Source organism: Rhamphochromis sp. 'chilingali', assembly GCF_963969265.1.
Source record: "Rhamphochromis sp. 'chilingali' genome assembly, chromosome: 14".
NCBI classification, from domain to species: Eukaryota; Metazoa; Chordata; class Actinopteri; order Cichliformes; family Cichlidae; genus Rhamphochromis; species Rhamphochromis sp. 'chilingali'.
The window spans coordinates 33,254,595-33,310,526 of NC_137941.1; the positions used below are offsets into that span (position 1 = coordinate 33,254,595).

At 41.5% G+C, this 55,932-nt stretch overlaps 2 protein-coding genes across 14 annotated transcripts; one reads left to right on the forward strand and one right to left on the reverse strand.

Moving 5' to 3' along the window:
- Positions 1-25,310: 25,310 nt before the first annotated feature.
- Positions 25,311-29,175, reverse strand: hpxa (hemopexin a; the record flags this gene model as incomplete). Its single annotated transcript, XM_080904013.1, has 10 exons — positions 29,062-29,175; positions 28,454-28,488; positions 28,268-28,345; positions 27,642-27,799; positions 26,919-27,072; positions 26,570-26,782; positions 26,289-26,384; positions 26,004-26,131; positions 25,769-25,916; positions 25,311-25,540 (listed from the first exon to the last, which is right to left on the reverse strand). Exons 1-10 carry the CDS (start codon positions 29,115-29,117, stop codon positions 25,311-25,313), a joined length of 1,296 nt encoding a protein of 431 aa, XP_080760139.1. The 5' UTR covers positions 29,118-29,175.
- Positions 29,176-39,108: 9,933 nt separating this feature from the next.
- ankrd50l (ankyrin repeat domain 50-like) lies at positions 39,109-54,762 on the forward strand. 13 transcript variants are annotated; one of them, XM_080903757.1, is made up of 6 exons: positions 39,109-39,137; positions 42,026-42,101; positions 43,059-43,868; positions 48,807-49,024; positions 49,919-53,483; positions 54,005-54,762. In XM_080903757.1, the coding sequence occupies exons 3-5, from the start codon at positions 43,420-43,422 to the stop codon at positions 53,470-53,472; spliced, it is 4,221 nt and encodes a 1,406-aa protein (XP_080759883.1). In that variant the 5' UTR covers positions 39,109-39,137; positions 42,026-42,101; positions 43,059-43,419; the 3' UTR covers positions 53,473-53,483; positions 54,005-54,762. The 13 variants fall into 13 exon arrangements, 11 of the variants coding, with proteins under 11 accessions (XP_080759883.1, XP_080759879.1, XP_080759878.1 ...); XM_080903753.1 differs by having other exon boundaries at positions 39,121-39,137; positions 43,214-43,868; XM_080903752.1 differs by lacking the exon at positions 39,109-39,137 and adding an exon at positions 39,161-39,491.
- Positions 54,763-55,932: the final 1,170 nt, after the last annotated feature.

The following is a 55,932-nucleotide window of genomic DNA, read 5'->3' on the forward strand; positions in this document are numbered from 1 at the left end:
GTTTTGTTTCATCATAATTTAGATAATCTTAACACAGGGATGCCAAACTTAGCTTATATTGTGGGTCACACACAGCCCACTTAAGTGTACTGGTACACATTTAATCTCTGAAATATTTCAATATAAGATGAAGAAGAGCAATCTCAACAGTATGTCTCAGTATTTATAGATGATAAAGAAAGGACGCTATAGCAAGTGGGAAAAATCTGTCAGCATGCCTCTTTGGGCTTAAATGTAAGACATAAATGTTTAAAATTACAGAAAAGGTTCTTGTAGCTCATCGCTCAGACTGTCAAAACATGAAGTTCATGTTGATTCACAGAAAATGTCCTTTTCTCATGAAATGAACCCATTGAAAAAACATTTATTATACAGATAGTGAAAAACATCAGTCATTTAATTGTTTATCTGTTACTTAAATTGATAGATATTAATTAAGTGATAGATTAATTAGTAGGAACTGTTGTAAGTCTTTTAAAAAAAGTTAAAAGTATAAAGTTTATGCCCTCCTTCACTTTTCCCAGGTTATTATGTTTATGGGTTGTGTATAATTGAAAGTGGATTCAGTGGTCATCAATAGGCAAACATTCCTCACATCCCTCACACACACACACGCACGCGCCACACACACACACACACACACACACACACACACACACACACACACACACACATGCAAAGATTAAAGAGAGAAACAAGCTGCGAGTGAATGGTTAAATTCTTCCAAGCGGGTTGAAACAAATAGGACACAGTTGAGGCCGACAGTGCATCAGGATGGGATTCAGAGTGAATTTTGGTCTCAGAACATGTAAGATTTACAGACACTACAGTTTGACGGGCCGCCACAACAATCCATGCACTCTGTGACACAGACAATGGTGGGACTGTTCAGCCACAGACAGAAGTGTCCCAGCCATCTGTCTGCATACCCCCACAGAACAAACATTGTGCTACATGCGTACACACACACTGATGCCATCCCCAAAACAAGCAGACACCTCACTGTCATACATGTGCTAACTTATGTGCAAAACATGCACATCCCCACTAAAGTTAATTTTAAGACCTGATTTTATTGAAGTGAAAAAAATGCCATACTTACACCGTCTTGCCACATCATCAGACAACTATCATACAGTATAATCAGTATATGTGTGTTACAGTGCAAGTGCATAATAGTGCTAATCACAACCTGTGGACTTGTTAGCATAACTGGCATTTTTAAGTTCCCCGAATTTTGCAACTGCGTTTGAAGTGCTATGGCAGATGGATAGAAAGCAATTTTCATACTTCCATACTTCATATGCTAATTTGGATTGCTTACACATTGTGTTATTTTGCGCTTTTTGCAAATATCCAAAGCTTAACAACAATAAATTTGATTAATAATTGGTGACTTGATCACATATCATACTCTGTTTTCTTTAACAGAACAAGCATGTTTGTGCACTGGTATATTGTAAAAATACATCAAAACTACTGTCAGAGAGCACCCCCGCGCTCTTCATCTGACGCATACACACACATACACATGGGTACACATTCACGCACAAAGAGCTTTACTTCTAAAGAGACTATGTAAGGAATACACACAAAAGGGTGTGTGTTTTTGTACGTGCACATGTGTGTACCAGCAGAATAAGGTCGGGTCACCATACAGTCTTAGTGACAGCTGAGTATTGAAAAGGCTGCTTGCAGAAGAGAGGTGCCTGTGTGTGTGTGTGTGTGTGTGTGTGTGTGTAGGAGAAGAAGAGAGAGACAAGACACAACAAGAAAGAATAGGAGATAGTCTGTTGCCCTCAGACACATCTTTTCACTCTAAGGCATCACATTGAGTGTGTGTGTTTGTGAGGTTCTGCATATTTTAAGCATTTTTTGAGCAAGCTTTAATTCAATTCAATTTTATTTATACAGCCCCAAATCACAACAACAGTCACCTCAAGGCGCGTTATATTGTAAGGTAGACCCTACAATAATACATCCAAAGAAAAACCCAACAATCACTGTCCCACTTCCCACTGTCGCCAAAGCAAGCACTTTGGCGACAGTGGGAAGGAAAAACTCCTTTTCAACAGGAAGAAACCTCCGGCTCAGGGAGGGGCGGCCATCTGGGGAGAGAGAAGGAAGACAGGTTAAAGCCAAGCTTTAAAGTCAGTGGTTTTGAATTACTCTCAGTGTCACATCACAATCTTGCTGGGTTTTCAGGGAAATATTTTGAGCTGATGATTTATCGGTCGACAGTATGACATTTGGAACATTAACAACATAAAGAGAAGTGTTTGAAGTCAACACTCAATTTTACAAATGCTTACAGTTAATCAATTATTAACTAAGGTGACGTTGAAGCATGCTGTACTGCATGGTGGCTAATATTTTGGCCTTTTTAAGGCAAAAACTAGTAATGAAGTTCAAGACAGACTCAAAAAAGTAACTTTTAGTGTGCTCCAGTAATCTCAGTAAAAGTTTGTCCAAGCAGAGTCTCCCCTGATTTAAATTTGGCCTCTGTACCATGGAAGTTCTGACCACTGCTCTAGTGGGTCAGTGAAGCTTACTGAATCTCCTCTACTCTATCTCTTTGACAACACTTTAACTTGAATATAATTTTTGGAAGAAAGACAACAATCAAACAGAACCAAACTGAGCTCTATTGAGTACTGAGTAGGGCTGGAGACAATAGTGCTGAAGGTCTGCACTCAAGGTCTGAGCAGTCACCTTAGAGTAGAAGGTGCACAAAATCCCCAAATGCTAAAAAAAAACAAAAAAACAAAACTGTATAAACGTGGATGTTCTTGGTCAATTTCCTTACCTGATGGTCTTTTTTCAGGCTGAAATTTTGGCTCTTCTAATAAAAGCTGCTTGTTCTTTGTTGGAGATCCAGTTCCGGTTTTTGTAACAAAGGTTTGGTCAAGTTTCACACAAAGTTTGTCACTTTTTGTTCCATGTGGTTTCTAATACTGCATAATATTACATTATTTTTTTATAAAAAAAAAATTTCTTATAGTTTAACAGATCTGTATAGTTTAGCAAGACTGATATGAAGAAATGCAGAGTCATAATTGACAGAGTCGTTTGCACTGATTTGCTGTAATGTGATGGTGTGGGGCCAAACAACTCAGTTTTGGTCTTATCTGTCCAAAGTACATTGCTTCAGAAATCCTTTGGTTTATTCAGATGCAACTTTGCAACCATGTTACCAATTTCTACTGGCAACCCTTTCCAAACAAGTTCATTTGTTTTCTTCTAATTGTACTGCCATGAACTTTAAGATTTAACTGATGCCTGTAGAGTGTAAAAGGTAGTTCTTGGGTTATTTGGAGTTTCTCTGAGCATTGCATGATCTGATGCTGGGATGAACTTGTTTGGTTGTCCACTCCTGGGAAGACTGGCAGTGTGTTAACACACCGACATGTTTCAGACAAGCAAAAATGCTGAAACTTGTGACATTTGCTCATGATTAGTTAATCAAATGCAATTGATTAGCAGGACCTGGCTGCTACATTCCCTCTTAAATCTTGTGGAAGCAGTAAGGATGCACTTGAATTTTCACAGGACTTCAAAGAATCCCATAAAAAACGAATTTCACATCACTGTATGCAACCTTTCCTAGAGGCTAGAAAAGTGCATTTTACATTACAATATCAATCCAGTGTAAAGTTTATAGGCACTCATGCAGGTCAGTGAGTGTACACCATCCTTTTGTTGAACAAAAAACTTTATTTTAAACTCATGACCCAGGCTGTCATACATACATGAGAAACAAGCAAGAGTTCACAAATTCTTTTGTGTCCCACAGACATCTAATGAACTCATATTTACATCTAAGTTCCTTTCCTTTAGAATACACAGGAACTGTCTTTATGCAAGTTTTTAGACAAATAAACACAGCCTACTTTTGTATGTGTGCCTGTGCATTTTTATCCTCACTCATTATATAAATACAAACACAACTCTGGGAGACCAAACACACATCTGCATCCAAACGTACAGAGACGACACTCACGTGAGAGTCTGAATGACACTGCTTCTTTATTTCTATTTGTTTCAGCTTTTCTTTATTTCTTTATTCCTCTCCTCCTTTCTTAGAGCACCAGCAACAGGCTGGCCACTATAACCCATGTACCATTAGCATAACATATACAGAGTCGTCCCTGTTTGCAGTATGTGAGACAGTTGGCGGTAACAGTGTAATTCACAGTGAGTGCTGTCACAGCAAGAGAAGCAGAGACACATTCACTGTCTAACAGATGGCTCATACATGCTGCTGAGTCTGAAGACCTTCTATTCTCACACTCAGATGTTTTAAGGAGCAGCAACTGTTTCAATGCATGTTTGTTTTACATGGGAATGACAGAAAACACATTTTCAACTGGAAAGTAGTACCAGGTTATATATAAGTCATCCAATTTTGTGAAAACATAAACAACTGAACTTCAACAATATTCTAAGACACTAAAATATTTATTTTTGAACATGGAATTTCTTATTTCTGGCCAAAATGATAAAAAATAAAAAATTTAGCTTGCTATGTAATCTTGTGTCACAGTGGCATTGAATCAGGGCAAGCAAGACAAGCAGTGCTTGCCCAGTAAAATCTGTCAAAATATATTAATTAAAGCTAAAGGCAAAGTATTTGCATAGTTCTGCATCACAAGTTTTCCTCTGTGCCTGTTTGCACCACCCTTTAAATTAGTGTCAACTTGCAGGTGGAGCTGCAAGTCTTTGCAGAGACTAAAGTCTTCGGATGGAGGCCTGTCTATGCTTGCCACCAATTACACTGGGTGTGTCATGAGCATTTACATGTCCCCTTAGCAATGGCTTGAGCTGGGCAAGGTGAAAGGCTAGCGTTTTCTTGTGATTAGCTGTGCACACACATTACAGTATAAATAGATCAATGGTCTTTAACAGGAGAGTGCTGGGAGACTAGGATGCTAGACAGGTTCTCTTACTCACCACCTTGGCTAACATGTGTTAACATGTGTTGTGTATCATCTCTGTTTGCCTTTTTGTAAAAGTAGTTGCATATCACTTTTATCTATGCATTTTCACTGTCTATCACAAAGGACCCGGCAGTCTGTTCTTCTGGTACACGTCAGTGTTGTTACCTGTAATTAAAATATTAACTCTATTTCTATTTCTATAAATATTGTTTATTTACTGTGTTTTGTCTTTAAAGAAAACTTAATGTTGAGTTCACAAGATTTAACCTGGCACTATAATGTAACCAGAAATTAATGACATTTTCATTAATAATGAATTTATAAGCTGCTCTGTGGCATTGTACTATTTTCTTATTCAGATTTTCATCATCCACCACTCACCACCCCCCACCTACCATTCAGGAAAGGTACTCAGCTGCTCATCACTGCTTCTGCTCCTTCTACGCCTTAAAGAGCAATACAGCTGACTAGAGTTCAAGGAGTGCTGTGAAGAATGGCACTGAGCTCTGTGTGAGCTCTCACAAAGTGATGCTGGTCAAGGAGAAAAGCTACAGATCTAATCAGTATACTGCATTAGGAGGCTGGATGGGTTGTGGTGGAATAACTTGCAAATTTGCCAGTCAGGAGACTGCAGCTCATGTTTGTTTAGTAGCTTTGTGTTTTGCACTTTGTTTGCTAATCTTTTTTATTTTAAATTTACTTTTGGTATTGCTTGCTGTGCACGTTTTGAGACTAAACTTCAAGAAATCAACATGGTTGTAGTTTTGGAACTTTACAACACTGGCAAATTACACTTACCCAGTGCATTTAAATGTAACGCCAAGTTCTCATTCAAATAGGGTCCACATGTGATGAGTTAGGACTCAAAAACACATCTGATTATGGCTGTAACCCAGTGCATCATGGCACCACCTACAGAGGACATCTTCTGCATATCTTTGAGATGCCAGCTGACGAAACTGCAGAAAAGATAGAAACAGTCATTTTGGAGGCAACTGGTAATTCACTCAATAACTTTGGTTTGTCACCTGCAATAAACATTTTGGTTGAGTCTCAGCTCCTGGGTTAACCATAGTGTTTTGAGCTCTTTGAAAATATATCTTCAACTTGACAACAACTTCAAAATTGTTCACAGAAATGCATCAGGCAATTTAAAAAAAACTGCAAAGCATTTTCGCAAGCATTCCTCAATGTAGTTGGATGATTTGATATAAACTTAGTATAACTTTTTTTTTATAAATTGTGTCTCAAATTGGATTGCATTTTTAAGTCCTCAGATATGGACGCTTGGTTCGAAGTCTTTGGCATCATATATGAAAGTAGTGGATTCCCATTATCCAACATGTTGTGCTGCAAACATACACTAACTCCAAATCTGAAAACAACAAATGAAGATCTAAGCACAAAAACAAAGCTTCAACTGCTTCTAGGTTGACAGTGATTTGCATCACTGCCACGCCTCCCTTTTATATTTGTGGACTCTTGTTTCAAACAGGACAGTTTGAAAGCCTGTAGTGCCAACGGTGCAGATACCAAAGGATGCCTTGGGTGTATCCCACAGATGCTAGCAGCTTTAAAAACATGACAGTATTTCATGCCAAGTAAAAATCCCAGTTAAATCTTTTGATTTATTTGTTTTTATTCAGCAAACAGTAACAAACACAAAAAGTAATGCTGGTGGGATTTTAATTGTAATCTCATTGAAGATGTCTTGCATGTTGTTAACATTACAATGGGGTCTAAAGGATATTTGCAAGTTATAACTGTCAGATCAGCACTTCTTCTGTAAGAGCCAGTATATATCTATAGTGACCCATGTCTGGATATTGTTTCCCAATTAGCCAGAATGGCAGTCATTTTCTACAGAGACTGATACCAACATCTGAAACAACAGCCAGTGTATTTAGCAATTAGCCACAGCGTGGCCCGATGGGAGTGGGAGTGTCCTGGCAGAGAGAGAAAACATCAGGGACGAACCTGGAGACAGTGCAGGGTAGAGACGACTAATTTCCCTCAGGAGGACTCAGATGGGCACACAAGCACAAAAGGAGGAATACAAAATGTATACACACATACGGAAATATGCACATGCATTCAGCCACACACACTTGCACACACTGTCTTTGATAAAATCCCAGAGGAGTTCATAGCTGTAGCCAGTAGCTGCAAACTGAGTGCTGACCAGTGTGTTGTGTTCTCTCTGTGTCGTATATCTCTTGTCTAATGAGGAGGTGCCAGTTTCACCAGTTAATTTACCAGAAGACAGTCGCACACCGACTCACACTGACATTTATAGGCAATTAGGACCTGCCTGAGAAAAGTGTTTGTCTGTGTGCATCTGTGTATGTTTGTGTGTATGTGATAAGTGCAGCAGCCAGGTCAACATTTTCATCAGCTCAAAACTGACAGTACAGCCCCGCAGCTAATTTTGTTTGGATACAGATAATGGGGAGACATTATTTTAATTGTATTATGACTTGTAGACATTTTGTTCTGTGTATTTTACAAGGCTTCTACTTTTTGTGCACGTATGCAAGCATGGTAGGATATTTATACATACAGTTACAGTGGTGTGAAAAATTGTCTACCCCCTTCCTGATTTCCTATTTTTTTAATATGTTTGTCACACTTAAATGTTTGAGATCATCAAAAAATAATAATAATTAAATATTAGATAAAGATAACACAACTGAACACAAAATGCAGTTTCTAAATGAAGGTGTTTATCACTAAGGAAAAAAAAACATATGGCTCAAACCTAATGGCCCTGACTGAAAAAGTGATTGCCCATGGCACCCTTAGCAGCAACACCTGCAATCAAGTGTTTGCAATTACTAGCAATGAGTGTTTTACAGCACTTTGGAGGAATTTTGGCTCACTCATCTTTGCAGAGTTGCTGTAATTCAGCCACACTGGAGGGTTTTCGAGCATGAACAGTTTTTTTAAGGTTGTGCCACAGCATCTCAATCGGACTCAGATCAGGACTTTAACTAGTCCACTTCAAAGTCTTCATTTTGTTTTTCTTAAGTTAGACGTGGGCTTTCTGGTTTGTTTTGGATCATTGTTCTACTGCAGAACCCAAGGGCTCTTCAGCCTGAGGTCACAAACAGATGGCTGAACATTCTCCGTCATTGATGTTTTGGTAGACAGCAGAACTCATGGTTCCATTTACCACAGCAAGTCTTCCAGGTCCTGAGGCACAAAGCAGCCTCTGACCATCACACTACCACCTCCATATTTTAGTGTTTGTACAATGTTACTTGATGCCAGATGTAATGGTACACACACTTTCTCAAAAGTTCGTCTTTTGTCTCATCAGGCCACACAAATTTTTCCCAAAAGTTTTGGGGATCATCAAGATCAGGGGGCAAACGCTTTTTCACACCGCTGTAAACCACAGGGAAATGTGCAAAACTCTAGAGTCAACTTTCATTTCTTTATATTTTGCCAGGAAAATGTTAAATAACTCCAGCAATTTATTGAAACATCTGTAAACATTGGTAGGAATGCAGCATATAAGGCACAAACAGAGTTTGTGCATTTCTAACAAGGATTTCACTAGCTGGGCCCGCATCCTCATTTTAGGTTTGGCAATGTTTTTTAGTAGATAAAGGCGAATGACTTAATCAAGAATTGAGCTGTGGTTTGGGGGATGCCTCAATGGGGACTGCCAGCAGCTCCCGGGCCTGGCGGATCCCCATGTACTAATGAGAAGTGAAGAAGTTGAATTCTATTCTATTCTAATTCTAATTCTAGAAGTGAAGAAGTCAAAGAATTGGAAAAAGGGCAGGGAGGATGGGGCATGATTAGAGAACAAACAGCTTTTAGAACTGGCAGAGCCATATATAGATAAGACCCTGATGGGGCGTGTTTGGAGTTGTGGTCCCGCTCCTGAAATTCAGATAATTTATCTCCAATAAATTCAAAATTTGGTATGACCACCTTAAAACTGGTCTTGAGGTCTTGAGTGATCCATCGGCCAGAGCTGATTGGTTGAACAAACTAATGTGTTCTGTTGTGGAGATGTTTACAAAATTATTAGCATATATTTGTTAAAGTACTTCATGTTTCTTCCCTAGTTTGATTACTTTGGCATCTTATAATATTTAAAAATATGCATCAAGTATGAGCAATAGTAGAAAATGTACTTTGGATTGTTGGAGCATTGAAAAGTATGTAGACAAATAATAAACCCAAATCACAAAGACCACCTGGAGTCGAATTCACTTAAATACCTCTTGAAATTGCAATAAAACTAAAATAACAAAGAAAGACCAACAGAGAATTGGATGTTCTTCACAGTTTGGCTTTTAGGATCCAAATTTAGTTCAGTAGAGCATCTAATCTGAGCATGCAGGTGTTACTTTCACAAATGAACTACAATAACCAATTAAAGCTGCAAGCAGCGTTATGAGGGCCCTCGCACCCCGGCGTGTCGAGCCACGCCCAACACCTAAAACCAGCACGTCCGATGTGATGTCACATTGATGGAATTCATGCATTTAACCACCAGCTAACAATTCAACTCATTCATTCATGATTAGTTAGTCATTCCACTAGGTGGCGCTCTAACCATTATGTACAAATGGCATAACAAACACTTCCAAGCTCGAGTCTCATCACACCTGAGACGTTTGGGAGAGATTGGACATTGTGTTTTTGAGTGACAGCAGATTACTGCTTTTTGGCGAGTGATTCAAACTCTAAGTGCCACCATAACCACCCCGTTTCCCTGGACGTAAAAAGCTTCGCAATTTAACATCACAAAGGTCTTTAGATTCCACACACTGGAGAATGGTTCAATATGATGAAATCCCTTGGAGGAGTTCGTCAAAGTATGAAGCCTGAAAAGAGGGGAAAATGTCGCCAAAATTACACATTAATTTTAAAATGGCTGACTTCCTGTTGGATTTGGGATATTGCTCCAAGAGACTTTTTTGTACATCTTGATATTTTCCATAAGCTTACCAGGTTTCAGACTCATAGATGAAACACAGAGCTGGGGCTGATGTTTTGAAATTTTGTAGGGGGCGCTGTGGAGCAATTTCGCGCTATTCAATGAAAATGATCACATGACAACAAAGCCTACATCCATTTGGAGGTGTGTGCCAAATTTCAAGCCTCTATAAACTTTCCAAGCCCCTCAAAAGCCACTTCATCTTTCATGGTGAACCGCGTTGCCACCAGGGTGCGCCGTTCAGTTTAAAGTCACAATTTTTGCACTGAAGCATCACGAGGGACTGATGGTGATATTCACCGCTTTTGAGGTGGCCAAGATGAATCTGTGAAAATCAGTACAACAAAATTAAAGCCATGACATTTCCTGTTGCCACTAGGTGGCGCTATCTGTATTTCCGACAATGGGCACATCAATCTGTTCAGGGCGGGTCTGACATCATGCCTGTAAAGTCTGGTACTGATCAGACTGGATTTCATTGAGTTATACTAATTTGTTTCTTCATGGCGTGACATTAAAGTTCGCCACGCCGCTGGGGTCACACCCTTTTGCGAAAAGTCACAGTTTTCACTGTAACCCAAGACCAACTGCTTAAGGCTTTTCTGGAGAAATTTGAGGCTGCAGATGTCACCCATCACTATACTGTACCCCAAAGTGTAAAACATGACATTTCCTGTTCCCACTAGGTGGCGCTGTCCCTTATGTCAAATATGGCAGTTGAAATATGTTCAGGGGTGGAGCCTTATCATATGTGTGCTCTTTGGTCAAGGTCAGAAAATGTATGACAAAATGAGAGGCAATAAGATTTTCATGGCGAGTCATCGAAATTCGCCATGGCGCCACGGCCTCATAGTATTGTGAAAACTCAAAAGCTCCGCAATTTAACATGGCACAAGGGTGTAGTTGACACTGTCCAAATTTGAAGCTTATAGGACCAAATCCCAAGGAGGAGTTCGTTAAAGTTCGAGGCATGGAAACGGTAAAATCAGAGCCAAAATGTCACCTTCAATCCAAAATGGCGGACTTCCTGTTGGGTTTAGGACATTGCCATAATAGACTTTTTTGTTCGACTCTGAAAGTTATATAGGTGTACCGACTTTCAAACATGTAGGTCATACCCATACCGGGGGCTCGCGTTTTTCATTTTTCTAGGTGGCGCTACTGAGCTAATTTTCCCTGGCCATGTCTGAGAACATTAAAATACGTAAATTTTCACCAGACCTGACGCGTGTGCAAAATTTCATGAGTTTTCGAGCATGTTTAGGCCCTCAAACGGCCAATTCATTTGCCGAAATAATAATAATAATAATAATTAAAGCTGCAAGCAGCGTTATGAGGGCCCTCGCACCCCCGGCGCGTCGAGCCACGCCCAACACCTAAAACCAGCACGTCCGATCTCATATCACATTGATGGAATTCATGCATTTAACCACCAGCTAACATTTCAACTCATTCATTCATGATTAGTTAGTCGTTCCACTAGGTGGCGCTCTAACCCTTATGCACAAATGGCATAACAAACATTTCCGAGCTCGAGTCTCATCACGCCTATGAGCTTTGGGAGAGATTGGACATTGTGTTTTTGAGTGACAGCAGATTACTGCTTTTTGGCGAGTGATTCAAACTCCACGTGCCGCCATGACCACCCCGTTTCACTGAACGTAAAAAGCTTCGCAATTTAACATCACAAAGGTCTTTAGATTCCACACACTGGAGATTGGTTCAATATGATGAAATCCCTTGGAGGAGTTTGTCAAAGAACGGTGCCTGGAAAGAGGGGAAAATGTTGCCAAAATTGCACATTAATTTTAAAATGGCTGACTTCCTGTTGGATTTTGGATATTGCTCCAAGAGACTTTTTTGTACATCTTGATATCTCCTATAAGCTTACCAGGTTTAAGACTCATACATAAAACACAGAGCTGGGGCTGATGTTTTGAAATTTCGTAGGGGGCGCTGTGGAGCCATTTTGCGCTATTCAATGAAAATGATCACATAACAACAAAGCCTTATGCACATTGGAGGTGTGCGCCAAATTTCAAGACTTTTTAAACTTTCCAAGACCCTCAAAAGCCACTTCATCTTTCATGTTGAACAGCGTTGCCACCAGGGTGCGCCGTTCAGTTTAAACTCACAATTTTTGCACTGAAGCATCACGAGGGACTGATGGTGATATTCACCGCTTTTAAGGTGGCCAAGATGAACCTGTGAAAATCAGTACAACAAAATTAAAGCCATGACATTTCCTGTTGCCACTAGGTGGCGCTGTCCGTATTTCCGACAATGGGCACATCAATCTGTTCAGGGCGGGTCTGACATCATGCCTGTAAAGTCTGGTACTGATCAGACTGGATTTCATTGAGTTATACTAATTTGTTTCTTCATGGCGTGACATCAAAGTTCGCCATGCTGCTGGGGTCACACCCTTTTGCGAAAAGTCACAGTTTTCACTGTAACCCAAGACCAACTCCTTAAGGCTTTCCTGGAGAAATTTGAGGCTGCAGATGTCACCCATCACAATACTGTACCCCAAAGTGTAAAACATGACATTTCCTGTTCCCACTAGGTGGCGCTGTCCTTGATGTCAAATATGGCAGTTGAAATATGTTCAGGGGTGGAGCCTTATCATATGTGTGCTGTTTGGTCCAGATCGGAACATGTATGACAGAATGAGAGGCAATAAGATTTTCATGGCGAGTCATCGAAATTCGCCATGGCGCCACGGCCTCATAGTATTGTGAAAACTCAAAAGCTCCGCAATTTAACATGGCACAAGGGTGTAGTTGACACTGTCCAAATATGAAGTTTATAGGACCAAATCCCAAGGAGGAGTTCGTTAAAGTACAAGGCATGGAAACGGTAAAATCAGACCCAAAATGTCACCTTCAATCCAAAATGGCGGACTTCCTGTTGGGTTTAGGACATTGCCATAATAGACTTTTTTGTTCGACTCTGAACGTTATATAGGTGTACCGACTTTCAAACGTGTAGGTCATACCCATATCGGGGGCTCGCGTTTTTCATTTTTCTAGGTGGCGCTACTGAGCTAATTTTCCCTGGCCATGTCTGAGAACATTAAAATACGTAAATTTTCACCAGACCTGACGCGTGTGCAAAATTTCATGAGTTTTCAAGCATGTTTAGGCCCTCAAACGGCCAATTCATTTGCCGGAATAATAATAATAATAATAATTAAAGCTGCAAGCAGCGTTATGAGGGCCCTCGCACCCCCGGCGTGTCGAGCCATGCCCAACACCTGAAACCAGCACGTCCGATCTGATGTCACATTGATGGAATTCATGCATTTAACCACCAGCTAACATTTCATTTGGTTCAACCATGAGTATAGTCGTCCCACTAGGTGGCGCTCTAACCATTATAGACAAAGGGCATAACAAACATTTCCGAGCTCGAGTCTCATCACGCCTGCGACCTTTGGGACATATTGGACATTTTGATTTTGAGTGACAGCAGATTACTGCTTTTTGGCGAGTGACTGAAACTCCACATGCCGCCATGACCACCCCGTTTCCTGAATGTAAAAAGCTTCGCAATTTAACATCACAAAGGTCTTTAGATTCCACACACTGGAGATTGGTTCAATATGATGAAATCCCTTGGAGGAGTTCGTCAAAGAACGGTGCCTGGAAAGAGGGGAAAATGTCACAAAAATTACACATTAATTTTAAAATGGCTGACTTCCTGTTAGATTTGGGATATTGCTCCAAGAGACTTTTTTGTACATCTTGATATCTCCTATAAGCTTACCAGGTTTCAGACTCATACATAAAACACAGAGCTGGGGCTGATGTTTTGAAATTTTGTAGGGGGCGCTGTGGAGCCATTTTGCGCTATTCAATGAAAATGATCACATAACAACAAAGCCTTAAGCACAATGGAGGTGTGCGCCAAATTTCAAGCCTCTATAAACTTTCCAAGCCCCTCAAAAGCCACTTCATTTTTCATGGTGAACAGCGTTGCCACCAGGGTGCGCCGTTCAGTTTAAAGTCACAATTTTTGCACTAAAGCATCATCAAGGACTGATGGTGATATTCACCGCTTTTGAGGTGGCCACTATGAACCTGTGAAAATCAGTACAACAAAGTGTAAGACATGACATTTCCTGTTCCCACTAGGTGGCGCTCTTCATATTCCTGACAATGGGCACATCAATCTGTTCAGGGCGGGTCTGACATCATGCCTGTAAAGTCTGGTACTGATCAGACTGGATTTCATTGAGTTATACTAATTTGTTTCTTCATGGCGTGACATCAAAATTCGCCATGCTGCTGGGGTCACACCCTTTTGCGAAAAGTCACAGTTTTCACTGTAACCCAAGACCAACTCCTTAAGGCTTTCCTGGAGAAATTTGAGGCTGCAGATGTCACCCATCACTATACTGTACCCCAAAGTGTAAAACATGACATTTCCTGTTCCCACTAGGTGGCGCTGTCCTTGATGTCAAATATGGCAGTTGAAATATGTTCAGGGGTGGAGCCTTATCATATGTGTGCTGTTTGGTCCAGATCGGAACATGTATGACAGAATGAGAGGCAATAAGATTTTCATGGCGAGTCATCAAAATTCGCCATGGCGCCACGGCCTCATACTATTGTGAAAACTCAAAAGCTCCGCAATTTAACATGGCACAAGGGTGTAGTTGACACTGTCCAAATTTGAAGTTTATAGGACCAAATCCCAAGGAGGAGTTCGTTAAAGTACAAGGCATGGAAACGGTAAAATCAGACCCAAAATGTCACCTTCAATCCAAAATGGCGGACTTCCTGTTGGGTTTAGGACATTGCCATAATAGACTTTTTTGTTCGACTCGCAACGTTATATAGGTGTACCGACTTTCAAATATGTAGGTCATACCCATACCGGGGGCTCGCATTTTTCATTTTTCTAGGTGGCGCTACTGAGCTAATTTTCCCTGGCCATGTCTGAGAACATTAAAATACGTAAATTTTCACCAGACCTGACGCGTGTGCAAAATTTCATGAGTTTTCGAGCATGTTTAGGCCCTCAAAAGGCCAATTCATTTGCCGGAATAATAATAATAATAATAATAATAATAATAATAATAATAATAATAATAATAATAATAAACAGAGCAATTACAATAGGGCCTTCGCACTGTCAGTGCTCGGGCCCTAATAATAATAATAATAATAATAATAAACAGAGCAATTACAATAGGGCCTTCGCACTATCAGTGCTCGGGCCCTAATAAACAGAGCAATTACAATAGGGCCTTCGCACTGTCAGTGCTCGGGCCCTAAAAAACAAAGTGTGATCAGATTTATCAGTTTCAGTCCTCAGATGAGCCCATAGACTCTCTTGCAGCTGGTCAAAGGTCACAAAACAGAGATGAGCGATGCAGCAACGATCACCCGGAGGATCATATGTGATGTAATGCTGCTTGCATCACACTGTATCTCCCCCAGCTGATGACAGTCAGTTCTGTTTCCCCTGCCAGCACATCCCAGCTGCTATGAGGCAATGTAGTCTGCCAGGCACAATACGGCGTGTCAGCCTGCAACAATGGAAGACTTGTGCTCCCTGGATGGCATCATTGTCACAGCTCTGTTTTTTTTTTTTTTCTTTTAGAAGGGGAAGGCTTTGTGGATTGTCGTTGTTTTTGTTATTGTTGTTTTGGCTATATGTCTAGGTTATCTAGTTATTAACCCTTGCATTGTTGGCAGATAAACAATAGATGCGGTGCGTGGTGAATGACGATGCACAGCTCTTACACAGACTGGATGTGGGTCATGAGTAGGGGTGCAACGATACTCGTATCAATATTGAACCGTTCGATACAGTGCTTTCGGTTCGGTACGCATATGTATCGAACAATACCCATTTTTTAATTTATTTTATCAACTTTTCTTCTGACGATGCTGTGTTGAGAGCTCAGTGGATCTGCGTTCAACTACTCCGCCTAGGCTGCACTGTCGAGCGCAGATCCACTGAGTGCAGCACAAGCTAGCAAGACAGAAGCTAAGCTCGTTGCAACATGGCAAATTGAACCTCCCCCACCCTCATTCAGATCTGGCCTTTGGAACTATTTTGGTTTTCATGTGACGTATGACCCTGAAGGTAAGCGCGTCATGGACAAAAGTAAAACAGTATGTCGGATGTGCCACGCAATGCTCAGTTACATGGGTGGAAACTACTGCGTTAGCGCAGTTAGCTCGTTAACGTGTTGACGCCGTCCAGCCCCACGCACGGGGCGATCCGTGGTAGCTCGTTAATGGAGATTTGCCGTGTTGTGGCTTTAACGTCATTTCAGATTAACGCTGACAGCACTAGTGGGAACACAATGAATATGACTGCACATTTACGCCGACATCATCCGAGTGCAAAGACAAGTGGAAGCAGACAAAAACAACAAGCACGCATGCTACAAACTTTACCCGAGTCATTTAGACAGCCGTTAGCACATTATTCTCCTTATGGGGACCTGATATGTTTAATATGCTGCTGAGAATATAGCCCAGAAGAAGCGTATAGTATAGCTTTTATTTTGGAAAGAGCCATTTCTCTGTAATAAACTCTCTTTTCCAAAGATGAGGGATTCCTTGATCAGATAGATTTATTTATTTTTATTACTTCTTTGTTTCAGCAACATTAAATTTAAAAACTGTACTTTTGAGTTAAAATATATATTTATAATTTTAATAAATGACAAATTAAAAAAGCATGAACATTTTTTGTATCGGAAAAATATCGAACCGTGACACCAAAGTATCGAACCGAACCGTGAACTTTGTGTATCGTTGCACCCCTAGTCATGAGAAGTAGAAAGGGTATTTTAGGATTACAGGGGATCTGAAATTTTTTGGGATGCCAAACCAGGCCGTTGATGGGAGAAAGTGGACCAACCTCAAGCCCACATAAAATATTAATCAGAGTTTTTTTGGTATCGATACAATCGATATTTGGATCGATCCACCCACCACTACGATGTACTATTGCTGTGTGATTTATTACTATTACTGAAGGCTAGCTAGCTAGACAACCTGCTAGCTGAATATAATCATGTGCAGTTCTGAAAGCAGACAAGAAAGAAAACATATTACTGATACAGAAATAGTTTTCTATACAAGATGACTGCAAAACGTGCAGCCTTACCTAATGTCCACCCTACTGTTATCATTTTATATTAAAATTTAAAAATCTAGTTGGTATTGCTTTCAGAACTGCACATGATTATTTGCAGCTAGCAGACTGCTAATGCTATCCATCAAGTCTAACAGTCTGCGGTCTAACCTCAGCTAACACCAGCTAACAATGTTAGCTTGGTGGTGAGTAGCCTTCAGTAATAAGAATAAATCAGACAGCAATAGTACATTCATGTAGTTGTAAAAAGCATGAAAACATATCAAGTAATCCAAAGTATTCAGAATACGTTACTCACTTTGAGTAACTTAAAGGAATACGTTACAAACTACATTTTGGGGCATGTATTCTGTAATCTGTAGTGGAATACGTTTTAAAAGTAATCTTCCTAACACTGCCGATGGGTGATATTACTGTGGCAAGTAAAGTATTTTAGCTACTCTCATAAACCCCATCGTACAGGCCAATATGTTGAAAAGATCAGGACAGAAAGATCTCTTACAGTACATCAGCTGTTATACTATTAGCTGGATGTAGGTTTGGATATTGATTTGTTGAGATTAGATATAGATAGGTTTACTGAGTGTTTGTTAAACTTGTCTGATATGGATTTCATTATCTGTGTGGTGATGGTGATAATTGGGATTCCAGTGTATACTGTATAAGTCTGTATGCGTACGAGTTATGAAACAAGTGAGGTTAGTGAGTGAGGCTGTTTAGCGTGTGAAGTTGTATGTTCTGGCTTGATAAATACGACGTTTCAACATTGAGAACTTCTACGAGGGCTCAGATCTCAGTTTCGCAGACTCTGTGAGCAAGTGTGGAGCACTGTGTCCTTTCTTAGTCTTTCTGCCTCACGTTTGTTGTCACAAAGTAACTCCTGCTCTGTCAAGACCCCCCCTGAAATCACACACACACAAACACACACCTCCCTCTCCCGCTCCCCTGATGTAGAGTTAAAGTCATAATCCCACCTTCCCTCCCTCTCTCACCAGGTCCCTTGAGCTTTGCCCGTCCTCATTAGTGGGTATTTTTCCCATGTTTGTTAATTGTGTCCTGCTTTTTGCACCACCTGCCCCTCCCCCCCCACCTCTCCCTCTCTTTTCCTCACCTCACCGCCCCTCACCACCACCCTCCTTCCTCCCCTGCTCATCTGTGCTCTCTAACAGCCACTAATTGTCATCATAAGGATGTGTTCGCTGTCACAACTGGAGAACAGACTGTAGACCGACAGTGTGCAGCCTGGCTCCTCTGGCCCCTGGAGGCCTCTGCACTAGTGTCTGGGGTCCAGAGGACCTTAGCGGGCAGGAAACCTCCCTCTGCAAGTGTAGCTAATAAAGACAGGGTGAGAATTTTACCTGGCTGACAGAGAGGTAGAGTGAGGCAGTCAAATCAACAAGGGCAAACTGGGAATTAACTTTAGGATACAGTGATGTCTAATGAGGTATGACTATGTTCCTAACAATACAATGTTCCAATAGCAGAATGTGATTGCCGTGTCAGAGATCTCATCACTCAAACGCTAATCAAGACTCCCTAGGATCTTTATTTATCCTCTAATTTTCTTATCTTGATTCATTTCTTTTTATAGTTTTTTTTCTCTTCTCTTCTCTTACATGAAATGAAATATAATGTGTACATACTTATCACAAAAGCTGCCTGTGATGTCTTTACTACCTGACACATGACTGAATCTCCTTGAATTTAGAAGTTTAGTTTGGTCTTTAAGCCACTGTGTTCCTGGGTAACAAAAACTGTGAAGGCAAGAATTACGATCAGTTCAAACAGTTTCCTATTTTCCAAAACAGGGTCAAACTGGGGGATTCCTCCCATTTGTAACTGCAATATATGATAAAAATTAAAACTAAATGCAATAAAATCACCTTTACAAGCCAATAAAGAGTCTACATATGCACACTGCAATCGAGCATCCAAGCCTATTATTGTTTCTAAATCCATTGAGGAAAAATGTAATTTTTTACAGCCTACTGTATGTAAAAAAAATGACAAATTAAGTGTTGTTTTTTTCTGACTGCATAATCACAAAATTTAAAAAGCCTCACTGAAAGCAAAAACAAACAGAAATGAGGTGACTCAAAAATGCACTGTGATTCATCTGAACTATTACTTGGTTGTAAAGGGCAAAAAAAATTGCAGCTTTGAACTTTACATCTGTAATCTGACCTTGTCAGCTTAAAGCTGACAAGGTCAGATTACAGATGTAAAGATTACAGATGTACAGATATGAAATGCTGGAATAAAGTTATCTGGACAGTTTAATGTGAAATGATATACTTGATTTCTTAAAAATCGAAACACTGTGTCTGAAGTCAGTGTGGAGTTTTTCCGTCTTTTTTCGGACTAAAGCAGAAGCTGTGGCGCCTTAAACAGTCAGTAGGGGGTAGCTGTAAGTTGATATTGTTTTGGGAGGGGCTTGTTATGTGGAGCAAACTGCTACATTATAACCGATGTGCTCAGTTATTATAATGTTTAAAGACTGATGATAAACTATAAACTAATGATCATTTTTTATTACTGTGATGGAAAATGTAACCGGGTGCCAGTTTTGTTTCTTTCACAGCACGTCTGCTGTTACAATTTAGTTGTATAGAAGCGTAATTTCTGAGCGACAGGGTTGTTGTGTCATTGTCCAAGCAAGCATGTGTCTTATACATGCACATGTTAGTATATGTGTGCATATTTGTGTGCAAGTGGGAATTTGTGCTTTGTGGCATGTGTGCCCTCAGCATGGGGCCATGGCGGGCCCCGTGCCGGCCAGCTGGACGCTCAATCTGTTGAGGGGGTCTTCTGCTCAGTGGAGGGAGGTCGGCTGGACCCACAACGACGCCCCGACCATTTGCTCCGGCCTCCCCTCTGACCGGGACGTGCTGCTTGGCAGGCCCAGCCAGGGACTGACAGCTCTGCACAGCCCAATCCACAAGACACTGGGAAGGAAGTGGAAGGGGGGGAGGAAGGTTAGAGATACAGAGAGGAGAGAAGGGATGGGATAGGATGTGGAGGTGGTGGCAATTTTAGGGTAGGAGGGGAAAGAGGGGCAGACGGCAAAAAACAAAGCAAGAAAAACAGCAGCAGACCAGGCACACTGCCAACTGCAGGGAGACAAACAGAGGAAGTCAGTGAATGACGAGTGGAAAGGTAGTCAGTATTTAGGATGGTGAATTTCAACAAAGAAAAAGATTGAGTGAAGAAGGACGTGCTTTTTTAAATTTAGGTGTTTTCTGGCATTCATCAGGTTTGAATTCTGGATAACCCTGGCTGATAAAAAGACTTGAAGAGTTTATTAATAAACTGCAGTCAGTCTTTCATACAGTATTAATGACACATAGCAAAGTTCAACTCTTCATACTGCTGGAAGGAATCGTAATTGCACTCTCATTCAGGGAAGAGGGCAGAACTCCAAACAGGAAATGAGGAGTGAGCCTTTACTTTCCAATATTTTCAGTCAAAAATATTTCTAGTCAAAGTATAAGCATTTAGTTATTACACAACACAAAAATATATAGATTTATTTTTTAGGTCTCAAGGAACAAGAATATACTAGAATTTAAAGGATCAACCTGTCAATCTGAAAAAAAAAAATAAACAAACACGCTTCTAAAAATATGAAAAGGAGGTACTTGATACTTGATATTTATTTGACAGCTTAAGTGATGAGTTACTGCATTCACTAAGACTCACTACGTATCTTTTACATTTGTAAGGTTTCAAGAGGCAGTCTACAACTGCAACCCACTGTTAGACAGATGCAAACATCCTTGAGCTAATGTATCCAAGATTTCTAAAAATGAAGAGGAAGAAAGAAACATGAAAAAAGGCCACATTTATTTAGGATAATGTTTTATTCTTTCCTCTCCTATTAGCCCTTCCATTAGTGTTTCCCATAGAAAGGACCGACTAACATCAGCTAAGATATATCAAGTGAAAGTTGAGCATTAGGCTCACTATCTACTGAAAGGACAAAACAAAAATGGATCTAATCAATATTCCTGGGATCATTGATAAACTGCAACCAGTAAATTTTACATCTGGAGTCATACCTGTCACACAAGACATGGAGTAAAATGGCCAATGAAGTGCCTGCAGCATGACCCACATCATTTTATTTGAACCTGTGTGTGTATGTGTGTGTTTTGGTCTTCTCTGTGTGCCTTTACCAGACTGGTTTTGCTGCTTTCTCTGACAGTTTGATGCAGGGCACCGGGGTTACATCTGAGGGAGTGTTTTTAGCGGTCACCAGTCTACAGAGGGGACGCTAGCTGGCACCATCTGGTCATGAGCTCCAACGTTTATCTGGCACAGTCTTGGCCAATGTCCATACCTGCTTGTCCTACACACACACACACACACACACACACACACACACACACACACACACACACACACACTAAGTGGGGGTCAAGCTACCCTAAATGGCAGGCTGAGAGCAGATGTCCATCAACCTCCCAGTCCAGTTAATTAAGCAGCGTCACAAACAGCAAGAAGACGATTCACATGCACACAGATGCACACACATGCATAAGCAAAAGGAACATTCCCACAGCCGGACAGTCCAACAGAGGAGAAAAGAGGAAGTATGGAGGGTCATTGGTATGTGCAACCAAATGATGCGTCAAAGTGAAAGTTTGTGATGATTATTACGGCTGGTCTGAGGCATCGCTTGTGACTCTGTCAGGGGTGGCTGTAGCACAGGAGGTAGTGCAGGTCACCTACTGGTTGGTTCGATCCTTGGCTCCTCCAGTCTGCATGTCAAGTATTCTTGGGCAAGATACTAACCCCAAGTTGCTCTCCGATGCATCGATCGGAGTATGAATGTGTGTGAATGTACTTAGATAGCACTGAGTATAGATAAAGTGCTCGTGAGAACGGGTGTGATTGGGTGAATGTGGCATGTTGTATAGAGCGCTTTGAGTACTCCGGGAGAGAAGAAAAGCGCTATATAAAAATCAGTCCATTTACCCTGCAGCACACTGATGAAAAATCTTTACAAAACTGTTGTATCACATCATTTTTATTATTCTATGACATAGGTAACCTTCCACTACAGCAGGGGCTGCTGGGACTACTCTTTGTTTTACTGGTTGGTGCAGATACCTGTGAGCAGAGGAAGCCTACATCAAAAATACTTTTAGGTTTAGTAGAAGATCATTATTTGGGTTAAAATAGGTTATTATGACTAGGTTATGACTTTAATCTCTAAGGTCATTTTTGTCAAGGACACATTTTACACAAATGAGAGAGAGCAGAGTGTGTAATTACAAGTATATTTCCCAGTATGCCCCTCTACCATGAAAACTTTGAAGGAATAGTGCATTTGAAAAATTAGTTGGAAGACAAATGCTTGAAATGCAATTTGTGAGTAGTAAACACAAAGATTCTGCAAAGCTGTAGCTAAAGATTTGTGTTGAGCAGGGAAATAAAAAGAGCAACTGAGAGGATATGATAACCTATTGCAAACCTGCTGACAATGAACCTGCTGACATACAGAAATTAAAAAATACATCCTCAAGATGCACATTATTTACGGGAACAGACAGTTTCCTCATATATATGATCAGGTGTTATCCACTTGAGTCCACATGCCGTCACTGCACTATTTCCTGCCCTGTATCTGCATTGCCTGCTTATGATTAGATGCAATACTATGATCTAATTGCAGACTAGTGAATGAAAGCACTGACCTTACAGTTTCCCTGTCAAACAGAGTTCCTCTCATTAGACACATTACACCAGATTTGATGTATGTGTGTTCTTGGGCTGGCTGCCTCTGTAGCCCACTGTGGCATCATATCACAGCCACTGAAGGGCTCCAGTGTTTCTCTCTCCATTGTTATCGCAGCAGCCGGTGGGGTGAAGTAAGGGATTGTGTGATCCGATGAAGCATGCTGTTATCAGAGACTCCAACCCCAGTCATGAACCTGACATCATCCCATTGCCTCAGTTTAGAGGTGTGTGATGCACAGGTCATTAAGGACGGGAGAAGCAACACCAAACTTCTAAGTGTATGTATAAATAATTCATGGGTCACACTCTAACTTTAGCTCTATGTCCTGTTTAATCAGTAAAGTGTTGTTGATGCTATTTTATGTGATTTGCAGAGTAAGAGCAATATTTGCTAGGATGATAGCTTACATGAGTCTTATACATGGGATGTTGCTTGTTGCAGCCTGTCTTTGCTGCCATCTTCAGCACTGATGTCATGATATGTCTGCACACATTGCAGCGGTGGATTGCTAGGGTAAAGTGGATATGACACTGGTGACAGGCCACCCACTGGCAGACACTCTGCTATACCGAGTAAGAAACTCAGCGTTCAAAATGTGGCCATCACATATAAAGATATGCCTCACTTTTTAATGTGGGGCTGATACATATGATAGCTTTTAAAGAAAAAGCAAACTGAAGACTGATATTAGTAAATTCCCAAAATAATCACAAGTCACTGTGATGCCTTGATGTCATTCCTGATTCTCATCAGTGACAGCTCCACACTAACCTTGAACTCAAATGTTTTGGAGGCAAGCAAAAAGTAATTTTTTTGGAAAAAATGTAAATAAAGTTTTTTTTTATAGTGTGTTTTTTGTCACTTGACTATTATGACTTGGAAGAACCTTTTTTTCAAATGTGACATGTGACATATTGTGATGCCTACAATGAGGGTCACTATCAACGGAGACGTACCGTAGACCTTTTCTGGGGGGGTTTCGCTGCTGAATGTGCACAGTTACTTAAAATGAATAATTAGGTTTTGCTCTAACATATTATAACATTTTAGTCTTGTGCGGGGCCCTGAGGTGTACATGTGAACTGCTGCTACTTCCATAATAATAATATGTGATAATAGTATGCAGCCACACAGCTTTGATAGTATATCACAAGACAAATGTACTAAAAGTATATGTGTTTACAAAAGTTTTAGTTGTTTTTTTTAAATAGGTCAGCATTCACATATTTGAAAAACTCGAGTCTTTGTTTATATTTTAAATTGAACAGATCTGAAGAAATCCTGGCAGATTTGGTGTCGGGGCATTGAACACTGTAAAATGGAACCAGTTGCAGATACTTGAAAGTTAAAGGAATTTAGTTCTTACCATTTCGCAAAGACATGCACTGAATATTTTTACTGCTCACTGTTTATTCACCAGGTAGAAAACATCAGGTTTCTGTCAACCAAATGTTGTGTTTTTTTCCAGCTGCAGCTGGTTCGTGGGAGTTCACAAGCACAGGAACACCAAAGCTTCCTGTGGATAATTCACATCTCATCTATGTGTGCCTCACAGGAATAAGATGATTTAACACCTGCTCTGACTTATCTGTACTGCTCTGTTTGCAAGAAACAAAAGCAGAGTTACAGAAAAGGCAAAGACAGAAGTATTGTCCTCATTCTATCGTCATAAAGTAGCAGATCAACCAAGTGGAACTCTTCTGCCCTCTGCTGGTAAAAGGTCGGAAAGTCTCCTTGTTTTGCCTCTGGAAAAACTGTTCGCAAAACAGCTTCTCAGATGTATAAAAGCACTAATAAATATTATCTTTAGACTTCTTTCTCAGCCCCTTATCACTGAGTCTATGCCACCTGTCTATAGGGCAGGAGCAGGATGCACTCCAGACAGGTTGCCACTCCATTGCAATCAATCAGCATAGGCCCACTTGAAAAAAGTCTAGTTAAAATGTACTGTAGTAAGTTATAAAAGAAAATGCAGTTACATGTTATAAATAACATGTAATTTCTTTTTAAATGCTACAGGTATAGTCTACTCATATTCATGGTATATGTGTTGTTTGTTTGTACTGTACAGAAAGTATTTTCTTTCTTGGATATTCAGAAAGTGAACTATGTTGGAAAAACTCTCTATCCTTGCAAGTGTAGTATCAGAGTACGTGGACCTGCCCGAGAAGCATCCTGGAAACTTATTAACACATCACAGAAATAAATCATCACTGTTTCACCTGCTTGGTTGTTGCCACTTTGCTTTATTCACAACAGCACTGTACAAAACGAATCACAGAAAAACATCTGCCTTCTTGGTAGCACACTTTGCGTGGAGGACCACAGAGCTTTAGCATGAAAAGTAACAACCCTCTAAATGAATTAAAGAAGGCTACTACTAAGACATGGAAGGGAAACAATGGGTATGAAATACTGCATCAGCTGTAAGTGCTCTTAGTCAAAAGCTTAGCAACTTGTCATGTGGCGCCTCTTGTCTGAAGTCGTTGGTGCTTTTGTTTCTCCATATTTCACTGTGTTGTATGCGATGTCCTGCACAACCCATTCAGTCCTAGTGATCACAGCCAAACAGCTCCAGAGACACTTTGTGCTGCTCAGGCAGGGACCTGGCAGTAGAAAGCAGTTTGGTGCTATCAAAGTGGTAGAAGTGATTTCCTATGATCACCTTAACTCCTCCGGGACCGCACATGGCAGTATCGACTCTCTTGAAGGGTCCGATTGGACGCTCGTTTCCTGCCTTACGTGGGGTGACTTTCAGTTCCACATCATGCATCTGATTACCTGATGGAAAAAAGGCAGAACGATATGGTAAGATATCTATCTAAAAGTCTTAGTTCTTTGTAAATATAATTGTGACCATTTTCAAGTAAGTGCTAAATGACTTATTGTGTCATCTAAGTGATCAAATAACACTACATGATGTAACTACATCATGTAGTTCAAAGCAGTCCTAGAAGTGATACAGGGATAATCAATACTTGCTTTCTGTATTTCTGCCTGTGTTTATACCTTTGATAATGTGAGCAATGTGATGGTCCTCACAGACGAATGCAGCATCAATGGGACCCTCAATGCCCAGCTCCTCCGTCACAGGTTTGGGGTAACCATCGAGGTGGATGTGGGGCTCACCGACTCGGTAAAGATACAAATTGTTATTCTTGGGAGAAAAGAGAAACAGAAAACATGGTAAATATGGTGTGCAGAGTTAATGACAGGATCAGAAATGTGCTTCCAGGTGCTTTACCTTGATCAAGTAAAGGTGATTTTCATAAGAGAAAGCGGCGTCCACCTCACTGTGCAGCTCCTTGAAATCATTCTCGATGGTGTCAGAGGTCAGTGTGTCATTGTCATCTTTACGGAGGTAATGGTGGCCTGTGACATAAGAGAATAAATCAAGCTCTGATGAACGCTGGGTGTACAGCCAAACCTCAGACCCAGCCCTGATCATAATGCCGTCACTTCAGTACAGTGATTTAGATGTTGGAACAACATATAAATGTATATGATGTGTTCTGATGTCAGATCTCACCTCTGAAGGCATAAATGTTTCCAGCGTCGTCTGATGTGATGGCATCCAGGTGAACACGGCTGCATCGCTCTCTCTCCACATGGTCGCTGTCAGGACCTGAACAAAAAAAAAAATAACAACAACAAAAAAAGTGTATTTTTGTTAAAAATACAAAACATAACTTTGGTCTAGAAAATTACAGTCCCGGAACATCGACAGCACAGAAACGGTATTTAAATCTACAGCTGTGTCAAATTTGAAGTCATATCTGATCACATTGCTCACTTTGCTTTTTAACTTACTGAACTTGGAGCATCTCATGAAGTAGTCGCGGGCCTCTTTGGGGTATTTGCCGTGCACTTCGCCAGTCTTTGGATCAAATTTGGAGAACATGTGCCCGTGGAAGCAATAGTAGTGCTCCATGAAGCGGAAAGCCGATGTGCAGTTTGGCATGGACTTGAACTCTTTCTCTTCTACAGCCTTGCTTTTAAGATCGTAGTGGTAGATTTCGTCCCCTTCAGGGGAAAAAAAGACGCGTGTTTTAAAGTTTTTCCTCGGGTAGCTTTTTTTTTGGAAATAGTGAAAAATGTTCTTGGTCTCATAGGAATAATAACCACAGTTTTCTCACAGTCAGTGAAAACTTTTATTTACCTTTGAAGAAGATAACGGAGTCGTTGGCGCACTCTGGGTGAGGACATTCCACAGCAGCATCCAGATCGTTGGGGATTCCAGGGAAGACTTCAGAGATATCCTTGGGGTAGCCAGCCTCCAGCTTGTGCTTGTAAAAGCTGAACACCTTGTTGTCCTATGTTTAAAAAAAAACACAAGTAAGATTCAACTGACAAGTTGTTAGGCTTTTGCAGTCAAATCAGGAGAATCTCACTTTGTATCGCTTTCAGAAAGCAGTAATGCAGACAAAATTTATTTTGCAAAGGCTTCACATTTACAGCAATTTTCAACCCCAAAGTTTGGGCAGTTGTGGAATGTTGATAAATTTTAATCATCATCACACTTGAACAGCTATAATTACTCATGAGAATGCAAAAAGAAACTGAGAAAGGTATTTGTGGTGCACACCAGTCCAGACATGTCAGATGGCATGATGGAGACTATTTTGCACAGATATGAGTGCAGGTGTGCTTTGCACACAAAATGTTTGAAAGCCACTGGCCTACATCATACCTGTTTTCTAGTCACACTATTCTGCCAGCTCAACTGCAAGGACAGCTGTTGTCTCCCTCTCTCCACTCTAGTCTTGCTATCCATCTTGCTTTGTGTTGTAATTCCTATTGGGTTATTTAAACTGTTTCCTTCTCTGGATGTTTGCCTGTTGCCAAACTCTGTTATGATCAATAACACAATAAAAAGCCATACCAAGAAGAAGAACATGCGGTCGTGGTCGTCGGGGTTGTCTTCAAAGTGCATGTGGAAAGCAGCGTCCACATGGCCCAGGTGATGATGGTCGTCCAACTCAGCGAAACTCTCATTGGAGAGCTCGGCAAGGCCGTGGAAGCCCTTGTATAAATGGTCACCTGACAGAACATATACGGGACACAGTCATTAAATAGAGCCAATCACACTTTTTATGCATGCTGCAGTTCATACTCCATTAGAGCTCTATGATGATCAAACACATTTTAAAAGTATGACATATTCCCAGGTCATAACTTTCCCTCATGCAGTAAATGGCCTGTATTTGTATAGCGCTTTACTTAGTCCCTAAGGACCCCAAAGCACTTTACACATCCAGTCATCCACACACTGGTGATGGCAGCTACATTGTAGCCACAGCCACCCTGGGGCGCACTGACAGAGGCGAGGCTGCCGGACACTGGTGCCACCAGTAAGTAACGGGTGAAGAGTCTTGCCCAAGGACACAACGACCGAGACTGTCGGAACTCGAACCGGCAACCTTGCGATTACAAGACGAATTGCCAACTCTTGAGCCACGATCGCTCAGTGTCAAAATGCCTGCTCATGACTCCTCTATAGATTCTTACCCTTGAAAAAGTATGGGATTCCCTCTTCATTCACTGCAACAGCATCCATCTCAAGACCTTTACAGCGGTCAAGGTCATCTGCAGAATATCAGGTGAAAGTGAGAAGAAGGCTCATAATATAGAACATGACAGCAGTTGTGTTGAGAAATGTCTGTGAATTTAAAAGAATAAAATCTTTCAACTCACAATCATGTTCATGTGGTGGATGACCTCCTCCTTGCCTGGTTTTACCAGCAGAGAAAAGGCATGTTATCACTTTAAGCAATTTCACTCAAAACTTAGGCTCGGACTTTTAGTTTTACAAAATTGTTAAAGGGAAAACGCACGTGAGAGGAGTTTTCAGTCTTCATCTAGTTTTTTACTCAAGCTATACTGTATGAAGCCACAATGTCATGTTGTGTGATATCCAGAGAAAATAATGAGATCATGTGGGGTTAAAACAATTCAAATTGGTGTAGCATACTTACGAAAATATCACTACAATGCTTTTATTATCATAATTTCTTGTCTTATTTTTTCCTGTATCAACGCTGCTTAACTCAGGAAGTATAAAAAGTGACTTTAGCTAAATTAAAGTGTTGCTTTAGATCTGTAATCATGTCTGCATTTAGCACAAACAACAAAAAAAAGTTATCTGGAAACATTTTAGATATGCAGCAAAGACACAACATGATGTCCCCTGTAACTCATTACATTAGTATTGAGTTTTAATGAAAAAAATTAAACAAGTGGCATTAAAAAACATTCAAACTGTCTGGGTTTTATCTCTTCATTAGAAGTGCAAGTCTACTTACGAGTGAGCCCATCCCAGGGCTAGGGTAAGCAACAGGATGCAGGAAAGCAGCTTCATGATGAGGATTCCTCTGAGACCAGATAGGCCTGGAGAGCTGAGCCAAAGGTACCCCTGCAACTGCTGCTGCGTTCTTTTATACTGTAGCCCAGTTTAAAAGGTCACATCACACTGGGTACCAGAGGAGGAGGGGACAATGTGCAAAACCAGTAGCTTTATCAAAAGACGCCCACAATATTTGATGAGTCCCCAGAGCTGTGCCCCCACAGACCTCCACCTCTGACTTGTCTTTGTTCAAACCACCTACCAGGAAAAGTCCTGGTGCAACAGAGATTCATAGAATTTGATGGGTTACCCCTTTTATTTTTTGGGCACAGAAGTCTAATCACGTATATATCTTATGTCATCATGCTACAGCACTGAATAAAAAGCAGACTTGTGCAATCATCACTTTTGAGAATATGAATGTGGGTGAATATTCCACAGCATTAAAACCTACATGCACACCAGTGCATACCTAATGTCATATTTATGCAAGATTACTGTTTTCCAGAGAAAGGCTCGTCGATACCTGTAGATCATTTGATGTGACAAAAAGTGTACAAAAGCATCTCAATTTATTGATGTGCATAACTGAACCACTTTACTCATCACATGCAACAAATATCTTTTCAGAATATTCCAGAAGTCTGCCTGAGCTGGATCTGCAGGCCAGACCAGGTCCAGCTACCTGAGAGGTTACTAACCCACTACCCCCACTAAATTAAACAAAAACTGCTGACTGCAGTGTTTCACAATCCTTGGACTAAGTGTTGTATAATGTTTGTAAAGTGAACATTAACAGAAGAAGTAGGATGGCCTCAGTGTAGGTAATACTTATCAGTAAAAATTGTTCCCTTTGTGTGGGCTCTATGTACGTGCTGCCTTCTATTCCATTTTTAATAACTTGTCCTGTGCTTCCTATTTGTTGCAAATATGCTATTAAATGCACAAACAAAAGATTCACTAAAGCTCATGGGAGATGAAGTCAATAAATGCTGCCAAAGAAGTCACCGTAAGATTTTTAAAAAGGAAGATAATATCAGTCTCATTGTATATGATGTTATACTTTTTCAAATGTGCATTATGGTGTTTAAATGATGTATAAACAAAACCTAATTTAAGGTTATGAAATGTTAGTAATGCTGATTTTTTTCTACTGCAGGAGTGCTGTTTGTTTGTTTTTCATGTGATGGAAAATTTTCAGGTTTGAAGTGAGAAGAGAGAAGAGGATGCAAAGTTTCCATAAACCATGACCGTGAACGCTTTGGTGTTCTTTAACTTTTTTTTAGCTAAAGAGTTTTACACAGTTTTATCAGACTGCTGTTCTGAGTCTGTGTTATTCAGTGCTGAAAAGGTGACAGGAGACAGGTGTGTGAAACTCACTCTGCGCAGTTAAATTCCAACGATGACTGACAAACTTGTCTGTGAACATTGTTTCATTGCATCTACAAGTCAAGCCGTGGCAGATCAGCTTATCTCAGGGGCAGCCCTCATCAACTGACTGCTCTGCTGATGTCCTTCTGTACATCCAATTGGCACATTTCTGAGAACTGCCAGCCACTTTGCAACCCACTTATGCTTTCGCTCCTCCTTTCCTGCTGTTCTTTAGTGGCACATCTGTCGTCATGCATCCATGCTCTGTTTGCGTTGGTTTCTTGTTGCTGCTTTCTCTTATCATGTATGCAAATGGGAGGAAAGTAGTGCACAAGAAAAGAGCTAAACTGCCAAACACAAACCCCAAAACTGCAAGGATGTGTCAAATGTAAACAGAAAAACAGAATGCAATGGTTTACAAATCTCATAAAGCCATATTTTATTTATAGAAAATACCTTCAATCTTTAAAATGAATATGACAGAATCTGAAGAACTTGAATGTACCACAAAGTCGCATAACCTCTTCTGTTGTCAGCACTCCAGGGAACATCTGGGAACTAAGGATACCAGCTGCTGGACTTTTGGGAGATGATTGTCCCTTTTTCTGTCCTTACAGGACTCTAGCTGCTTAACATTTTCAGATCCTTCTTTGTCATGTTTTTCATTTCATGATGCTCCAAAATTTGGCCTTGTCCCTCATGCAGAGAGATCTCTAGACTCTCTCAATCTTTGATATTATGTATTGCAGATGAAGACACATTCAAAGTCTTTGCAATTTTAAGGTGAAAGATATTTTTTCTGAAATTGTGCAACAGGTTTGAAATGCAGTGCTTTGCAATTCTGTGAACCTCTGCCCACCTTTGCTTCTGAGAAACTCTGCCTGTCTAAGATGCTTCTCAAATAGACACACAGACAATGCAGACCTCTTGCCTGTTATTAAAAAAATTTGAATGATAGAAAAAAAAATCACTTGTGTGATATATTGCTTGGGTTTGCATGGATTCCAATCAGTATGATGAGAATTAAAAAGTACCGTAACCTAGATGCACACATCACCTCAGAAACCTGAACTTGTGGGCCTATGTGTGGCCCTCACACGCAAAGATAAGCTTTGTCATCCCACATCTTCTATTTGTTTAGGAATGTCAATAAGAATAAAGGCCGATGATCCGAGCGCAGTCGAGTTTAGTCATCAACAGAAATATCACAAATACACCAGATACACAATCCCTACACTTAAGGAGTAAAAAACAAACAAAAAACATCCTCTTTGTCACGGTTCTGGGTCCGTCAGACCCAGTAGTTTGAGTTTTATTATGTTTTGGTTTTAGTTTGCATCAGGGATTGTTTTCTTGTTCTCTTGTAGTGTTGATTATGATGATGTTTATTATTTGAGTTTCATGTTTCTGTGGTGTTTAGGATTTGTTCTTCAGTTGTGTCTGCTTAGTATTTGTCTAGCTCCATGTGCCATTTTCTGTCTGTCTCTCTATGTCGAGTTTGTGTCTTAGTGTGATGGTTGCTTGTTCCTGTTTTATTGTGATGGTCTGCGTCTCATGTGAGTGTGTTCAGTTTTACCTTTGTCTCGTCTTGTTGATTATTCCCAGCTGTGTCCACCACCTGTGTGTAATTCCCCTGTGATTCTCTGTGTATTTAAGTCATGTCTGCCGTCATTGTAGTTGCTGGTCCGTCTGTGTATTCCACCCTGCGTCATCTGTGTGTTTCCCTGCTGTCAACCGCCAAGTGTTTCTGCTCATGTTCAGGTTCGTGTTCTGTAGTTAGTTTGTTCCCAGTCTAGTTAGTCATAGCTCCCTTTGCCGTTTGTATTTACTTTCATGCTCAATAAACCACCTTCACACCTTCACGACTGCCTGCGTTTGGATCCTCCTTCATTGCCTCCACACGGCTCACCTCACTCGCCGTGACACTCTTAGAGTCTGATTGGAGAATCTCCTTTAATCTGATCCTCTTTCATTAGAATTCTGGCTCAGCCAGAACAACATTTATATCAGTCTAGGGAGACATCCGGTACATATGTAAAACCCAAACAATATCATAAATGTTAATGTTATTGTCGTTTTAAAAAATTATTTATGAGATACCAGGGGTTTGAATATGCTGAAATATTCTGTTGATCACTGAAAAGGAAAGCTGTTTGCCTTCATCTTGGCGTTTATTCCTAACTTGCTTTTTTTTCTTGTTATTTTCCATGTAAATAACTTTCTGCACATTTGCAGGATTTGTAAACTCTAATTCTAACAAAGGTTTTGCCCGTTTAACTTTTCAAAATTTGAATTTAAGACCAACTACCTTTAATCACTTGCTGACAGAGTTCATTTTGTTTCCTTGTTATGATCTTTAGTCGATCACTTCTCCCGCAAATAGAAACTCTCAATTACTTCAATCAATCATTTGAATATTTTGAAGCCTTATAATTTGAAGTGTTTTTACAATGTAAAATACTCAGATGATTCATTAAAAAACTCAAATGAATCCATCCACTGTTTTGCAAACTGAAAGTGCTGACGCACGGGGGCACACTGCTACTGATTTTGCAGCACAGATTGGTTTGAAGCTGTGTGCCTAAACATCAAATGAATGATCATTTTCAGTTCTTGTTTTCAATGACCCTGTTTATCTCTTTAATCTGAGGGCGAAAGAGCACAAACCTCAAACATGCTGTGCAACACGTATTCTACAGTGAACTTCCATCATGTCAGCAATACAGAGGAAGACAGCACTGATTTTTATTGAAAATCAGCTTGCAAACATTTGCTTTGTACTACGTGCACAACGTGACAGACTTGGAGCATTGTATGCCTCAGTCAAGGTTAAGGCCTTGTCAATCATTTGTTTAAAGTACTTCGCAATTAGGCACTCATTCTGTTTGTGAGGTTCTTTGTCACTATCACAGCCATATCCATTAATAACAGCTAGAGGTAAAAAAAAAAAAAAAAAAAACGACTTTCATTTTCTGTTAAGGTCAAAGGTTTTGCAGCTCTTTTCTACGCATATATATTACACTGATTTTTTTCTGTGTATTTCTGTATTATAAACACATCTTCTTCTCACACTAATGGATACCATGCCAACATGGGAAACAATAACAGCTCTCAATTTAAATGTTTTAAGTCTTTGAGGGAAAATAACAGGAAAACACTGACATATAAATCTGTAAAGAGAGTGGAAAGATTCAATTTGCTAACGGCAAAGAGATGAGTGGCTGTCATAGAGGCGGAGGAGGGAAATGATTAGTATTAGGGAGGGAATTAAGGAAATCAGTGGGAGCAGACGTGGAATAGTGTGGAGAGATAGAGAGAAAGTTAAGCGAGCTGTTTAAATTTCCGCACAACTGCTGCCACAGACTGGCCAATATACAAATACAAAATACAGTTTTAATATCAAAAGAACTTCCCAGTCTAAGGCATTTCACAGAAACAATACAAAATAAAAGTTAATCTAAATCAAGTGGGTTCCATTCAGAGTGTTTGTTTGTCTGTTTATATTTGCAGAATAGCCACAAATCCAACTCTAAAAAAGCTGACTTGCTGTGTAAAATGCAAACAAGCCGATATTTTATTCAGACCATAAAAAGCATATTAGATGTAAAGGTTGTAAAGATTGAGACATAGCATTATTTTACTATTACTGCCTTCATCATGCTGATGGGGATCTTCTCAGACTTGATGTTGGGGACATTGCTGGAGTGGATTGCGCCTTGCTCATGCAACACATAAAAAGGAGACCTAAAACTGCTACTAACAAGTCTTATTCTGAGCTGCACCTCCCAGGAGTGAGTAAAACTCCACCTGCTGACGGTCCAGTGCTCAGCAGGGAGATCTACTTGAAAAAGGTGTTACCTTTGCTCCTGGATCACAGAGAGGGGGTGGAAACTGTATGCTCCTCCTGTCACATGCCAGCGTGCCCTGAACATTGCACGAGGCAAACTAGGTGCAATATGTGCACCCAGTAGTGTGTTTAGTGTTAGTTGGTTTTAGTTGTTTCTGGTCCCTGCACAACCATAGTGAGAGATTGGTTCATACTGCCAGCAGCTAAGTGAGATAGGGAAACAAGTATCAGCACTAGTATCAGCAATACTGGCACTTTTTTTAACTGGTATTAGATCGATACCAAAATTTGCTATCGCACAACACTAGTGGAGGACTTTAAATATCTCAGGGTCTTGTTCATGAGTGACGGGAGAGTGGAGCAGGAAACTGAGAGATCGATGTGGCATCTGCAGTAATGGGGTGATGAGAGAGCTGACTCTGAAGCTGTCAATTTATAGGTTGATCTACGTTCTGCCCCTCATGCTCTCTGGGTGGTGTAAGGAGAGATGAGATTGTGATACAAGGAGAAATGTGCTTCCTCTGAAGCATGTTTGGCCTCTCCTTTAGAGACAGAGTAAGGAGGCATTTGGGAGTGCTATATATATATTATGATTACTATGATTACTTGTACAGTAAAATTATTCTTGGCTCAAGTTAGTACCCCATGTACTATATGTTAAATATGTTGTTAGGTGAGGAATAAGATGGACTCATACCCTCCTTGTTTCTGTGTGGGGGTAAATTGCTACATTATTATGTTACATTTGGTTTTAAAAAATGTATTTCTGACTCAAAAGGCCGCACTGGTTCAGTCTAAAGTGCACGACACAATTCAACAGCAAAAACCAAGCATAGAACAGGCAGGTTGGTCTTTATGTAGTAAGTGAATCATTATACATGTTCATTACTATTATACTGACTTATGATTTCCATTGGAAATACTCTTAAACAATAAACCAAGGTTTCATGTTTAAATGTAATCCTTTAAGTTATTGCACTTTTACAGTGTGTTAAATGGGTAAAACCTTTATGTTGCCACTGACACTGACACTAGCTAAATATTGCATTCGCTTCTAAATGAAGACCTCTGACTCATCTGTTACAAAGCAGTGGCACAGTGCTGCGTATTTGCTCATGAGGACATATTGTTGTTGTTCTGTTTGGAGAAAATTCTTTCCACATACAGAAGCCCCGTTGCATCACTAGTCTATCTTTGGCACAAAGATTGTTGTTGTAGTGAAGCTGACAAATACTGGCCCTGAATGTGTTTTCCGTCTGCAGTGTCATTGTTGAGCAATCCATTACGTAGTGTGTAACCTGTTTTGTACATTTGAATTTAAACAAGATGTCATTGTCGTGGGTCTGTGACCCATTGTTTATGCATTTAGACTTTTTGTGTTCTGCTTTATGTAACCCTTGTGGTGTCCTCGGATCAAAAATGGTCCCTAGGTGAATGCCAAACAAGCATATGGGAATCCCGAGGAATGGTTTGTTTTGTTTTTCAGGTTTAGTGTTTTTCGTTGTTGTCAGTTTTGGCCGGCGGTCATAGGTTCTGTCTAATAACATGACGCGAGACTGGAGTAAAATACATCCATGGATTGGCATTTTATTAAAGAAGGCACATGTTAACAGCACAAAAAAAACCCCACTAACTAAACAAAATGACTTCCTTTTATACTCTACCTTTTCAGGTGAGCAAGTAACCAACATGAAAACATAACCCTCCACACAAACAAACATACAATAACATTAAAGCACATCACAAACATATACATATTTCCAACACGTACTATAAACAAACCAATAACATAAGCTTCACCCATTTTTATCTAAATTAAAACCCTCTTTAACCATACTCCCTAACCTGGCACACTAAACTGCTCCAGGAGCTCTTAAGCAGGTGATTGAGCCACTTTCACTCTTTTGCTCCACATCCTGCAAGAAGCAACCAGGACAGGTGAGTACCTTTACAAGTTCTCATTTCACATATATTTAGTGTGACAGGTGAGACCTGAGTCTGGGAACCGCCCCTGGTGGGCGGAGCTGGTCTTTGCTCCTTTCATAAGCTCAGGTGTGGGCAATTAGGCATTCCTCAGCAAACCTGAAGCTGCGAGTGCTTGGTCCAAGTTGGTGTTTTTAAATTTCTTTCAATGAAAGCTTGATGCGGGTCCCCCTAAACTTCTGTTAGAACGGTATGTTACACTAAATGTACCACTTGAGCTCTGGCCGTTGGCAGAGATTTACAGTTATTTGCACCCTTGTAGGTAGGAAACATTGCGTTCCTTCACTTCACCGCCACTGACCCACATTTATTAAGGTGTGACGCGAACTTGTGGACAGGTAATGAAAACGATACAGTTGAGGAATATTTCTGTGTTTTACTGTCCAGCGTAAGTCATCTCCTGCCTTTTATTTACAGAGTACCGAGCTGCTGCTTTGCCAAGTGGATTTCTGCTTTATAAGTTCAATAAAGTTTGGAGAAAAAAAAAAAAACCTCTTCGGCTGCTCCCTTCTGCCGTATTTTGCGGCAAAATTATCCACGGCCACGCTATGAATTATGGGATATATGGGACCACGATGCGTGCACCGGACCACGCTTGATATTTGGGGAAATCGACGGCGCATTTGGAGTATGCATTTGAAGTACACTTCGAATTGGGACAGCCATCGTCGCGTGGCGGTGACGTAACCGCACTTGAAATGCGTACTTCAAGTGTGCAGACCCTGAATTGGGACACAGCCACAGACCGGTAAGGGTCTGTTGCCTGGGGTTTGGGGACCGCTGATCTAGTCTGTGTTAGTTCCTGTTTTATTTTGATAGTCTACGGCTGCATCCCAATTCAGGGTCTGCAGCCTTAAAGTATGCGTACTTTAAGGCCAATAAAAGTACGTGTTTAAATTCTTTACAAATCCTACCATGTGGATTTATGGATTTATTTATTTTTTACATTCTGTCTCTCACAGTTGAAGTGTACCTCTGGTGCAAATTACTGACCTCTGTCATCATTTTAGGTGGGGGAACTTGCACAATCGGTGGCTGACTAAATACTTTTTTGCCCCACTGTATATAACAGAAATTGCAAAGGCCCCAAAACAGCACCTTGTGGCACACCATATTCAGAACAGCCACAGAAAAGAAATAATCCAAAGTAGACTCCAGTATGACCAGTGAGTATGTCAGTCAGCTGCCTCATACAGATTGCGGATGCCAGCACACTCTGTAATATGAATGTAGGGAAAGCAGGTGGTCCAGGTGCTGTTCCAGGATGAGGAATTCATAATGAATGAATGCACTGTCCACACCTCCTGTAAGACATCCACTAGTGTTGTTCTCAAACAGTCTGTGATAACATGTTTGGCGACAACATGCCAGTTGCTCAAACAGCAAAAATCATGAAATGTCTGGAGGGACTGGTCCTCAGAGACTTTATGGATTCTCTCCAACCTACTGTGGACTCACATCAGTAGTTATACAAAACTGATGATATCATTTGCATCACCCTCCATGCTCTTTAGCACCACCCAGACAGCAAGGAACAAACGCGTGTCTATTTTTTGTGTGGATTACAGCTCAGCATTCAACACAGTCATCCAAAACACGACTGTTTGGTCTGCACACAATCTGCAACACACATTTTTCATTTATTATTCTATTGTAAGACTTTCTCAGACAAATGTAATATTTTGTAAGAGTACTAACACTCACACAAAGCGTTGCTCCATCCCATTTTAACATCATTTAAGCTTACCTGATTGAAACTGTGTGCGAACCTGTTTCTGTGAGTGAGTAAGTGTGTTCCTTTCGAGGTAGTGGACACAATTTAATTTTATTTTATTAGTCGATGACGATAAAGGAATTCTGAATTCTAAATTTCGAAGACGAGATAACAAACGGTGTCATGGTGACGCTGTGTTGTCATCATGTAATTACAACAAATAGCCACCAGGGGTCTGTAGAACTCAGTCACTGACTTCTGCGCAACAGGAATGAAAGGGATAAAAATATTTCTTCTTTACAGTCCTGAAGTGAATTCAAATTAGGAGGTCACATACAACTACAACAACACCACCAACAACAACAACAATGATGATGATGATGCATTTTTACTGAATAAGTCTTTGGTGTCTTTTTCATAGCTCTTTCACATATTTTATCTATATGTGTGTGGACTCTATGTTTAAACATAATTATGTGCATTATATTTCATTTTGCAAACTTGCTAAATCTTTTTTTGAAAATGATTTTTGGTATTTAATTTTATTATTATACGTATATATTAGAATGTGAACAATCGGCTAACAAGGTCACTTCTCATCTCACTGTGAGTTCAACTGTGATTATGGGACCGTTTACCGGATCTCGTGGCTTAAAGCAGAGTCTGTTTGCTTTGGTGCAAACACGTCACTCACAGGTCACTTTAAAAACCAGCTCCTCTTATTGCAAGAAAGATGTTTTTTAAAATGAAAGGCCCAGTATCTATTATTGTCAGTGAATGTGCAGTTTCAGCAAAATAAAATAAAATAAGCAATCAAATTCGACGGTTTACGCTTTCTTTGCTTTATCTTTAGATTTTTTTTATTTCTCTTAACTATATTTAGCATAAGTAGTAAAATCTGTTGTCCAGTCTAAATGTGTGCCCTCAAAACACACTGTTTAAGGAGTAAGGAAGGAATGACTGTCCTTTAAATGTAATTCCCAGTAGGATTAAGTTCACCTTTAAGGTGATGGTATGAAGAATTGTTGGAGACACGTAATTAAAATCCGGTGAAGTGCTGTGGGGCTGTGGGAGTGTGAGCCTCTGAGCGGCAGACGGAGAAGAGCAGCGTTCGTGGCAGGTAAGATCACGCTGTGTGCATTTACAAGTCAGATGCGGTGTCCTGCTGCACAGGAGGGAGATTTTTTTTTCTCTGTGAGCTTTGACTAAAAACAGCCTTTCCGCGAACAGATTTGTGCTCATATTTTGAATGGCGACGCCTAATGAAGCAGTTTGACACATTATCACGGGATATCTTTGGTCACACCTGTGGGAGAATCGTCCAGCATTTGGTGTGGGAGCAGGCACGCTGACAACCTGTGGATTCCAGCAGCGAGACAAACGCGTCCAGAGTGCTTGCAGCTGATCTGCTGTGTGCCGTGCACGCTGGGTAATTGTGGGAATTTGTGATCCGGTGATAAAGAATCGTCTGAAGGTATTTGCAGATAATGACCTTGTGACGTTGATTAACATGAGCTAATAATCATTTTCAAGAAAAAATTACATTTTTTGTTCGATTAATTGGTGACTGTAAATTGGCTATGCACACGCGAAGTGCTTGAAGTGTATAGAATAAAACACTGCATGAATTTATAGTTTTTGTGAAAATGTGGCTTGTACGACCAGAAAAAAGGCGCTGTGTAAATGCATGTGCATCACAGTTGCAGCAAACTCTGCTTTTTGCGTCTTTTGTTAAGAAATGTGGAAGGAGCGAAAGAACCGCTTCAGGAAACAGCCTTCAGCTGCCGGGAAATGGATGTCATTTATCCATCTCTCTTTTTGTGAACCCTATAGTAGCACCGATATGCACCAGTATAGTCTAATGTTCCACTGGAACTCTACTGGAGGGGCGAAAAATCATTCTGGAGAAAAATGATTCCCTCAGCTGATGTTTTGATGATGCTAAGTCTGAAGCTTTGTCCACATATCAAGGGAATTGCTTGCTGTGTGTGGATTTTTTTGAAGGGGATGCTGGTTGCTGTGGTGGACGTTGTAGGCACTTCTGCACAGATGATCATCTTGCATATTTCCCACTCAGTCTTCTGCTCTTAACTTGGTCCCCACCGCAGTTATTTCACCTGTGATCTCTTTAAGTCACTTTCATGCTCTGTCTTTTCTGCATAACCTCTAGTCTCATCCTGTATGTGCACCGCTTAACAGTAAACAGCAACATTAGAATCACATCTTACTCAATCAGCCATTTGTGTAGGCCTAGTGTGCATGTAGATCCTGTCATCATGGAAGAGAACACTTAAAAGTGCTCATAATGGCACAACAGAGCTACTGGTTTGCCTCACTGTTGGTTTAAGGGTTTTCCTTTAATGTACAGTTAAAATGTTATAAAATGAGTGTTTGTCTCAACCCCAAAAATCCAGTATCGATCGGTCTGACTCCGCTTTTTAATTTCTGGTACAGCAGGTAGAGTTGGGCTGTCTTTTCTTTGCCCTGTTTTAGTCATAACACAAAGCACAGCAGCTTGCTTCAATTCTGTGCTGAACCTTCAGCTCCAGAGCAAATAATCACATTGCTCAGACTTCCAAACAAATGCTGTAAGTTGTACGCACACATTTTTTTTCAGTTTTCTTGTGGGAGTCAGAGGGTGTAAGAAAAGGGAAAAAAATCTTAATGGAATGGTGTGCAACCTCTTTGCTGGTTGCCTAGCAACTTCATTCAGTGCATTCACATGCACTTTAGGTTCACACTGCATGAGAAACCGGGTTACTGTAATTGGAGCATGGAGTTAGAGGTACCTTATTTTCTGGGTGTCTGCTTCTGGTGCCTGAAAAGTCATCTTCAGTAGTGACAGATGATTGTATTCCTAAATAATTCCAACCTTACAGTCTGAATAACTTTTGATTCCGTCAATGTTTAACTTTTTCTAACTGAATACATAAATGAATAAATTAGGCATGGTAGGGAGTCTGGCTTTATTTGACTTCTACTTAGACAGCTTGCTATTGAAGGCTTCAGCTTTGGGTTCTGCACCAGTATCTGCTCAGGCTGCATAGCAGGTCCAAAGGGCTTTGTTAGTAACCACAAGTAATGACAAGAATGTAGACAACTTCTCTGCTTGGTGCCAAGTTTGCTCATTACTGTCATCAGTGTGCTGCTAAAACAGCACATCTCTCATTCTCTAGTTGATTTTCAGTATTTGGCACTTGTCAGCCGACGGTGCAGCATATGTGTCATCCACCTATAGGAGGGTATTCCTTGCCTGAGAAAGCATACAGACTAAAAGTTGCACAGGTTGGGAACGTCGGCTGGTGGCTCTTGGCTTCCTTTGCTCTTTGAATTACGCTGTCAGCAGGCTGGCGTGCTGTCGATGATATGCACAGCAGCAGGGTCTTTCAAGTGTTAAATCACAGTCTCATCCGTCAGATTCAGCTTCCTGTAGCTGATGCTTGATTAGTCACTGACTTGAAATGAAGAACAGCGTGCACGCTCATCAACATCGTCACCACGCCGAGTTTATCTCAGAGGCCCGTTGCATTCTTTGTCCGAATTCTTCAAAGATCTTCATGAGAACCAGACTCGTCTTTTTACTGCCTTTTCGTGATACTATACACTTTTTTGTCCAATCAGAAGAACTTAAAGTATGTATTGGCAGTTTGCATGTAGAAGCTTTTTTTTTTCTTCTCTTCATTGTCTCATATGTGAAAAATGGATATGTGTGACATGTGCTTGGTATCATATAGGCTCAAAAACCCAACCATTCAGCTTTTCAGTGTTTGCCTCACAGCAGGAAAAAATGTGGAATGTTGTGGGACGGCTTTTAAAAACAGCAGATAACATAATCATACATACAGGAGCTCTCAAAAGGTGCTTTTAATTGCACAGAAAATAAAGAGGTTAGTGTTCCTCCAGCATTTTTTTTTTTTTCTCCCGGTTTGTCCATCATGATTGGCTACCACAAAATAGAAACTAAAAACTTGATTTGCTGATCCTCTTTTTTGTTTGTTTTAAATGTAGGGTGTAACGCTGGTCCAGGAAATGCCAGAGTGTGTTTGACCGAAGAAGATGCCGCCCCTCTTTAATGAAAGTACAGGTAGGAGAAGTGAGCTCCTAAACGTGTAATAATTCAGAAAGGTTCAGAGGACTCTGTTTGATTTGTTTATGTTTTCCAGTTTGCATGCGCCCTCATCACACTTTAATTAAAAACTAGGTTTTAATCAGCAAAGTGGAAGTCAGAAAGAGAATAGTCAAATTAGCGGTGTTATGATTGGTGTTACTGCTGAAACGCTTCCCATAAATAACAGAAAACAAAGGATATGTCATTATATTTTCTCAGTGAGTGAGCTGTTTTGCTCTAGATCAGCAGTCAAAATATCAAACACATTCGCTTTATAATGATATAAGGAGGATAAAATGTTTGGCACTTTCGCCTAGTAAATGATTTATGACTAATTAATTAACTCAAAGTGAATCAGAACAAAAGAAAGTGAAATTCGAGGCTCGTGTTTTGATGCCAGCAACACAACTTACCTTCTTGACACAAAACTTTAGTGCTGTAGTCTGGCAGATACCTTTCCTACAGCTGACGGAGTGTCCTGCGATTGAACCTTGACCCCAGGTAACTCCTCCCACCTGTCAGCTGTAGAGTGGCTTATGATCACATGAGTCCTCCCCCTCACCACTCCTCTACCTTGATCACCCGTGCATGCCCGGACATGCTGTGAAACACTGAGAGAGGGTGGAGACAAAAAAAAAACAAAACAAGAAAAACCGGAAGGCATGAGAGAGAGCGAGCGAGAGAGATGGGGGGGGGGGGGGTTGAGGGAAGGCAAAGATCGTGGGTGTGGGAAAGGGGAAAAAAATGTCATGCTACAGCTGCAGTTTTGGGTCGATTCTCAAAAAAGAAGCAGGACAGAAAGTGAGAGAAGAGGGGAAACTGTGGCTGTAATTGGAGCACACGGAGGGCGACTCAGACAGGGGAGGGGGTGAGATACATGCTGTCATTGACTCATTCCTCATTTCCTTCTCCCTCTTTCTTGATATCTGACAGAGCAGCTCCATGATCCCCCACGAGAAGCATGGTGAACTGTAGCATTTCAGACTCGGCGACACAAAGATCAAGACATTGAGAGAGAATGAAGAGGTGCACCTTTCCTGACTTAACCTTTTTCTGACTCTTTTTTTTTTTTTTTTTTTTTTTGTCAGCCTTACACCTTGGGACCTACGGGAGAAAGACAACTAGCGATAATAATCGCCTGATGCAACACTTTCAGAAACTGACAAGCTAAAGAAATATCCAGTTATTGCCTAGAGCTGTCACACACACACCGGCTGCAGCTGTACCACAAAGAGGAGTGGAGTTAGTCACCGAGTATGGGATGTGACATTCACAGTGCTAAGTTGTCCCCTGGATGTCAGGACCCCAGGAACAAATGAGCAGCAGTGGATTTGGCAGCAGCTCCAGCTTGCTTCGGGGCCGGCGTTTTTATTGCCGGGAATGGGCCCTGGACAAGCTGCGTCGCTGCCTGGATGCCCGCTCGGGGCCCGGGCAAGCTCCCGGGATCCTGGTAACGGGGGGACCTGGTGCCGGGAAGACAGCTCTGTGCACCGAGGTGGTGTCCCCCACCTCAAAGGCAGGGCTGGCAGTTGGGTTGGCACAGCGTTGCCTTGCGGCCCACTTCTGCCAGAGGGAGGAACAGACGAGTATAGTGCTGTGGAGGTTTGTCCTGGGCTTGGTGGAACAGCTGAGGGCCTCTCCTCTCCTCTCTCCAGGGTACGAAGAGCTCCTTAACAGCCCATCGGTATCCTCTGCCCTGGAGCCTCTCATGTGTCAAAGAGACCCTAATGAGACCTTCAAGAGGTTTGTACCATGTTTATTTTGTTTGGTTTTTTTTTTTCTTTGTTTTGGTGTCCTACAAAAAGTCAGCGCTTCCATCTTTTGAGATCAGTTTTGTTGAAACACATCAGTGGGAAATTTCCCACTTCTTCTAAATGAAAGGGAAAAGAAAGTTGCCTGAAACAAATCCAGGTGCTCAGCGTGTATGTGCACGTTCAAGGGTATGGCTCATGCCCAGCTCATCACAGCAGAATTTATGTGGGGGTCTGTAAATCATGACGCTGATGATGAAAGCCGGAGCAAAGTTCCGACTTCGTGCGTGGGAAAAGCAGTTTATCAGATTCCAAAATCAATGAAAACAGGCCGACGGAGTCCTGGCACTGCAGCTCGGTGCTGTTGTATAAGTGGCCTGTTTGAGTATTTAGTTTTAAATGTAGCTGTTAACAGATCGTGTATTTACAATGATGTTATCTGTTTACTGTCAACCTGCTGATGACCCATTTTGTGTTTTGTTAACATGATGATCTTAACTTTATGCAACACAGAAGCTATGAAATTCAATCCGTGACCATCCGGTTATTTGACAGCATCTAGGATTAGGGCTGTTATTGTTTGAATCCAGTTCCATGCATTGAAATCTATATAACTTTTTTGGTTTTGTGGCAGAAAGTCTGAAATTTTATTCATTTTATTGCATGAAAGATTAAAGTAGTAAGCTAAACGTCATTTCCAACACTTGCTGAGTTGCCAGAGTTGGTATGAGCTCCTGTAATTGGGGGAAGGACTAGCAGAGCTAGTTGTGGACATCTCACAAAGCCACCTTACCTTCGACCTTTTTACTTGGATGGACTCAGCTTGGGTTTGAATTCACGGGTTTCCAGTGTTAACACATTTTGCGAAGCTCCCTTTTCATTGTTTGCAGTTCGGTGAAGCTGAAGTTTTTCCCACATCTCCACTTAAGATCACTGAGCTCAAAAACAGTAGTGCTGTCTGGTCTGCCTTCTGAGAGAGGACCACCCTAAATACCATGATCCAGTAGATAAAAAGTGAGCTGAATAAAGGCTGCTGTCATGAAGTAATGTGCATGTAAAGAGTGAAGCTGCCTCACTCTCAAAACAAAAACAGAGTAAAGCACGAGCAGCTGTTCATGTTGTGGGAAAATGCTCCAGCAGAGCTTAAAGGTTATCTTTGTTTTTGTCTAAATAAAGGTGGCTTTCTGCAGGTGTTTAGACTCTCAAGCAGGCAGTTAACTGCCTCACAGTCTGTACATGTAAAAGCTGCAGTGAGCGGCAAACAGAAGCCGGGACAGTCGCAGGAAAAGTGTGCAGCAGCCATTCTTCCTCGTCTTATATTTATGTCTCCCCCTCATAATGCCGCCCATTCACAACACACAATGGGGCCTCCAGTGAATGAACGCTGCAGTGTTATTTACAACATAACATCCTTTCAGAGACTGAGGGGGACAAAGAGGTGAAAAAATGCCTCCGGCTCCCCGGTGACCGTCTCGGCACCGGTCAGCGAGGTCACTCTCCTCTCTGAGACTTTGACACGTTGCCGGTGTGTTTGCTTTGCGGTGAGTCGGAGCGCTTCTGCACTCCTCCTCTGTTTGCTCTCCTCTGGTGTGAAGTGCTGAGCTGAATTGCACATTCCCCTCAGACTGGCTCGCAGCCAGCAGCTGTTTGTGTTGGGGGGGCTCTTTTGAGAGAAGGTGGCTGCGGGTGAAGCTCCACTGTGTCAGGACACCCATGGACAAATTGAAGAAACGTGGATTTGAATTGGCAGTGAAAGAGAAGGAAAATAAGCCTGTGTGTAGTGCAGTGCTCCCTCTGTCTGGGTCTGTTCGCTAAACTGGTGTCTTATATTGATTTTAATCCGAGCCATAGAAACAACTGTTCAATACTGGGTCGTGCCCTTTTTGGTGTTCGCACTAACCTAAGTGCCAAGCTGGGAAAATGTATCATTTCAGACACACGAGCTGACTGTTCACCCAGTCACTGCCTCACTGGACACTTGTGGCTATGCTAGCTTCTTGGGAGACACATAATCTGATGACAAAGTGCTACAAACTGCCGCTGGACTTCCCATGACAGCAGTAATGACAGTCAGCAGCAGGACAAATGGGCGGCTTGTAGTGAAGCTCTTTCTAAGTAAGCTCAGTAATAGGTAGTGAATTGTGTTGAACATCTTTCATATCAGTTCGAGTAAAGCCACCATACTTTAAAGTGCACATAGCATTGGCTGCAATGTCCTGTGTGTGTGTAAGAAAATATATTAAAAGTATACAATACAAATACAGTTGTCTCTACAGGATTTATCCAACTAGATCACCCATGTTAAATGACTGTGTCACCTGAATGAAAGAATTACCCTTCCTCCTCCTCACATCAGAGTGTTAGCCCGCTGAGGGAGTGTTGTTTTAATCAGATAACTAAAAGCGCGCAGTGCTATGATAAGCTTGTCATAACCTCGCTGAAATCATCACTCAGAGCAGGATGTCGCTCTTCTTTTTACTGCGTAATATACTTGATAATAAAGGTCGAGTCTATTATCTGGTTAGCTAAGTCTTGAAATATTAGTGACCTCAAGACATTGCAAAAGACCTTTTGTAAGCAGCTTTGATGATTCATCAAATAAAGCCACAATCTCACAAAACTACCAGTGGCCGCTCCCAGCCTATCAAATCTGAGGATTTGCTTCCTTTTATTAATTCAAACCCTACTCACGAAAAGCTATTTAATTTCAAAATAACAGATACATTAACTGATCATATAAACTTGGGAACTGTTTGGGGTGGTGCCATTTGTTTCAGAACATGCATATAATCCTGTTTGTTTTAGTGTCTCATCCATGCATGAGATAACTATTAGGCCTAAAGTATAATCGTTATAGAGATGACTAATTTTTTTATATATATTTAAAGTGGTGAAACTTCTCCTCCCACTCCTTATTATGTACATATGAATCCAGAGCTGATTAATTCTTGACCCCTGAGTGTAAGCAGTTAGTGACCCAGCTTACTTTAGATTGTTTAAGTCTGAGTGAAACTCTTTTGAGGTAGTTTTTTTTTTTTTTTTTTTTTTTAAAATATAATGTTGAATATGTGACATTATTTTGAGATTAAAGTTTCTCTCCTCTTGACTTTTTACTTCTAAAACAAACAAACAAAAAGACAACAACTGTTAAATCCATTAGATGAAAACCTGTTTGGCCTCTAATGGTACCTGGACCTTGTGGTCATTTTTAAACACAGACATTAACACTAATGACAGCTCACATGCAAACCCACACCCTGTGTTTGTTGCAGGATAAGGCATTTTTGCCAGCTGTAAAGCTCTTCTGAAAACTAGCGCTGTGCAATACTACACATCGTGGCATCGATTGGATACCAAGTAATTCCAAGTAGTGTTGTCGATAATAGCGCTGATGCTTTAAATTTATAAAGCCAGCTTATGTATGTATAAGGCCATCTGCTGCGACCCCAACCGGTCGCAGCAGATGGCCGCCCCTCCCTGAGCCTGGTTCTGCCGGAGGTTTCTTCCTGTTAAAAGGGAGTTTTTCCTTCCCACTGTCGCCAAAGTGCTTGCTCATAGGGGGTCATATGATTGTTGGGTTTTTCTCTGTATCTATGAAGCGCCTTGAGGCGACTTTTGTTGTGATTTGGCGCTATATAAATAAAATTGAATTGAAGAGCAGTGTGTCATGACCTATGAGGTGAATTTTAAGCACCTTTAGGCAACTGTTGTTGTGATTTGGTGCTATAAAAAGAAAACTGAATTGAATAATCATATATTTGCAAATTCTGAACAAATTTTATAACGACTAAATCACCGGACTACATGCTGAACTTGGATGGAAACAAAGTATTGATCCTCTTGTGCTAGTATCAATCTGATACCAATACCAGTACTGGCATTGATTCGATATTGGTATTGTACTATCGATATTTGGAAATTTGAATGATCCCTCTAGGGGTGTTACTTTTTTCTCAGGTGAGAAGTTTTGCTATAATACTGCTGCTGACCTGCACCCATGACACGGAAGTGCAGCTTCTCCAAATGTTTTTTTTCTTTTTTCTCCTGCACCACTATGATTGGACATCAGGGTCAAGAAGTTCAGTGGTGTCTTTGCCGTGCATCCATAATAATAATAATAATAATAATAATAATAATAATAATGTGAAAAGAATTGCCAGTTTGATAGCGTGTGTGTGAGAGAGAGACCAGGGTGGAGCTGTAAATTCACATGTTCCATTAACCTGAGTCACCATCAGATCACAGCAGGGTGTGGGTGCTGACCGCAGTGATTAAAAGGCAGTGACGCCGCTATTTTAGCTTTAGCCAAGTTTGTAATTGTTTTATGGTTTTGCAGCTTGTTCCGGTGTTTAATGAAAGTGTGGGGTGTGGGGCTAAATTGCTGTTTAGTTCTCTTGATTACAGTTTGATATCTGTGTTAACAGGTTAACATGAGAGTCGGCTTTAATTTTACTGCAGAAGCATCTGATAGCAGTTGTCCTGGTTGACTCTTGTTTACCCACTTGTAGTTTGGATTTGACCTAAATTACTGTGAAAGTGTAAATGGAATTGCTTAGTTTGCCTGACATTTGCTTACTTTTTTTATTGAGTTCTTTTTCAATGGCTGAATGAAACTGATTATGACTCCAGTATTACTGAAGATTCAACATATGGAAAACAATGAAAAAACTTCCATAAAATACAGTAAAAAATTAAACTCCACACTTTAAATAAAGATGTCTGAAGTCGCAGCAAAGTCTGACTGTCACTCCCAGTGACTCACACTGACAATGTGCGAAAGATCTAATCTGCTTTGTTGGCACAAACGAGTGTTCGCAATGTTACTTTTCTTTTTCAACTCTATTATCAACCCACGTATCCTGCTGTTATTACATTGTCTTAAGTGTAATGTCTTGCACTGTGTGTCTGCCTCTTCCTCGCATGTCCTTAGAGCAGTGTTGGAACCCCTGTCGGACCTTCCTCCTCCTGCCCAGACTCTGATGATGGTTATAGACTCTCTGGACGTAGAATATGGACCAAGGGAAGGAGTTAGGAAGAGTGGCTCCATTGCAGAGCTTTTAGCCTGCAGTCAACACCTGCTGCCCAGCTGGTTGCTGCTCGTCTGTTCGGTCCGCCGCCAAAATAAGGCCCTGTGCAAGATGTTCTCAAGTATGTACATACTTCTCTTATAAGATTATGCAATATATTACAAAATAAATAAATGCGATCAGTTACATGTGAACACAAGATGACATATGGGTTGGTTAGGGTGTGGCCATGATTGTGCAGTGAAATCACTATTTTTGTCATCTAAAAATGCACTGACAAACACTGACCAAGTAGTTTAATTGGCTGTTCACTGCAATACAGTAAACAAACAAGAATTTTCAAAATTTCTATTGAGATGCTACTTCGGTCTGTGAAGGTTCTCAGTCATCCAGCTCATCGTAGAAGCTCGGAAAGAAAAGCCTCTGGACTCTTTTATGTTGCTTGAAGATGTTTCACCTCTCATCCGAGAAGCTTCTTCAGTTCTAGGGTCAAACGGTGGAGAGTCCCAGATTTAAGTCCTGTGGGAGTGTTCCCCCCCCCCCCCCCCCCCAATGCTCCTCTACCTAATCACACGAGCCAAGGTGTGAAGACAGGTGTCGGTCACAATCAGGTGAAACGTGAAACGTCTTCAGCAACTTAAAGAAGTCCAGACGCTTTTCTTTCCAAGCTCCTTAGACCAGGTGCTACTTAGGGTGTTGCCTGAGGTGCTAAGCTAACGTGGTTTTATTTCTACACCTGCTAAGCACATTCTCCATTTTGCCACTTTAAAAGTGGAACTTTATACCAAATCATCCAGGACTTAGATAAATTGTTAGCTGGAGGTCTACCATTACACTAGAACAAGCTGGCATAGAGTTTTCAAAATAAGAAGCAAAAAAAACAAAGCATCACATAAGACTGAAAAAATTTAAAACCTAAAAAAAAACTGTAGATAGAATCCATGAGGAATATAAAAAACTTTATTGAAGATTTAAAACAAACAAACAAACAAACAACTGTCCTATCTGTTTGTAGGTTTTCGTAAACTCTGTCTGGATGATCTGCGGAAGCCTCCAGCAGTCCGTGACGTACAGCAGTACATCCTCTGTCGTCTGGATGAAGAAGCAGTGCTTCGTCGACAGCTCACCCCTGATACCGCTGATATGCTGAATCTTCTGCACATCAAAAGTGGCGGCTGCTTTCTTTTTCTTCAGCGTGTTCTGGACGGTGTGGCAGCTTCGCTGGTGGGTCTGCGAGAGATCCGGGACATCCCCGGGACTCTCAACGGACTCTACCTTTGGCTGTGCCAGAGATTGTTCCCCCGAGGGCGCTTCATCTACGTAAGGCCTCTCCTCAATGCCCTCTTGGCTGCCCCGAGGCCCCTAACACCCCAGCAGCTATTCATGGCAGTCTGGACTCAGGACACCTTATTAAGTCTTCAGGACTTTGAGAACAATCTCGAAACCCTCTCTGCGCTCCTAATCGATGGAACCGGAGGCACCAAATTAATTTTTCATGCAAGCTTTACAGAGTGGCTGACAGATGTTAAGTACTGCACACAGAAATATCTGTGTAGCAGAACAGAAGGTCATAGCATGCTTGCATCATCTCTGACTCTACAGGGACCTAACCTTGACGTTGAGGAAACTTGCCAGCTAGCCACACACTTAATTTGCTCAGGGCACCATAAAGATAAACCTGCATTTTTGGCACTGTGGATGCTGTGGGCAGGTGTACGTGCTCTTAACCCCACCTGCAGTAAAGCACTTGCCACATCCTTAGCTCAGCTTCCTGTTTCAGTGAGTCAGGATGTTGCTCAATTGCTGATGAGAAGTGGACTAGTCTCTCGAACCTTTTTTTCTGGAGCAGACTCAAGTGATGCAATGCATAGTGTAGGTAAAGAAGGAATTGATGTGCAACAGACACTTGAAAGGGAGACGTATATAAAGGACCTGCTTGCCAGTGGCATGTCTGTAAACCAGCCTGGTTCTACAGATGGACAGACTCTGCTTGCTAGTGCAGCCCACGAGGGTTCTGCAAATTTAGCTAAACTTCTCCTTTCACATGGCTCTGATCCACTGATCAGTGATCATCAGGGTCAGACGCCACTGACTTTAGCCTCCAGGCAGGGTCACGTCAAAGTGTTGTCTGAACTCCTGGAATGGGCCAAGAGCCAGGACCAAAAAACTGCAGTACAGATGATGGAGCATGTTGACAATGAAGGATGGACAGCGTTGCGCTCTGCAGCTTGGGGTGGACACGCTGAGGCTGTCCATCTACTGCTGGATGCAGGAGCAGATGTAGATGGATGTGACAGCGAGGGCCGAACTGCTCTCAGAGCTGCTGCATGGGGCGGTCATGATGAAATTGTTCTCACACTACTGGACTATGGGGCTCAAGTTGACAAAGCTGATAGCAAGGACCGCACGCCACTTATCGCAGCTGCCTATATGGGACATCATGAAGCAGTGGCAATATTGTTGGACCACAATGCACGTGTTGATTTGGCTGATGGAGATGGACGCACTGCTCTGTCAGTTGCAGCTGTCTGTGTCCCTACAGCAGCAGGGGTCAAAGGTTTTGGAGAGGTAGCAAGTCTGTTACTGGAGCGTGGAGCAGATCCAGGGCACAGAGACCATGATGGAATGACACCGCTTCTTCTTGCATCCTATGAGGGCCATGAAGATGTAGTCGAGCTTTTGTTAGAAGCTGGTGCTGACGTAGATGAAACTGCTGGACCTGACGGCAGTGTGCCTGCTGCTGCTGCTGTTACTCCCCTCCTGGCAGCAGCAGCAATGGGACACATGAAGACCGTGTCACGGCTGCTTTTCTGGGGAGCGGCTGTGGATGCCATTGATTGTGAAGGCCGGACGGCACTATGTCTAGCAGCAGCCAGAGGGAGCGTAGAGGTTGTTCGTACATTGCTGGACCGAGGCCTGGATGAGAACCATAAAGATGATCTTGGCTGGACTCCATTGCACGCTGCTGCGTGTGAAGGACATCGTGCAGTTTGTGCCATTTTGACAGAAGAAGGCAGCATGGCACGAGTTGGAGAGATGGACATCGAGGGACGCACTCCCCTTATACTAGCTGCCCAAGAAGGCCATTGGAGCACTGCCAAACTTCTATTAGACAGACGGTCTCCCATTGACCACAGGGCCTATGATGGGCATTCTGCCTTGAGTGCTGCACTCCTGGAGGGCAATGCTGATGTTGCAGAGCTGCTTATGAAACGAGGGGCTGATACTGATGTCCGGGATGCCGAAGGGCGTCCTTTGCTCTACCTCCTAGTATTGGAGGGTCGCCTTGATATGGCTACTCTCCTAATTGAGAAAGGGGGTGTTCCTCTGGAGTCCAGAGACTCTGAGGGCCGTACAGCGCTTCATGTGGCTTCCTGGCAAGGATTTGTAGAGATTGTAGACCTACTTTTAAGACACGGGGCGAATCCCAATGCACAAGATGCAGAGGGGAGACCACCAATACATTCAGTGGCTTGGACAGGACACGCTAAAGTAGGACATCGCCTCCTAGAAGCCAGTGGCATCAATATAAACCTTGCTTGCCATCAGGGGGCAACAGCTCTGAGCATCGCTGCCCAGGAGGGACATGCTAACATCGTTGCAATGCTTCTAGAAAGAGGCTCAAATCCCAATCACATGGATAAATATGGCCGCAGTCCGGTCAAAGTGGCTGGGAAACATGGACACTATAACATTGTCAGGATGTTGGAGAGCTATGGAGCCAAGCCATATCTAGGTGTGTTGCCTAACTCTAGTACTGTATCCCCTTCAAAATCCAACATGATCTCATCTTTAGGAATCTCAGAAAGTAGTGGAGGTGAAGTAACTGCTGCAACCTCATCGTCCTCGGTTTCTTCTCCAGGATCCACTGCAGAACGATTCCACTCCATGCAGAGCTCCCAAACCTCATCGACCTGCCACTCACTGGCCACGGTGCAGACGGTGCCAGCTGACAGCCTCAGCTTTATACAGCAGATCCAACAGCACTCACTGCCCCGCAGTCGTAGCCGTAATTCCACCCTCCCTCCACCAGGGGGCTCGGGCATAGGTAGTCTCCACGGAAGCAGTAAGAGGCAACCCAAAGGCAGCCCTCCCCCTACTGTGTGCACAGTCACTGCCATGGTGCATAATTACGAATTGCCTCAGAAAGGCCTATCATCTGGACTTGAATATCATGACAAAATAAACAAACAAAGCTCAAATTTAATAAAAACAGAGAGGACTAATTACACAGGTGGCAAATGGAACTCTGTAATGGCTTCACTTGGGATAATGCCAGGACAGGACCAACCGCTAGGTGCTAAAAACCGAGAGAACGCTCCTCTCGGATACCCGTACAGGCTTCAGAACCCACTTCAAGAGGAAGCTTGGGATTCTAAACCCCAGAAGAACATTTTGTCACCGGTTTGCTACAGCTTTTCCCCCGTCCCACCCTGTAGTGCCTTGCCAGATGATGTAATGGTCACTATGACAACCACAGACCCACAGCTTAATCTCAAACGGGCCATCAAACTGCAGTTTGAGGGTCCCACCAGTGTAGCCTTACACAAGAGAGAGACGCCTCTGTGACTGGTACTCAAGTAAGTTGCCTAAGTTAGCACTGACTAGACTTTCTTCACAACCTTTTTACTGTACTGTGGCTCAGTGATGTAAATAATTCAATAATTCAACTGTCAGCAGCAAAAATGCAAACATAGTAACTGTCAAACCAAATTCATTTTAGTTCAAGGGTGTCCAGTGAGAATAAAATTGACAGGATCAAGTCTTTGATAGGTGACTTGGTTAATTAGATGGTGAGACTGTTATTTTGAAGTCCATTTATCAATCTGTGTTCTTATTTAATTCAGGATTGTAGGGGTCCTGGAGCCTATCCCAGCTGTTACTGGGCGGGAGGTCGAGCACACCCGGGACAGTTTAACAGTTGATCACTGAGCTAACAGACAGCCAGAGACAGACAGCCATTCATACCCAGATTCAAAAGAGTAAAAATTACTAATTGATCTAAAGTAATTAAGTGGAGAGAACCACACACTTACACTGCACAGCACTTATTTCCCCTTTCTTTTTTATTCAAATGCTAATGATTTTATCTTTCTTTTAGGTGGAGTGGGACATTTTATGTTCAAGGAGATGGCAGTTTTTTTTGGCAGTGATTCACTGGGTTCAAATGAGAGGAAATCATTCCTTGTTTCAGCATCCTTTCAGAAAACCAGAGGAAGAAGAGACTGAATGACATTAAAGCATTTGTTTCTTTTTTGTTTTACCTGTTGTGTGGGAGGAGCAGAGCACATCCTTATAGACTAAATCATGCTGATATATTTAGTGTAAAGCATGACTTGGATGTTATTTTTCTATGATAGCATACTTTTGATCGGCACTGGTCTGACAAAAATACCTTTTTACTATTTTATTTTTATTTATTTTACCCCGTAGAGCCATTATAGAGTAATGGTTGAGGTTTTTTTTGTTTGTTTTTAAACAGTCATGTTCAAGAGCTTTAAGCTTGTGGCCTTGACCTTTTAGGGAAGCCTTTGGTATTTGCTATAAACTGGCCTACATCCCCCATAGTTGTTCCATAGCTGTCAACCAAAAATAATTTTCAGAAAAACAAGCCTACCAGAGCCTGACCTACTGCTGGTTTATGATACAGTGCTAACCCTAAAACGCCGCCAAGTTTGCAGAATGCGACTTGGCTCACTGACAGTGTGTCTGTGAGCAGGCAGGAAGGAAAATGAAAACTGGACAATAAAAACTGAGGGTGGATGTGGGAGGGCTGTTAATTCCAAACGTGTATGTGGCCTAAAATGTTTTGTTTTTATTCATTTTTTTTCATCAATATTTAATTACATAAATTAAAATGGCAAGTGATGCTATAAAACGTTCTGTGTGGTTCTTCATGTGTTTTAAACTTTTACTGTAGCTGCATTTCAAGCACTTTTGCAGCTAAATGTCACGGATGGCTTCTGATGTGGTTGCATCGTGCAGAGATGAAAGTCTGGCTGCGGGCTGATGCTGGCCACCTGGGGTTATGAAACCAAATGATTTTGGACACACTTGAAACTGTAGAAGGGACCAGACGCAGCTCATGGCGATTCTTGACTATGTTTTTTGAGGCGTAGCATCTGAAATCTGTAGCAACTGCAATATCAAATGTTTTGGAGTTTGGAGGCCAAGTCGATGCCTTGGGCTCTTTGGTTGGTTCCCTGAGCACTTACTGATGTGTGGTAGGGTGCGTCGAGCTGCTGCTGTGTATGGTTAGCTACAGTGTTTAGGTAGGTGGTACATGAAAATGTAAGATCCACTTAAATGCCGGGAGCCAAGTTTTCCCAGCAGGCTCTAATTAACATTCATCATCACAGTTGATTTGTATTTCTGTGTATTAACCCCTTTGTAACATGACATGCACCTCTTTAGAAGTATAAATGCTGCTAGCTGTGTACTACATCGGAGGCTTTACATAGATTCAATACAGAAGCACAATTCAGGCGTGAGTCCTAACAATCGCCTCATGTTAGCTCCTTTATGATAAGAAGCTTGTGTTCACCACTTTTATTAGATGCCTATTTAATGTTCCCATCTGATTGTTTTATGAAGATTGGAGGGAAGAGCTACATGTTGTTTGGAACAAAACTTATTCCTGTCTTTCTAAAGCCAAGAACAAAATGTCACACTGTCTGAATTCTTAACTATGTCGAAAACAACCGATGCACTGTGAGAGCAGTCTTTGCAGGGCTAATTATTTTTCCCTCATCTGCATTTGTTTCCACTCTTAAGAGGATTTTGAAAAGTTATTTCTTGGTGTGAAGTGTCAGCCTTAAAAAGCGCTACGAGCAAAACGTTTATTTTAATGCAAGAGTCGACACTATCTACAAGCTGGCTGACGAAGAAAATGGAACAGCTTGAAAACATTGCGCGTTTCCATAGAGAAGCCGTACTGCTCCTGCTGCTTTACAGAGAAGCTGGAACAGTTAGCACGCTGCTTTTCCAACAAAGGCATATAAAGTCAGCACAAAAGCAAACAATGTGATT

Excerpts from the sequence above, each read along its gene's own strand:
- ankrd50l (XM_080903757.1), top strand. The coding sequence starts at position 43,420 with ATGTCAGGACCCCAGGAACAAATGAGCAGCAGTGGATTTGGCAGCAGC. Across the intron at positions 43,869-48,806 it reads CCTAATGAGACCTTCAAGAG|AGCAGTGTTGGAACCCCTGT; the intron begins GTTTGTACCATG and ends GCATGTCCTTAG. Across the intron at positions 49,025-49,918 it reads CCTGTGCAAGATGTTCTCAA|GTTTTCGTAAACTCTGTCTG; the intron begins GTATGTACATAC and ends ATCTGTTTGTAG.